The sequence below is a fragment of the Papaver somniferum genome, chromosome 3 (assembly GCF_003573695.1).
Source record: "Papaver somniferum cultivar HN1 chromosome 3, ASM357369v1, whole genome shotgun sequence".
NCBI classification, from domain to species: domain Eukaryota; kingdom Viridiplantae; phylum Streptophyta; class Magnoliopsida; order Ranunculales; family Papaveraceae; genus Papaver; species Papaver somniferum.
Window position 1 is genome coordinate 89849507 of NC_039360.1, and position 72089 is coordinate 89921595.

General features: G+C 37.3%; 3 protein-coding genes across 4 annotated transcripts; 1 reads left to right on the top strand and 2 right to left on the bottom strand.

The window, feature by feature from the left end:
- Nucleotides 1–28741: 28741 nt before the first annotated feature.
- On the bottom strand, nt 28742–30184 carry LOC113359724. Its single transcript, XM_026603314.1, has 3 exons — nt 29630–30184; nt 29051–29536; nt 28742–28933 (listed from the first exon to the last, which is right to left on the bottom strand). Exons 1-3 carry the CDS (start codon nt 30182–30184, stop codon nt 28742–28744), a joined length of 1233 nt encoding a protein of 410 aa, XP_026459099.1.
- A 14128-nt stretch (nt 30185–44312) lies between these two features.
- On the top strand, nt 44313–49291 carry LOC113356777 (RNA-binding protein 24-A-like). The gene is made up of 8 exons (XM_026599994.1): nt 44313–45105; nt 45646–45760; nt 46892–47021; nt 47379–47415; nt 47545–47776; nt 48166–48298; nt 48368–48463; nt 48798–49291. The coding sequence occupies exons 1-6, from the start codon at nt 44872–44874 to the stop codon at nt 48270–48272; spliced, it is 855 nt and encodes a 284-aa protein (XP_026455779.1). The 5' UTR covers nt 44313–44871; the 3' UTR covers nt 48273–48298; nt 48368–48463; nt 48798–49291.
- A 965-nt stretch (nt 49292–50256) lies between these two features.
- Nucleotides 50257–54197, bottom strand: LOC113356778 (WD repeat-containing protein 55-like). 2 transcript variants are annotated; one of them, XM_026599996.1, is made up of 15 exons: nt 54014–54197; nt 53858–53890; nt 53679–53743; nt 53447–53474; nt 53273–53345; nt 52904–53010; nt 52521–52563; nt 52377–52433; nt 52176–52252; nt 51885–51933; nt 51729–51775; nt 51537–51610; nt 51394–51449; nt 50978–51104; nt 50257–50649 (listed from the first exon to the last, which is right to left on the bottom strand). In XM_026599996.1, the coding sequence occupies exons 1-15, from the start codon at nt 54106–54108 to the stop codon at nt 50588–50590; spliced, it is 993 nt and encodes a 330-aa protein (XP_026455781.1). In that variant the 5' UTR covers nt 54109–54197; the 3' UTR covers nt 50257–50587. The 2 variants fall into 2 exon arrangements, with proteins under 2 accessions (XP_026455781.1, XP_026455780.1); XM_026599995.1 differs by having other exon boundaries at nt 53447–53534; nt 54014–54196.
- Nucleotides 54198–72089: the final 17892 nt, after the last annotated feature.

Genomic DNA, 72089 nt, shown 5'->3' on the forward strand with positions numbered 1-72089 from the left:
GTGCTGAGAGTATATATAGGTGTTACGGGACTCAGAGAAAAGGGGATGGAGAGTTAGGGGTGAGAACAGAGTATAGAAATTAGAGTTGCAGAGAGTTGTTGCTGCCATTAGAGAAGAACACGAATAACAATAGACTGCAAGTAGCAGTCGTTTTCTAGTGTCTTAAAATCGTTTCGTTTTCTTCTAGAAAGAGACTGTTGCTTCTGCGACTGTTTTGTGCTATAATTTTGTAACAGCTTCTTTACAACATTTGTAACACCCGTGGACCATTGCAAATCTCTGTTTTATCTTATTTCTCCAATAAAAACACCATTTGAGCTATGAGTTATCTTTTTGAGTGTGTTTTCACCATGTGGAGCTAGAACCCATCACTGGGACGACGAAGGAAGCTGTATTTCATCCTTGGGGTAATTTAATAAATTCCTTATTTACTTTTGCATAAATTTTAAATGATTTATGATTTCTATTCATCATTTGTTATCTTGTTAGATAGTGTATGCTTAGTCTTAGATGCTTTAGATACACTATGCTTGTAATTTACAATTGATGTTTTACGAAATCTACTTTGGCAAAGAATAGAGTTATTGTTTCTTTTGCTTTGAGCTATAAATGTCTAGGATTAATTTATGAACCCCATGAACATGAAAACCAGTGGAATCCCGAGTCCCGGTCTCTCTTCATCCTGTGACAAATTTTGTATATATATTTTTCCTTATTTTCTTTATTAAATCTTAAAACAAATTCTCAAAAAATCTGAGTGAACGAATCATCTTACTACAACATCATTGAAAAATACTATCAATTAGCCCGCATCGTCCTCCTATCCCAAGCGCGTCTCAAGACAACACCATCATTTCCGCGCCTAGCCAACGGCATCCCAGCGCCAAGCCTTCCACGCTCAAGCCAAGCCGCGTCCAAGCCACGCCAAGCCAAGCCGCGTCCGAGCCGCGTCCAAGCCGCGTCCGAGCCGCGTCCAAGATAGCCACGCCATCCGCTACTTCAGCTAGCCTCCCATCCGTTATTTCAAGCTAGCGGTACCAATGACCCATGGCCAAGACGAATCTATGCAAAATCCACCAGCACAAGGATCACAGATTTCTTATGCCTTCCACTATAGGTTAGTTGAATTTCCTTGGAGATCTCTTCACGTATTGCTCTCTCGATTTTACTCTTGCCTGTCACCATCTCATGCTTACCCCGCAACAATGTCACTGTTACGTGCTAAGCAGGGGACTTAATGTTGATGGTGGTTTTTATCTTAGGGTTAAAATCGTAAAACCTTGCATCAGATGTGATGTCACTCTGCAAGAAAATGGTGCTGCGAGTACTAACCTCTCCACCGACACATTTATTGATCCGCTCAATACACTTTTATCCATAACACTCTGTAAACTTCGGCACCTCGCCAATACGAGACTCACTGAGTACTTTCATGTGTTATGTTCCCCATCAGAACCCCAATCAGTATGGCATGACGGATTTATGTTCACTCGCAGCGGAGTAGTGATGAGTGCTAAAAAGTGCATATTTCTATATATTTTTCTTGGCATTTAACTCATCTTTTGTGCATTAATTCTACATTTTATCTCATATTCTGTATTTTCATTGTTTTCAAGAATAAATATTTTTCTTACTTAATTTTATATTTTTAGGTAATAAATAAAGTTTGGATGAATTGCGGAGCGGAATAGAGCAGAAAAGTAGTGAAAAGCCGGGAGGAGTTACGCAAGGAAGCCGCGAAGAACGTTGTGCACAAAACCAAGAGGCTAAGAATGGTCTTGAAGAAGAAGAATTGTCCTTAAAGAAGATATGGGCTTGGCATACCCAAGGCCCAAAACCCTTACTCAAACACATTTCCACTATCCAAGCCCGTCTCGGATTTCAGCCATCAGATCGAAGCATTTCAGCATCCTACGGTCGCTCCATCATCGCACATCAAACTCCGAAGCCCCTGCTTTACATCGCAACGCCCATCTCCATCTTGGGTCGTCCGTTTTGCTACATCCCTTCATCCGACGGTCGCTCCACGCTTACCTCCGTATCGCCGCTGGATCCACCTACCATCTTCCCATCCATCGCTCCTTGTCGCAGATCATCAGACCTCGCTGAAACCGCCTAACACCCAAGTATCGAACACCCTATACCCCTAGCCAAACACTCCCCTCCTTCTTTCCATCGACTCCATCTTCTCCATTCCTCTACAGACGCCATACCACCACCTTTTCTACCACCTGCTCCGCCACCAACTCTCTGCCACTACCACAACCACCACTAACTCCACTTACCACCAACCCTAAGTCCATCATCACCTCTATGTCTCTCAACTAGCCTTTTCAATTTCACATCGCCCCAAACCCTAGCCGTTTGTGTGTGAAATTGGAGAGAATAGTTAGTAGGCATCAATGGAAAAATTGAAGGCATGGGAAGACACAGAAGACACAGTAGAAGAATGGGTCGACGTTATTGAGTGTTTTCAGAAAGTAGGTATGATTTAATTTTGATTTCTTTGAAACCCTAATTCTGATATTTTGGGGATTCTAGGGTTAGACGTGTGAAACTATAAATAGAAGGTGTTGGGTGTGAAATTGGGGCATGCCTGGGCTAGCCAGAGCTTCACCCAAGGGGCCTGGAATAGCCAGTGCTTCCAAGTTGTTTTCAGTTCATGTTTTGAAGTCAGTTAATTTCAATTTCAAATGTTAATTATGTTTATCATGTTCTAATTTCATGTGCTAGGGTTTAGATGAAACTCTTGATTTTATGTTAAGATAGTTAGTAATTTGTCATTGTTCTTGTAGTGCTAAAAATGAGTTAGGACTGCTAGTAGCCATTTGAACAAGCAAGCCTGTGATCAGCTGTGCTGTAGAAAGACAGCTGATGCTAGGGGTAAGTGAGTGATAATGGTTAAAAATTCAGTACATTAGAAGGATTGAGCCCAAATGCCTTAGAGTTGATAGATTAAGTGGTTGTGCAAGTAAACCTGTGATCAGCTGTGCTGTAGAAAGACAGCTGATGCTAGGGGTATGCTAGTAAAATTAGTTGATAGATCATCCATTACAATCTTCCCTGAGATGAAACAAGAACATGATTGATTAGGATCTGCCTTAGTTTAGGATCAAGAAGTAGATTCAAAGACCCTAGTACCTTCATTCTTTACTTCACTGCCTTTGGCTCATTGCCATTGTAACTGTCACTATCTCACTGCCACTTAGTTACTTGTTTAGATAACTTTAGTCTAGGAAACTTCAATACACCCCAAGTCCCTGTGGAATGATCCCTTGCTTACTTTCTATACTAAAACTTGGCCTTGTATACTTGCAAGAGTTTTTGTGTGTTTTCCAACCACACCAAGTTTTTGGCGCCGCTGCCGGGGACTTGGTTGTGTTGTGTTGAATTTTTCTTGGCTGTTTTTGCATGTTAGTTCATTTGCATCATTGCATACTCTTTTGCATATTGTTTCATTCTAGCATACTCATCATGCATTGCATTCTTGCATTTTAGTGTAACTTGCTGTTTTAGTAGCTGCTGTGTAGTGCAGCTGAATTTCTTAGCTTCTAGCAAGAAACTTACTTCTCTTTTTGAGCCAACAGGTGTTGCTGCTGCTGCTGCTTCCTGTTGCTGCTTTTCTTCCTTGCTGTCTGCTGCTGCTGCTGCCAAGGCAAGTGCTGGAGAGCTGCTGCTGTGCCTGAGAGCCTCTTGCTGCTGAGGCTGCCCCTGAGTTGCTGCTGAACTGCCCCTCCTGAGACTTGCTTGCCAAGAACTGTTGCCTGAAGCCTACCTGTGCTGCTACTGCTGCTTCCTGTTGCTGCTGCCAGCCTCTGCTGCTGCTGTTGCTGCTGTGCTCCTGTTGCTGTTCCCTGCTGCTGCTGCCTGCTGAAGCTGGTGTAAGATAAAGCCCAACTGGGCTGTAAACTGCAGAAGGAGAGGAAATTGAACCAAGCCCAACTGGGCCTTGAGTGTTGAAGCCAAAGCTTAGGATGATCCAAAGCCCAACTGGGCTTTTGCAACCAAACTGAACAGCTGGGCTGTGCTTAAGCAAGTAAGCCTAAACCCATTAAGAGAACCCAACCTGTGGGCTTCCATTTTTCATTTGTGGGCTTGTAATAATTTTTTCCATTTTTCTGTTGGGCTTGTAATCTTAATTACTTGTGGGCTTGTTTGTTTAATTGCTTGTGGGCTTGTGATGTTAGACTGATTTGGGCCTGTAGTTTTAAATTAGAAAAACTGAACTTTTGAAAGCCCAACTGGGCCTCCGACCAAACAAGCAACAGTTAGGCTATTTCAAAAGCTACATTGGGCTTCAGTTTGCATACACATTGTAGGCTTAGTTCACCTTCCCTTGACAAAGCAATTTCTCCCACCAATGTGGGCTTGCTCCTAATTTCAAAAACCAAAATTGCTCCCAAATTAAACCAAATTTTTATCATCTCCCTTGGGCCTTACTTTTTTGTGATTTGTGTGATTATTTCATAAAACAAAGACATGTCTGGATTTTGGTCTGCCTCTGGGAATAAATCTATTAGAGATGCTTACGGGCAAGATTCACCTTATGAGCCTCCCACAGACCATGATGTCAATAGTTATAGGGATTATAATTATGGACCTTTTCAAGGTCATGAGCCTCAATATGCAAACCCGTATAACTATTCACCCATGTATCAACCTAGCCAACCTAATATGCATGTTTGTACCTTTTGTGGTGGTTTAGACCACCCTGATGAATATTGCTATGTTTTGCATGAATTTAGGAAATCTAGGGGATACCATGAAAATCCAAATTATGAAATGCCCACAAATTGTGAGGCTGGTAGTCATTGGGACCATAATCAACCTTTCGAAGGTTGTGATCAATATTTTGTAAACCCTAATGACCATGCACACATGTACCATTCACCACAATTTGAACATGAAGAATTTTGTACTCCCATGAATTTAGACTCCACCGTAGAAGCTCTCAGACTCGGTGAGCAAAATTCTGATAGAACTATGTCACGCATTCAGGCGAAGTTAGATCAGATTTTGCTTCAACTACAAAAGGAGGAAATTCATGAGGAAATGCATGTTGTCCCTAATGAAGTGTCCAGTCCCATTCATCTAAATGATATTGAATATGAACCTGATTTAGAGGAACATGAATCGACTAAGGACACCACTTTTAATGAGGATCAATATGCATGTTACCATGATGATGATTGATGATAATGATATGTTAGAAGAACATGTTTTTGCTGAAAATATTGTGGAACCTTTTGGTTCAATAACATATGGCTTCTCAGCCTCAACCTTCATGAATGTTGTTTCTTCTGATACTCATTGTAATTCATATGATTTTGATTCTAATATGGGGCTTGTACAATTCTTTTGTGAAGATGAACATGACATAGGAATAGTTGAATCTTCTGTAGACACTAATTTTATTATGCATGAGGACGAATTTGATGTGTCTGATTCCTTGCCTAAGTCACAAAATGTTATTTTCTTCCGGTGATGATTTGAGTACTTCGAACAATCATGATACTGATTTAGGTCTTGATGTTTTGTTCGATGAATGTGAGCATGTTTTACCTGTTTCTGATTTAGGGAAAGTATGTGTTGGTACTATTGATCTTACCCATGAAAATAATTTAGATGTACCCACTTTCTTACCTAAATCTCAAATTGAGATTATTCCACCCAACCTAGATTTGGTTTGCAACAAAAAATTTAAACCAACTTTTCTGAAAATTCCCAATCTAGGATTGGAACTGTGTGCCTCCCAAGTCCTCTTGGACTATTTTGCTTCAAAATATAACACTTTTAAAGAGCCACAGTTGGAATGCATTTCTTTGCCCATCCCGAAAACAGTCCATTATGAGTTAGACCTTTTGAATCCTGAACCCCTAAAATTAAAAGATTTTGTGCTTAAAAGTAAACCTGTTGAACAATTTAGGTTTAGGGGTGATTCATTTGGTTTTTCACTCTCACTCCCATTTCAGTCCAATTTTAGTGTTTTGAAACTTTCTATGCCTCTACACTTTGTCTTTTGGGTTGATCCTCAACTCTTTAGATTGTTAGTGTATGGTGAATTTTTGTATATAATCCAGTAGATAAAATTTCTTAAAACCCTTTTTGTTCCTTTTGTATATATTTTGCTAATCCAATATGATCTCGGCTGAAATGTTGGATTTTTTTTCTTGAATAACGGAGTTCTAATCTTGCTTTCGCCGAAATCGGGTATTCTCTTTCCTTTTTCTCTACTCAACATGATCCTCTTCATATGTTGTATTCTAATTTTGTTCATATTTTGAAACATTGAGGACAATGTTTAGTTTAGGTTTGGGGGTGAAAAGTAGATACTTTGATAATATGCCATAATTGAAAACAAGAACTCCTTCTTTTTGAAAAAAATGAAAAAATGAAAAAAAAAAATTAAAAAATGATAAAAAAACATAAAAATGGAGCTCATTTACCTTGAAATGTTGACTCTTGTGCAAATATGTAATTTTTAGGAGTCTTAGTCTAGATATTTAGGCACCCTGATTCTAGCACAATTCACATTGTGATAAGAAATTTGCACGCGCACGATCTACCAATACATGTATAGCCTCGATCTTCAAGGTGTTTGATAGGAAGTCACGATTGCCAATCACTTTAGAATACTGAACGAAACTTGACTAGCTTGTTCTTTGGTTGGTTGGGATAGAAGGTGGAGGTTACATTAAGAAAGACAACCATCGAATTTAACTGGGTGCATCAAAAAGGGCTACCTCTTGCAAAGTGTCATGTAATCTTTTGTTTCCTTTTGTATATGTATCAAATGTGATGTTGCTATTCAAAAAAAATAAAAAAAAATAAAAAAAAAAATAAAAAAAAGTATTTATCAATTCCATCCTCTCTTGTTCCAAAAATAAAAGAGAGTAGTCAATGTAAATAAGAGTCATGTAAATAGTCATTTTGTTGTTTCATTGTAATAAGCAAGGAGGGTGTATGCCATTGATGTACAACGCGAGTAATTGTGAAATACCTCCAACTCATTCACAATTCTCGTAAAGTCCGGACAGCTAGCTAGATTTCGACCTTGGTTCTTAGCCTGAGAAACTATCTCTTGGTGATTAGTAGTCATAACATCCGATCTTTCTTTACACATGTGTAGATACACTTTACACTCTTATCACATGTCTTTTTTTGTTATCAGTGCTAGGATTGTGCCTTTGATAGCTAGATTGACATCTCCATTTTGCTGTGAGCTTAAACTACTTGCACATGTCACATTTGATGGAATCTGAGCTATTTTTGACCTAGAACTTTGTAGGTACGTTCTAAGCAAACCTTCACGAGACTTCTCGTCCACTAGGGACACTTAGTGGTTTAAAAGGCTTAGTGCATACGCTAAATGCATTCGAGAGACCAGCGACAGTGGTATAGTTAGGATTTCCTTAGTTTTGTTTTACTTGAGGACAAGTAAAATTCAGGTTTGGGGGTATTTGATGAGTGCTAAAAAGTGCATATTTATATATTTTTCTTGGCATTTAACTCATCCTTTGTGCATTAATTCTACATTTTATCCCATATTCTGTATTTTCATTGTTTTCAAGAATAAATATTTTTCTTACTTAATTTTAATTTTTAGGTAATAAATAAAGTTTGGATGAATTGCGGAGCGGAATAGAGCAGAAAAGTAGTGAAAAGCCGGGAGGAGTTACGCAAGGAAGCCGCGAAGAACGTTGTGCACAAAACCAAGAGGCTAGGAATGGTCTTGAAGAAGAAGAATTGTCCTTAAAGAAGATATGGGCTTGGCATACCCAAGGCCCAAAACCCTTACTCAAACACATTTCCACTATCCAAGCCCGTCTCGGATTTCAGCCATCAGATCGAAGCATTTCAGCATCCTACGGTCGCTCCATCATCGCACATCAAACTCCGAAGCCCCTGCTTTACATCGCAACGCCCATCTCCATATTGGGTCGTCCGTTTTGCTACATCCCTTCATCCGACGGTCGCTCCACGCTTACCTCCGTATCGCCGCTGGATCCACCTACCATCTTCCCATCCATCGCTCCTTGTCGCAGATCATCAGACCTCGCTGAACCCGCCTAACACCCAAGTATCGAACACCCTATACCCCTAGCCAAACACTCCCCTCCTTCTTTCCATCGACTCCATCTTCTCCATTCCTCTACAGACGCCATACCACCACCTTTTCCACCACCTGCTCCGCCACCAACTCTCTTCCACTACCACAACCACCACTAACTCCACTTACCACCAACCCTAAGTCCATCATCACCTCTATGTCTCTCAACTAGCCTTTTCAATTTCACATCGCCCCAAACCCTAGCCGTTTGTGTGTGAAATTGGAGAGAATAGTTAGTAGGCATCAATGGACAAATTGAAGGCATGGGAAGACACAGAAGACACAATAGAAGAATGGGTCGACGTTATTGAGTGTTTTCAGAAAGTAGGTATGATTTAATTTTGATTTCTTTGAAACCCTAATTCTGATATTTTGGGGATTCTAGGGTTAGACGTGTGAAACTATAAATAGAAGGTGTTGGGTGTGAAATTGGGGCATGCCTGGGCTAGCCAGAGCTTCACCCAAGGGGCCTGGAATAGCCAGTGCTTCCAAGTTGTTTTCAGTTCATGTTTTGAAGTCAGTTAATTTCAATTTCAAATGTTAATTATGTTTATCATGTTCTAATTTCATGTGCTAGGGTTTAGATGAAACTCTTGATTTTATGTTAAGATAGTTAGTAATTTGTCATTGTTCTTGTAGTGCTAAAAATGAGTTAGGACTGCTAGTAGCCATTTGAACAAGCAAGCCTGTGATCAGCTGTGCTGTAGAAAGACAGCTGATGCTAGGGGTAAGTGAGTGATAATGGTTAAAAATTCAGTACATTAGAAGGATTGAGCCCAAATGCCTTAGAGTTGATAGATTAAGTGGTTGTGCAAGTAAACCTGTGATCAGCTGTGTTGTAGAAAGACAGCTGATGCTAGGGGTATGCTAGTAAAATTAGTTGATAGATCATCCATTACAATCTTCCCTGAGATGAAACAAGAACATGATTGATTAGGATCTGCCTTAGTTTAGGATCAAGAAGTAGATTCAAAGACCCTAGTACCTTCATTCTTTACTTCACTGCCTTTGGCTCATTGCCATTGTAACTGTCACTATCTCACTGCCACTTAGTTACTTGTTTAGATAACTTTAGTGTAGGAAACTTCAATACACCCCAAGTCCCTGTGGAATGATCCCTTGCTTACTTTCTATACTAAAACTTGGCCTTGTATACTTGCAAGAGTTTTTGTGTGTTTTCCAACCACACCAAGTAGCATGAACCTCCAAGTACCAAAGTTAAGGTCATTTCACGAAATGCTCAGAAAAAAAGCACAGTACTGCATTCTGTAGATAAAGATTTTTGTATGGAAGCATACAAAATCCAGCTAATTATTGTGATAACTCGCAAAGAACTCATAAAATCAACTAATTTGCAAATTAGGGTTTCGCGCCCCGCGCAATATACTGGACCCCGTTGGTCGAAACCATGCTTAAACAAGCTAGGCAACTGAATCCGCCACAATGCGCTAAAAGTGCGGCCGCACCCTAGCATGTCGGCCCTCTTTCCGTCGACCAATCAGGTCGCCTCAAATCCGCCACCGCGCGTTGGAAATATGGCCACGCCCTAGCATGCTGGCCCCACTTCCCGTCAACCAATAGGGTTGCTCCAAAACTTGCCACGGTCTCAAAAAGGTCGCCATACTAAGTTGTCTTCCCAAAACACGCCAGCTTCCCAAAAACGCGCTAGCTTCCCAAAAAACGTCAGCATGTCGCACATGTTAGGCGCGCATGCCAGACGCGCTTGCCAGACGCGCATGGTAGATGCGCTTACCATACGCGCTTCCCAGCCACGCTACCACGCCTCTGACCACCAACGGAAGGTAGCCATAATCAATAGATACCCTTCCTCCTGAGGTGCGGATCTCAGCCGTACAAGTTCGCCACCAAGCCTGTGGCAACTTCTGGCCGCAATGCCAAATTCCACGGTTTGTGTCAAACCCTAATTTCGCCACGTCGAAGGCATGCGCAGGCCATGCCAGCACCACGGCCACGCCACTGGCATCCAAACGGAAGGTAACCGCGATCAACGGCTACCATTCCTCCTGAGATGCAAAATCTCGGCCGTCGAAGGTCGTCACTGAACCGGCAAGCCTCTCTATCTTAACTTTACGCACATAGCAACATGCTACATGTTTTCCAATGAAAACACTCGAGACATCAAAACATGTCACAAACTGGGGGATGCTCATCAGGGTATTGGTCTGGCGGTTTACAGCGTGCGGCGTGCAATACGCCCGTTACAAGAAGTGGAAATTGAACTATTATCCCTCCTTCTGATGGGCCTTCACAAATATCCTTGCCCACTATATTAGTATCCTAATCTAAAAATAAGGGAATTCAATTAATTATACTTTCCTTTAATACCCTTTTGAGACTTTAATGTTCACTTTTATATTTTAGATCTGAAAGGAAACGATCTATTTTCACTTCTTCTTTCTTCGCCATCACCACCACCCCACCTGGCATTACCGTCACCTTGCCACCACCACCACCATCGCCATCCCCATCTTTGTTACCATCACCACCATCTTTTGACACACCACCTCAACCACCACAACCATATTTATCTCCACTATCAACAACATTTAGAATTACAGAGAGAAATATTTTCTTTGTCGGAAGTAAGTCTCAGATGCAGAAATCAAGCTTGATAATCATCATTAACAGTTTATATTCTTCTTCTTCTTATACTCCTTATTTGTAAGAGTGATTTTGATGGTCAGTTGAGCATTTAATAATTCATGATATTTGATTTTAGGTTTCGATTTTGTGGTGATTTTGAATTGAAGATTTGAAGTTTTGTAGAAGCTTAATCAATAACTAAATCTGGATTTGGTGACCTGGTGGTGCACCAAGGAGATATTAGAGAGCTTGGTTTGATGGGTTAGTAGTCTTCTTTATTCAGGATTTTGTTTTTACATTTTCATCAAGTTTTGTCATAAAATGTTGATTACGGTTATATTTCGGAAGTTTAAGAAATAAAGTTGTAGCTAGTTTAATGGGAATCCTTAGAAGCTTTTTGTTGGATCTAATTATTGTTCTTAATTGGTTAATGGTTCATAATTTTTTTAATGGATTTATGTTTTAGATGATTGTTGCTGGATTTAATTTTTGATAATTATTGTGGTTTGTTGTTAGGTGAACAATGTTGGTGGCTACTGCAATGAAGGAGATGAAGCTGTTGTTGTTTATAAAGCTACAGGTGATGATCAATGTTGTTGATTATATATTTTTATGGGATCAATTATTGTTGTTGACCCAATTTTTATGGGATCAGCTACTATTGTTGATCCCATTATGGGATCAACTCTTGTTGTTGACCCAATTTTTTATGGGATCAACTACGGTTGTTGATCCATTTATGGGATCAACTCATGTTGTTGACCCAATTTTTTAGTGGATCAACTACTGTTGTTGATCCTTTCAACTCCTACTGTTGACAATATTTCCTTGGATAAGTATAATCATGCTTGTAGTTTAAATCATGCTTGTAGTTTAAATCATGCTTGTAGTTTAAATCATGTAAATTTCTTGCAATGTTGAACTTGTGGTGCAATGGTAGCATAACTGACTCCATGTCAGATGATGCGTGTTCGACTCACGCCAAGTTCACTCCATTTTTACATGGATTAACTTCTATTGTTGATCCTTTTTTTTTTGGATCAACCATCGTTGTTGATCCCCTAAACTGGATCAACTTCTACTATTGATTCTATTTTTATTTGTATCAACTATTGTTGTTAATACAAAAATATATGAACCAGTGGTGACGGTGGCGGCGGTGGTGATGGCGGCGGCGGATTAGTGGTGGTGGTGGCGGCGACGGACTAGTGGTGGTGGAGGACTGGTGGTGGTGTAATTGTGGTGGTGAAGGATTGGTGGTGGAATATTAGTGGTGGTGGCGGTTGGTAGGTGGTGGTTGTTGAACGGTGGTGGTGGGATGATAGTTGAATGTTGGCGGTGGTGGTGCTAGTGGTGATGGTGAAGTGGTAGAGGAAGAAATTCTTTCTATTTTGGAATAAAGAAAAATATTATATGGGTGGGGGTATTAAGGTAATCTAATTTCAAATGGATAAGGTTATTAAAAAGTAGGGACATATTTATTGTTGTATAAGGATATATTTATTGGTGTTCAAAAGTAAGGACATATAAATAATGTACCCTTACAAGAAAGTGTCATAAGAGTGAGGCGGTTAGTAATTGCAAGAAATAAGTGGTGAAACGCATCTTCATTATGGAAACATCAATTCCAGGCGTTACCCGTTACCACTTTTTCACCACTCAACCGCTTCCACTTCTTACGAGGCCAGTGTACGTTTTATTACAACTTGTATAAATAGGTTTCACCTATTTCCACCAAACAACAAGTTTTGGTCAGGAGAACAATACCACATCCATAAATCATTTGGTAGCTTTCCATCCAGCTTACCAGTTCAACTTTCTGATACAAGTCACAAAAACGCCCACACTTCCAGAATCAACTATTCTGGTCTCAACACTTTCTTCGCTTCCCTCCCTAAGACCAACCCTTCTCCTTCACTTTGTGACCGAAGCAAGCCTTGAAAGGCCATTTCTTGGTTTAGGCCAGGATTGTACAGATTGATCTCTCGAATCAAAAGTACCCCTGCAGTACATTATTTTGGGTTTAGACTCTTTTCTCACCCACACAAACGAAATTACCAAAAACAGCAGAAACCGTTTTCACCCACAAACAAACAGATAAGCCTATTTGATTTACCTTTATACGTTTAGATCAAGGCTTGGAAAACTGTTTGCAATAGATAAGGATAGCAAACCTCACGAATCCAAAACAGTTATACTCAGTTAGATGAGGTATGGATTACTAACCACCTCTCAATAACAATCATAAATCGATTAACAAAAAAAAGTTTTAGATATTTATCTTGAGGAATCACAAAGTATGAGACGAAGAGAACTTTGCGATTTCTGTATATCTCGTTCGTGATTGGAGATTGACGAAAACTTATATACTAACTATCAAGGTAAATATAATCATACATGGCTTCACGGATTCCTAAGTGAAGTCTTTAAGTCGTAAACCTAATTATATTTCTCAGAGGAAACCTAGGTTAATAGAGGAGGACTCTAGCAAGCGACTAGGATATATAAGTGTCAGAGATTGAAATTCCCAGTTGTTTGGATCTCTCTATTTATAGACTTTCAAGACTGTAGATAGATTTGGATTTAATCTAAGATAACTTGAGTTTGGATTTCATCTAAGACTGTAGGTAGCTTTGGATTTAATCTAAGATTCAAGCAAACACTTTCTCAGTTTGGATAAATTCTTATTAGGATTTCATGTAAGCATGTGAGAAGTTTGTCTTGAAATTTCATAATAAGAATATACAGTATGGTCCAGGGTACTGGAATAGTATATAATGATAGTTCTTGGCAAATATTCCTTACGAACTTATAAGCATAATCATGTTCATTAACACTCGAGACTTAAACCATGATTCACAATCACAAAGTGATTTAGTGATCAAAGTTGTCTTAGACGTGTTTACGAGAGTCGTAGAAATGCCATATATATTTGTGAAAATAGTCTATGAGCATCTGATTAATTCGTATCGTGTAGGTATGTATAGGGGTACGCATACCTATGGGTCAGTTCGTGAATTCAGGGTGCGCGTACTAGGTATGTGTACCCTTAGACGTTCACGAGCTCAGACCCTTGGGGTATGCGTAATAGGTATGTGCACTTCCCATCATTCAAGAATTCAAAACCTTTGGGTACATTTACTGGGTATGCGTACCTCCCCCTCATTTTGGAACACAGATGTCTAGGCTACGCATACTGGGTATACGTACATACCCTGTGTTCAGAATTTTAGTAGTTTTGAAAACTTTCTTTCAACAATTTGAAACATTCTCAATCTCCATAGATGTGAAATACCATTGCCTGGGCAATTTCTAAATAATCAACTTCAAACAAAAATACCTCTTGAATAATAATTTGTTCTTGACTAAAATTGTTAAGGATCCGTGAACATCCATTGCTTGAACCATATTTCGATAGATTTATCAAGATAAGTTTAACTTGAAATTTCTTCTTTGCAATATGAAATCTACTAAAGTCATACGAAATAGTCTCATAAATATAGAATGGTAAATGTCATTAGTAAATAGGATGGTTCAGTCTTCACATACCTTTTTGTCAATGAAGTTCTCCAAATATCTTCGTTTGATCTTCAGTCTTCAATCTTCGAGGGTTATTAGTGATGTCTTATACTCAACTACACCATACTCTAATCCTAGTCCGAGATTTGATTTTAGTAGATTATAAATCAAAATATACTTTTGTGCATCTAACATTGACAACAAGCTTGAGATAAACAAAAAAAAAAAAACTTGCAAGTTCGAGCGAGCAGTGCTCTAACAACATACAACATAAATACGTGTCACAATAAGCCTTTATATACAATTTTGTTCCAAATTACCCGTAGGACTGTATAATTATTTTTTGAAACAATTTTAATACATATATATGAGAATATTTATAATTTAAAAATAATTTCTAACTTTTATAAAAAAAATTTATTATTTGAAGCATAACTTTTATAATTGATAATGTGCCCTTAAATAAGGGGACGTACGCATATTACGCGTAGGTTTTACACGCCGGTCAACATCAAAACTTGATTAGAAGGGGGCATGTTTTTGTCACTAATTAGAACATATACTTTTGCTCTAATATATCCAATAACTATTTTTATCGACACCAGCAACGTTTATAGGCATTGTTGTGTATCATTTCTATCCACGGTCCCCTAGCATATGTCGGTTATTCAGCAAAATCCCTCACAAATTCTCATGTGTTCGGTTCAAATTGGTAACCATTTTCAATTTTTCCTTGCTTCCCTTAAAAATGGCAGATATAAAGGCAGAAATTAAACTGGTAAAAGACACACATATATATTAAATAGACACCAGATTTTTGTATTCATATATTTATATACATGTTAACTTATTTTGGAGATACATAAAATTTAAACACTAAATTACAAGTATCGTTGTTTTTTCTCATTGTTATCTTGTTTTTATGACCCGTCTTAAAAGAAAAAGAAAAAAAAAACTAACAGAAAGAGTAGCAAACCAAAAAACAAAGAATTAGTCCAGAGATGGAGATACATTTAGCTTAGAGATAATGCAATAGGGGGCTGGAAAGATGTCCATAATTCTTGGACAATGCACCTTGCGATGCATTTTCTAAGATTGCCAGCAAAACCGCTTGCTCCTTTTGTACCCAAAGGATACTAACAAATTTGATGTGGCTAGCAACTTCTTTGGTTTTTTCACTCAAACAATGTATTTTTTATGGGATCCGAAAAGAACCATCCAGTATAGTCACAAGCACCTACAATCACCTTCTATAATGCCATGCTGAAAAGTGTTTTAGACAACTATTTTGGTAGCTAGGAGGATACCATTAGCTTTAGCAATAATGAGGGATCCAATATGAAACACTACAGTCGAGCTGCATATATGAGCTTCATCACGTTGTTTGATGACAACTTCACCTACAATGGTATCTTCATGAATGCAAGCATCGATATTAATCTTGATGTATGGGTGGTTAGGTAGAAACTAGGAAGGAGCAGCAGACCGAGTATAATGGAAGAAGAGGATGATGGGAGTATAACACGATACGAGATTTCCATATGGCTCATAGAATGCAACCTCCCCAAAAGAAACTATAATCATCGTCATTCATCTAGGACTATCTGTGAATGAGATTCTTAGGTGTAGCATTAGGAGAACTCCGGCTTCTAAATATAAAAGGTGAAGCAAATAAGACAACTTGCGAGATGGGGCAATAACAAATGATGAATAGTTTCAACAATGTTGTTGCAAATGAACATTCTACTTGTATTCTATTAATTGGTATATCAGTTTTATAAAAAAACACCAATACAAATGTATAGTTATAAAGAATTATCTAAATGAATAGATAAATTTTGTGTGCAATTTTTTTCGTCTTTTTCCAGATATTAAACTAAGGAAAGTCAGTATTGTGATGTGAAGAAGACTCACCCATATTGTTTGTAAGGAGCTACTGATATACTCCGCATTAGTGAGATTAGACTATGTGAACCCTAAGAGCATAAACAAAAGGAGTGTGAGACTCGAGTAATGGAATCCAAGGGTCAGTCCATATGTTGACAATCTTCCCATCACTAACCATAAACATCCATCTCCAAGACAATTTTTCTGGCACAATATAGCCTCCTAAGAACTTGAACTTTTCATAAAGCCCTTAGCAAGTCCAGAAGTTAATTTTTTAAAGATCTTTAGCTATAAGAAAGTTTCACGTAATAACTTAATATCATGAATGAACCCCATGCTAATTTTATGACTAATGTTATATTGAAATCTTCAAGTTTTCTCAGTCCCTAGTTACTTTTTTCTTTGCTCGTAGTAAACCAGCCCTACTTTATAAAATGTAATTTTCATAGGTCCCCTAGAGTGCCCCGACCAAAAGTTGTGAACGATTCTGTCAAGCTTTTGCAGTACTTGTTCGGGTACCATATTAGTTGAAAAGGCGAGAGAATCCAATATGCTACAAATCCTTTTTGATTAACCTATTCAAAGCATACCTTGAGTAATCTTATGGAGATAGATAAGATCACAAAATAGACGAAGTGTCTAGACTTTTAATCTTGATTATAGAGAAGAAAATAAATATCATACGGAATAACAAAAACAAAAGTGACACACGGGTGATAGGACTTTGTTGACGAGGAAAATTTTAATTGCATAAAATATTGGGACCTAGTCCAGTTTGGATACTCACCAAATTAAACTGCTACACTCTCGCATACTATGAGATTTCGGTATAATGTAGTCGAGACATGATATACTAGCACGAGTTATGCCGCTCCAGCAATATCCATGTTGTGCCTACAACAATTTGTAAGTTAACACACTGGAATCCCCTAATAAAGGTCCGTTACAGTCAAAGAATAGATCCACAATCCATTGAAAATACTATCGTTACCCAGGCTCCAGCCAGACGACTGAGATTTTCCTTTTAGATTATCAAATCAATACAATCAAAAGGAAAAATTTATGATTGTGAAAACTCAGCGTGGAGCACAACAAGATGTGACTTTTAAGACAAGGTTTTTCCGTTAACTAGTGACTCCTTGATACCCTAACTGTAAACCAACTGAACATCTTGTAGGTACTCAATAATGGTCTCACATATCAAAATTAATACGAAAATATAAACTATATTCTCAGATTTCAAAGCGTGTTTTCAGAATCCGGTAACTTCTGTTAATCGTTCTTGAGTTGTCTTATATTAGAAGAGAATGAACTATGATAAACATGATCTTAAGATCAAGAAAGATAAAACTATCTGAAAGTAGAAAAAATGAAAAAGATAAAAAACCAGTTTCTTTTCTACCTAATACAAATACTTCCAGGCTTCTTGAACCCCGAAGAAGACTTTAAAAGCCACAACCTAATCCTGAAGGATTTAAGGATAATAGGTGAAGCCATCCTGCATTTTATCGCACAAATATATAATGACATAAATTATGACGTTTGCGGAGATTTCCTACTTATAATTTTCAACCAAGGTTGTTATTTTGGAAATTAAGGTAACCTGTAGTTGTATTAAACTAAGTAAATTTCAAAAACAAATACACAATTTTTACTTGTTTCCGTATAAATTACTTAGATATTTTTATAGGTTGTACAACCATGAATGACTCATCTGCACTAATACTCTAGAAATCCTTTTCCTTTGTTTCAAATTGAGTTTTAAATGAGGGAATTAGAAACATATCCAAAAATAGATATATCTCGGCAACAAGACTTCATATATCCACTTCTCTTTCAGGAGTATATTTGTGCACTTTCCCATGATCATGGTTTAAATGGATCAATTCTTTATGAATCAGTGAAAAAATTAGGCTATGATTGAAAATGCGGGGGTACCAAAATACACCACCGACTTTTTCTTAGGCAACCTGTATGGACTAAACTCAAATACAATTCCGGGAGTTACAACTTAATGAATCTTAATCAGGAATTATATTGAGAGTTTATATCTCTTTATCCCACAATCAATATGTAAACGGAGACAAATTCGTGAACTTGGTTATATCGTGAGAGTTCTTGAATGATTCCAAAGATCAATATCCAAGATCAATCAAGTCGTATCCAACAATTATGATAGACGTATCTACTTTGATTGATTTACGAACAACATGTGATATTTATATTATAAAGATAAACAATATAATCCGGAAAAAGATATAACACAGATACCAGAAATTTTATTAACGAGGAAACCGCAAGTGTGCAGAAAAATCCCGGGACCTTGTCCAGTTTTGAACACCAAATTGCATTAAACTGCTACAGACTCTATATACTATCAATACTTCCGACTGGAATGTAGTTGAGACCGAATCTACCGTTACATTCGCGCTCCTTATGCCTCTTGAATCTCGTAAGACTCTGCGCAATTGATTCCCTTAGCTAACGTCCTTTACAGCCTAAGAGTTGTTTCAACTCAATTTAAGACTTTAAACCAAGCTGCCTCTCACAGATAAGCCTATATGTGATTTCTGTTTTGATCAAAGATCAAGGTGAGATAGTAAATTGTTTGCAATAGACAAAGTCGAGCAAACCTCAAAATCCGATATTTACGACTCCCGAAGAGCAGTCGATATTATTATTTACCTCACAAGTAAAACCTACTCCGATTTCAACAAAGAATCATTGTAGAGGAATATACTTGTGCAATCACAAAATCTGAGACGGAAAAACTTTGCGATTTATATCTATCTTGCCCGATCGGAGTGAGACTCAACAATCAGTAGCAAGAACAGGATACACGAACTATCAAGATAAAGGGTTTAAAGGAGAGGATGATTCTAGTTTACAACTATGACACACAAGAATATCTTCGGGGATTCAAAGATCCCAGTTGCTTGAGGTTCTCCTTATATAGACTTTCAAGATCAAGGTTGCTTTAGATTTAAGCTAAGGTAGCTTTGGAATCAAGAAATCAATATCCACTGTTAGATGAAAACTTGACTTGAGATTAACATAACATAATATACACTCTGGTTAGGATGAACCGTAACCGAACCGTGTACAATGACTTGTTCATGAAAGGTTAGTCGAAACTATCCAGGCGAACTGTAAGCTTAATCATTTTCATATAACACTTTAAAACTTTAATTTTGAGTCACAACCATAGGTTTTAATGTGATCAAATATGTGTAGATGTGTTTTTAGAGAGTTGTTCAAATGTTTATTATCTCATAGAAATAATTCTGATGCATCTGAAAATATTCGACAGGGTAAGTACGTGTACGTACTTTCCAGTGCGTGAGTTATTTTGTCATGGTACGTGTACCGGGTTTGTATACCCTTAAGACAAAACAAGTTCAGGAGTCTACGGAACTTTTTCGGTATGCATACTAGGTATGTGTAATATCCTGAGTTCACGAGTCAACAGAACTTTTTGGGTTTGCATACTTGATATGTGTACCAAAAGTCGTTGCCGAATTATAGCTACGCCGGTATGTGTACTGGGTAGATATACTACGGCTCAGGACCTATAAAATTTGCGCCAGTATGTAAGATGGTATGTGTACTGTCATGTATCCAAATTTACAGTAGTTTTATATCTCTCTAATAATCAATTTGAAACATTCCCGAATAACATCAATGACACGTATCACTTTTCCAGGCTATTTCAAATGATTAACTTGAATCACGATTTAAGTCATAAATAATAAATTGTTCTTAACCAAATTCATCAAGTATGAATAAATGTTCTTAAGCTTAGTCAACATATTTCGAGAATAATAAATAAGATAAACTTGACGCGAAATTTTTGTTGTGCCATGTAAAGTCCAATTTAGTCATGCGACATTGTCTCATAGATAGAAAGGTGAAAACTTGAGTAATAGGTGGTTCAGTCTTCACTTACCTTTTGTTGATGAAGTTCTCCAAAAGTTTCGGTTGATCTTCTCCTTCAAACGGTAGAACGCATTGATGTATGGTACTCAACTACACACTTCTATCCTAAACCGAGACTTGACTAAATGTATATTAGAAATCAAGATATAATTTTGATCAACTAATTTTTACAATAAGCTTGAGATAGCAACACTTGTGAGTTCGACCGACCAATTCTCTAACAATGATAATATATCCAGTTCACTGCTTGTGAAACGTTTATTGTTTCCAATATGGTATACCTGGAAATCTATCACTTATTAATGCTTAACATATGTTCTTGATTTATTCCTAATTTAAGGACACTAAAAAATTAAGTCCTGAGTTACAACAAACTCATAAATGCTTATACTAATTATATCATCAATAATCTTCTTAAGCAATTAATAATCTTCCCAGTTATTTTTATATACTTGTCATCGATTTTCCTAAGATACATACTTGACATAATCAAAATGATCATCCGAGCATGTATTTGTGTTGCTAACATAGTAAGGATGACTAAGTAAAACATGTTAGAACATCCATCCTTGAGTGACGAAGGTATTTATCAAGTTATGAACTTAAATATATATAAGTTGGGATTTTGGTCCCAGAGATTTTGAACATGATTCCCTTATGTTTCGAAAGTTGTCATGAAATAGTTTCATACATAAACTTTCGGAAGTTAGATAATACAATTTTTGAAACCTTGGTAACGAGCAGGAAAACACGTCGTAGATGGGGAAAAACGATTTGCTGGTTTTTACGGAATTGAAGAGTCGACCGTGTGGAGACTCCTTGAAACGAGCGAAATGTCGAACCTCACACAGATGCACTGCAAGAAGGGAGTGCTTTAAGTTCGAGAGATCAATTTGTAAGACTCCGGCCTAAACCAAGAACAATGGTCGTTCCAGAGTCAATTCGCTCACAAGAGAGGATGGGTTGATCTGTAGGAGGGAAGCTGAGAAATATGCGAGATCAATGGTGATCTGAGATTGTATCTGTGTTATGAATTCAACGTAAGAACGCTCTGAATGATTGAATTTCGCTCAATTGAGAGTAATTGCTCAGACGATGAGTTCGTGTAGACGAAAGATTGTTTGTATGAACTTGCCGAGAAATTCCTTATTTAGACGAATGTTCGAGTATTCGAATCTTGTCCTTTCAATCAGGATTCAGAGACATTTTATAATGCCGGAGTTGAAAACACCATGATCCCATGAAGTGTGACAGTTGCTGGAATCAGAGAATGGGGAAGTGGGAAATCGTGTTAAAACCAGTTGCTCATCGTGCGGCGACTTGGTTAATTTTCCACCCACTACCTTGCTAACTCTTCCAACTGATTGCACGACTTTCTCACATTCTCTTCGTTGGTGAACACACGTGCCCTAGACCGCCAGACCAAAATCCTAGTTAATATCCCCTCATGTGACACGATTGATATCTCGTGGTTGTGGAGTCAGTTTCTGACTTTATGGGACGATGAGTCCATGTATTACTGAGTTGAACATGATTTGCAAATGTTCTGAGACTCGTGAATTAAATATGTCTACTGAGACGAGGTATTATTATGTTGACTACCTAAGACGAGCAAGCTGTGTTGCTGAGTTATTGAATATTGATAGTTGAACCAATATTCTTGAATCTGAGCAAATATTGCTGGTTCGATCAAATATTGCTAATTCGATCAAATATTGCCGGTTTGAGCAAATGCCACTCATTTGATGAATTGTTGGTAGCATGACCAAATAAAATATTAATTTAAGATATTGACTGCTGGGTCGAGTAAAATAAATAAAAATTTTGATCATGGAATTAACATAAAATTATCAGAGTATTTGAATTTGCTCAGAATCATGTTTCTGCGGAGCTCTGAATTCAAAACCCTAATTTTACTGAAATGATGATTTATTGCAAATCAACCGCAGAGTGACGCAGGGACCGGCTACATGGAATAATGAGTTCACCATGTAATGCCCAGATGCTCCAATGAGCAAAATACCAAAGTCTCTTGAGGACCAGTTGGTGAAAGAATGATTAAATGCTGGTTTAATCATTTATTAAAATAATGCTCGTGTGAGCGACAGATAATAATAAAACCTAGCCATGAAAAGATGAGGGACCGACCAAGAGGTCATGAGACCGGCTCTTGGTGGCCGTGGGACCAATTGATGGTCATTTGAGCAAACCCTTAATTGTTTGAAAAGAGTTTGAACCTAATATGAGCAACTGAGCAAATTAGGTTAAAATAGTTAAAACATGTGGGACCGGCCACTTGAAAGCCTCAGGGTCACTCCTAGTCGGTCAAGGGGATGCTCCCGTGTCACCATGGCGTCCATGTCTCAGTCCTGAGAGTTTCGATATTTTCCGATGCGCATTTGAGCAACATTTTGAGAAAATATGAAGAATTCAGGGTTTTGCTGAAACTAGGAAAATACATGAGATGATGAAAAATAATTAATAAAATATGGAATTGCAAGGTGTGGGATCGGCCACGGCTAGGGCATGGCCGACCGGCTGACAGTCACGGTCCCACACACATTTCCCAGTTTTATGTATTTTCTCCGAATTGAGGGAAATTCCATGAAACTGGAGAGTTTTATGAAATTAGGAAACTTCCATGAGATGAGAGAAATAAAATAATAATAAAATAAGGAATGATGGAGTGTGGGACCGGCAATGGCCAAGGCATGGCTGGACGGCCAACAGGCACGGTCCCAGGGCACTCTTCCCAATTTTATGTAATTTTCATGATTTTAGGGAATTTTCATAAAATCAAAGAGTTTTGTTGAAACCAAGGTATTTTGTTGAAATCACGGAATTTTCATGGAATGAGTAAAACAAAACAAATAATAAAAGAATAGGCGTGTGGGACCGGCTAGGGCATAACCGGGCGGCTAGGGCCCGGTCCCACAAGTTTTCTTAATTTTATAATATTTTTCATGGTTTTAGGAAAAATTCATGAAATCAGGGAATTTTCAAGGTTTTAGGGAAAATTCATGAAATCAAGGAATTTTCATGGATTGAGAGAAATAATGGGGACGTGAGGTGTGGGACCGGCCACGGCTGGAGAATGGTCGGCTGGCTGGTGCTCGGTCCCGCGACACCTTTCCCTAATTTTATTATTTTCCTTGACAAAATATCATGAGATTAGAGAATTTCCTTGAAACGAAGGAGATTTGCTCGAACGAGAGAATTTTCATGAGATCGGGGAAAAAATAATAAATATGATAAAATATAAAATTGGGCGGGAGATTGGTCACGGCATGACTGGCCGGCTGGTGAGCCCAGTCCCCTGGCGCCTTTACTAATATTTTATTATTATTATTTTTCTTTCCTATTTTGCATAGGTTCATCGTTCATTCGTATTTTTGAAATGCTCGTTTGCGCATTCAAATACTGGTTTGTGCATTATTGTTAAGCACACTTGCACCATTTTAGTTAGGGCTTATTCGATGCTCAGATGCCTGTTTCATTGAATATTTATCACTAACCCGTGGAATTCTGCTGGGAAGAACCACGAATTGAAATGACGAAATATAATGAAGAATCGTAGAATATTGCTGGATATTCAGGCGATTAGAGATAATTAACTGATGGATCTATACTAGCAGGGCTTCCTATCCAGAAGCATTAATTATCTGAGAGTTGAGCAATATGAACTTGCTGGAGTATCATAGTTCTCCTATATAGTCAGGGAAAACTTGGTTGCATCCTGAAGACGTTGTCGCTCTATACTAGCTGGCATGCTGTCTAGGAGCCGTCCAATCTTTCGATTCTATGTAGAAATAATTATTGAAATTGCTCAGTATTCATGAGATGTGTCGTGGTCTCAGCTGGGAGACTACACATCTACAGATACTTTGAGAGACAGCCTTCTCAGTCAGAGGTTTTATGGCATGAGCTTTCATGATTTATTGAGAGACATGAGTCTCAATACTCATCCAATTGTCGGATCCGGAGCATAAATAATTACTGAAATTGCTCAGTATTCACGAGATGTGATGTGGCCTCAGCTGGGAGACTACACATCTACATATACCCTGAGAGACAGCCTTCTCAGTCAGAGGTTTTATGGCATGAGCTTTCATACTTTATTGAGAGACATGAGTCTCAATACTCATCCAATTGCCGGATCCAGAGTATAAATAGTTAGGGTTTTATAATTTTACCCTTGTCGAAAATCCACCATCTATGTTAAGTCCCCTTCTTAGTGAGGAAAAGTCATGTTCCTCAGTCAGCATTGAATGGTGATTTTCCAGGTGCAGACGAAAATAAGTAATTGAACTTAGTCATAAGATAAGACATTACCGGATTTCGACCGAATGAGCAAACCATGGTTTGAGCAAAAACCCTCAGTGGTATAATGAAGCGTCATCCAGTAAGCATAAATTAGTGTAGAACCTCTAATTTGATGGTGGAACCTTGGTCGGTTTAGGATTCACGGGCCGAGCCCGAAAAGGAAATCCTTATGGAATTAGGTTTTGGAAATAAAATTTGGTATAAAAGGGATTAATTCTTTTTTTTTATTTCTTCCCACACGTCCACCATCTTCCTCTCTTCTTCATCTTCACGCCCAAGCAGGAGCAGGAAGAAAATCGTCGGAGCGCCGACCACCGTCCGACCGGAGCCACCACCATCCGACCGGCCGACGGGTACGTGAATTTTTTTTATTTTTTTTTCTTTTGTTGTTTGTTCATGAGTTGTTATACATGTGTATATATGAGTATGAGTTTTGTTGAAAAACCCTTATTTTATTTAAGCGTATGTTCGCTCAATCGTAGTTTAAGTAACTAGCAACAATCCCTAACTTGAGAGAGATTCTTCTTTGGAAAAAAGACCTGTGTCCAGTGATAAAATTTTGTTTATGAGCTTTCATGGAAACCAAAACTTTATCTTTAAAAGATGTGAGCTTTCACAAACCCAAAATAAACCTTCGTTTTAAAGAAAAACGCTCGTACGAAGGAAAATAGATTCTTTTTTTTATCATGAAACCGCGGAGCTTCACAAGACATTTTTTCTATAAACTCACGTGATCCTGAGCTCACGTCAAAATCTTTTACGTGAGTTAATCACGGTTTTATTTCTTCGTAAAATCAACACATGGGTTATGAGTAACCTTCGAATTTAGACAATTTATTTATGACGAAATATTGTCTTGGTGTAAATTTCATAGGTCAATTGTGGATGTTTATACTATGAAAATTGTGTCTATGATTTTATGAAAAATCAATTTCGAAAATTAATAAAGCTTCGTTTGTTATTGCAGGTTTCAAGGAACGAACTAACTTCGGAGTGTCAACTCTTGCGGCACAATCGCTATTGTTAGTAGAATTGTAAAGAGGTAAGAGTTAAGAATTACCATTTTGTAGACGGATTTATTAGCATGTTGCTAATCTTGTGTTCCTGGTTCTAGAAAATGGGAATTTCCAACAACATCAATTCCTCCAGCTCTTCTGATGAGGATTCCAAAGCTTCTGCAGCCAATTCGAAAGCTGAGAACTCACGATGAAGGGGCAAAGCCTAGTATACCCCCGAACAACCGGAGAGTCACTTATGCCGAGCTTATGAAGCGAAAAGCCGAGACTGATGAAGCGGAGGGTCGTATGCGTAGAAAAGATCGAATCCAGCGCAAAATACTGGCGGCAGAGGAGAGACGCCGATTCGTCGATAGAGTACCTTCTGACTCTGATGTTGATGCTTCCGAAGAGGAAACCACGTGGGTGTTACCAGAGTTCAAGGTCAAGCCTATGAAACGAGTTGATGCTGAACTTTAAGCTGAAGCAGAAGAAGACTCGGACTCGGACGATCCTCATACCCATCCAGACTTCATCAATGGTCTTGATAGTGATTCCGACAAAGAGGAGGATTCCGGGAAGGACAGTGATGATGAATCTGACGAATTGCTTTATTCTTGATTTCCTTTTAAATATTTGAATGTTTTCTTAGCCTTCGTAGAAGACATCTTATTTGAACAACTTCTCTTGAGTATTAAGATTTTCCTTTTGTAAGAAATTCTTTTATTAAGGTCATTTCCTCTTGATTGAATCAGATAAAATGGGTCAATCCTCATACGCCGACCCATTGTGATCTTCCTTTACTCGTTTTATGGTTTTCATCTGTGAAAACATCCAAACATGTCGCAGAAGATATGTAACACACAAGGTCGTGTGACTTCTCTGACCATGCCTAACTTTGGTCAGTCCCCAGTGTATTATTTTACTCCGCATCTCCAGTATTGACCTTGTTCGAGACTTAGGGTTTCAGTAAAACTCGCAACTGAATTGACTATTTGCAGAAGATAAACACATGTCGTATCTTGTATATATCTCCAAGATTTAGGGTTTAACACTTGCGCAAATATTTCTTCCATTCCCGAGCTAATTTCATCGCAGAAGAAACTTCGATTGCCATACCTTTCATCATTATGTCTAGCGATAGTACTTCTTCTCGAAACGGACTTCAGTCGAAGCATGAAATAGAAGCGTCAATCTAGGTAAGTTGTATATCTTCTTGGTCTCTGTTTGATCACGGTTATTGATCATAGGAAAAATGATTCGTTGCAGGATAATCAGAAGAATCCTTCTTCTCATAATTCGAGGCTCGGGCGGACTGTTAGGGCTCCTGCCCGGTATATATCGGCTCATGCTGAGGCTGGATCATCCGTAAGTAATCTTATAATTATCGAAGTTTTATCGTGCTCCATTCTGATAAAACTAAACACTTCCTCATTTCATCGCAGGCGGATGTTCGTGCCGTTGTTGATGCTAGAAGGAAAAGGAATGGAAAGTCTGTGACTGTGGTTGAGGTTGAAGATAGCATCAACCAGGTATGTGAAGCCTCTGCAGAATCCGTGGAGGCTGGAGACGGGGTTCGTGACTATCCAACATCTGGACTCTTGTTTGAAGCTCCTTTGATCAACACTTCCCTGGACAATGAGGCGGTCGGTATATTCGTCATTTACAAGTGTCATGCGCCTCTATACACCAAGATTTGGAAAAAGTATGGGCATATTTCTACGACCGAAGTGTGGAAAGGTTTTCTACCAACCCTATTGACTACAGTTGCAGGGCTGTTGCTGATCATTGAGGAGATGGAACAGATGTATCTGCGAGATGTCAAGAATCAAGAACTGCACAGGTGTAATGAGATGATTTCGAACTGTGAGACATTGCGGTTCAATGTAGGCTGGCTTCGTCGTCGGCTCGGGATAATCAAGATTTATAAGGCGGCGGAGGCTGCTGATGTGATTTTTGTGACCACTGCTTTACTGGAAGAGGAGAAGATGATGGCTTTGGAGTCGACAAGAGTCGAGAAGGCAGTCGAGGATTTGAAGACAAAGACCAGGACTTTCCTGAAAAACTTGACAGGGTTTCTTATAGAGATTATCCATTGTTGGACGGATTGCTCTGAGTGATCATTCGGGAGAATTGAAATGATGGCATAGAGGAATTTCGTTCAATTGATAAATGGTTAACGAACAAACGAGCATCTTGCATGCTCTTTGAAGGAAATAAATTATATTTGAGATGTATTTGAATAAAGATTAATTATCTGCTGCTGCTGATCAAGCATAATAGGTTTTGAGCTATTTGCCGTTGATAATATTTCCTTCATTTCCTCCACTGACTGCTAAGATTTTGTAGTATCCACTAGACACTGCTTTGGTGATAACATACGGGCCTTCCCATTTTGGAGAGAATTTGGGAGCAGACATGTCTTGTTGAATGTGTTTTGCTATCTTTAATACCAAATCTCCTACTTGGAAAGTTCGAGGTTTTACAATTTTGTTGTAAGCTCTAGATATTCTCTGTTTGTAAGCCTCCACATACTTTTCTACTTTAGCTCTCCTTGATTCGAGCATGTCCAGTTCAGCAACTATTGATTTGGACACTTCATTTTCATCCCATCTTATTCCACTGGCCGCTGCAATCCTTGCTGAAGGAATTTTTATCTCAGCTGGGAGTATAGCATCAGCCCAATAGACGAGCGAATATGGTGATGTTCCAATCGAGCTCCTTGGTGTAGTTCTGTTAGCCCATAAAGCCATGGGTAATTGCTCATGCCATGATCGTGGGTTGTTATGAATTGTTCGACTGATAATCCGGATCAAAGTTTTGTTGGTACTCTTTGCTTGACCATTTCCTTGGGGATAGTATGGTGTGGAGAAAATCTGTTTGATCCCGTACTCCTTGAGAAATTTTTCGACATCCTTGTTGGCGAAAGGAGTCCCATTATTTGTGATGATATTTTTGGGGACGTCGAATCTACATATAATGCGTTCCTTGATGAAGGCTGCAATAGTTACCCCTGTAGTACCTCTGAGTGGGATTGCTTTGACCCACTTAGTGACATACTCAGTAGCTGTGATGATGCATTCATGCTGCTTTGAGGATGCTGGATTGATCTTTCCGATGATATCAAGTCCCCAACTATAGATTGGCCATGGACTATTCACAGAGTGTAATGGAAGACAAGGAGTATGAATAAGGTTACCGTGGACCTGACATTGATGACACTTTTGAACGTACGCAGCTGCATCATCTTCCATAGTCGGCCAGTAATACTTCTCGTGAATTTGAAGAAACGATTTCTTTTTCCCCTGATGTTCTCCTTCATGAGTTTCTTTCAGGACTGTTGGAATTTCATCTCCGGCCAGGCATCTCAACAAGTCTCCTTCAAAGCTTTTGCGGTAAAGTATCCCGTCGAGAAAACAAATCTCTTAGCTTTCTGAATGAGTTTGGTTGCATCTTTCTTTGTTGGTGGTGATTTGTTGTCTCGAAGGTATTCAGTGTAAGGCTGCCTCCAGTCCCCGGTGTGATGAAGTGTCAGGGCCTCTAAATAATGAGGAGGCTTCTAACAATTAGGACAAGATCCTTGCAAAGTTCTTGACTGCTTTTCCATGGAGGGAGAGTAATACCCGAGTCTCTGAAGTCTTCCATAAAGTGTTATCACCAGCGTCTGTCCACATACTTCTTGATGCACACTTTCGAGCCTTTCATTTGCTTCTTCATCGCCAAGGCACCGTGATAGAGAGTCATCAGGGTTGCGATGGTACAAGGCCCCATGGAGCAGGATGAAGTTTTTTAGCTCTTTAAGGCTGAATGTTCCTTCTGCGACGGAACTGCTCAGTTCATGAATAATAGGTGCTCTCCAGTCGTTTGCTTGAGCATCTTCAGTATGATTAAGCCACGTAGATGATACAACTCGTCTCTGAACTATGATAGCTTTATCTGACCCTTCGAATTGCAACTTGGAGGCGAGGGTTGCCAAGCAATCAACATGTCTATTGTTGGTCCGGCCAGTGTGAGTGATAGTTGCATCAGCGAAATGGGTTAGGAGTCGTTGCGCTTCAGCCCTGAATGGAGCAAGCGTTATCTCCTTGATAGAGTATATCCCATTCATTTGATTGACCAGCAATTTTGAATCTCCTCTGATCTCCAGATGTATCGCTCCTTCCTGTTTAGCTAAGGATAATCCTAGTAACAAGGCTTCGTATTCTGCTGAGTTATTTATACAGTGGAAATCCAGCTTAAATGAATGTGAGAATACTTCACCAGATGGAGAGACCAAGATGATGCCCTCTCCTCCAATATTGTTGCTAGGAGTAGCAGATCCATCAAAGTACAGCAGCCACGTTTCTTCCTTGACGATTGAAATTTCTGGGAATTCACTTGGTACATCGTCCTGTAGTGTCGTGGAATCTTCCCTTGGAAAGGCAGCTAGTAGATCTGCTACCGCTTGACCTTTGATTGCTTTGGGAGAAACACATACTATGTCGAACTCTGACATCTGAAGCAGCCATTTTGCAATTCTTCCTATCAAAGCAGGTTTCGAGAGTAAAAACTTGATGAGATCAGCTTTGGAGACAAGCACGATCCTGTTAGTTTGCAAATAATATCTGAATCTCTGTATTGCATGGGCTAATGCCAGGCACATTCTTTCAGCTTTCGGGTATCTGAGTTGAGCATCTTTCATGGTTCGGATGTAATAGTAGATTGGATGTTCAACGCCTTCTTCATCTTCTTGAGCTGGTAGTGCCCCAATAGCAACATCACTGGAAGCCGTGTACAATATCAATGGTCGTCCTTGTACTGGAGATCTCATGACTGCGGGGGATAAAAGTATTTGTTGTGTCTTCTGGAATGCCTCCTGCTGAACAGCCGTCCAGGCGAAATTTGCTCCCTTCTTCAGCAGAGGAGTGAACGAAGCAAAAGTTGAGACAATCCTGGTATGAAGCATTTGATGTAATTTACCTTGCCCATGAAACTCTGTAGTTCCTTCACAGTGCGTGGAGGAGGCATGGTAGTAATAGATTTTTCTTTGTCAGGATCGACTTTGATCCTTTCAGCAGTGACCACGAATCCTAGAAACTTCCCAGAAGAAACTCCAAAAGCGCATTTCAGGGAATTCATCTTCAATTTGTATTCCCTTCATCTTTCGAAAACTTTCCTCAGAACTTCTAGATGCGATGCTCGAGCTTTCGATTTCACCACAACGTCGTCGACATAGTCTTCTACTTGCTTATGCATCATATCATGAAATATTGATGTCATGGCTCGTTGGTAGGTAGCACCTGCATTCTTCGGTCCAAAGGGCATCACAGTGTAGTGAAAGTTCCCAATGGGAGTGCGGAACGCGGTTTTGGCAGCATCATGTTCAAACATCTTGATCTGATTGTATCCACTGTAACCATCCATGAACGAGAACATACCTTGGCCGCTGGTTGCATCGACGAGCATATCAATGTTGGGTAAAGGAAAATCATCCTTTGGACAACACTTATTCAGGTTTCAGAAATCTACACAACATCTGATTTGACCATTTATCTTCTTAACTGGGACAACGTTGGCCATCCATGTTGGATGTTAGATAAGCTTGATAAATCCTGCTACTAGCAATTTCTGAATTTCGACTTTGATTTATTCCTCGACTTCATGTCTGAACTATCTAGGTGGTTGTTTGACAGCTTTGGAGCCAGGAGTGATATGCATACGGTGGGTGACCAGTTTGTCGTTGAGACCAGGCATTTTTTCGTACGTCCAAGCAAAGATATCCTGATACTCTTTCAGCAAATTTACTAGGCTTGTTCGTTCCTCTAGTGATAGTGCAGAACTGATTAAGATTGGTCTTGGGTCTTCTTCTGTGCCGATGTTAATTGTTTCAAGATCATCAATAGTAGAATTCGTGCCATCTTGCAACTATTGTGGGGCATCTTGAACCTCATTATCAGGCGAATTCTCGATCTGGCATGATTCATTAGGGCGGGAGACTCTTGATCAATCTCCCCTATTAATTGCTAATCTTTGCGCCGCCGATAAATGGCCCTCCCTTCTGCATCATGGATGGTCATAAATTGGATCCTGGAGTCGTGACCTGATCCTTGCGGCGTTTGACCGGTGTAGCAGGTGATTTGACTGGTTCTGTGTCTGGAGATAGTGATGACGCATCAACAGCTTCAATAGTTTTCCATCTTGGAAGTGGAGTATTGTAGATCTTCTTAGGAGGTTCAGGAATGTTCCTCTGGGATTCAATGAATTCAGCATCGTAGGCCATAGCGTAAGGAGATGATGAAGCGGCTATGCGAACGATCTTGTTGTTGAGTAAAACCTTCATACATTGATGGTAGGTTGTTGGGACCACCTTGTTGTCATGGATCCACGGTCTCCCGAGTATCATGTGATAATCAGGTTCTTGTTCAATCACATGAAACTTCACTTTCGATTGAATCGGCCCTGCCCTCAAATTTATATACGCATATCCATATGTATGGCTTTGGCTTTCTTCAAATCCTGTCATTAGAATGGGATGGAGAATGATTTTACCTTCTGGGAATTTGGCCATCCTAAGAGTCTTCATAGTGACGATGTTTGTGGAGGCGCCTGTGTCAACGAGAGCCCTCCTAAATTCGGTGCCTTTTTTGAAACCAAACCAGTTACGTATAACGCCCGATTATGTCCTTCATCTGCCATGCGATCTTCTTCTCCAAAAGTGATGTTGTTGATTGAATGTTCAGACACCAGTGAGACCTCTTCAACTGTTGGGCTCGATGGAGTTATTTGCACGTCAGATGATATTTGGATGAGTGCAGCAAACGTGTCTGTACGCTTCTCTCTGGAAAAGTGTAAAAGTTCACACAAGCTTCCGATCAATTGTGTAACTTCATGCACCGCCGGCTTCTCATAAGTAGTGAAACTATTGGCTTGAGGGTTGGATGAAGAATCAGTCCCCTGTGTTGGGACTTCTGAAGCGGAGATGCCGCCTAACTCAGATGTCAGTTGATGAGGAAATCGAGTATGTGATCTATCGTATCCTTCATCAGATCCATATTTCTGGCGTGAATCTCCGGAGTTTGAGCCAACTCTGTCAGAGTCGGGGTTCTTCTGATTTCTGTGCCGTTAGATGTAGCATTAGAAAGAGGAATGTTGTTGTTTGAAAGGTTCTGGATCGGGTTTGGATCAGTTGAATTAGTCCTAAGACCAACCATATTGTGAAACTTTGAGATTGCAACCGAGAGATTAATCTCCCACTGTGGTCGCCAATCTGTAGATGGGGAAAAACGATTTGCTGGTTTTTACGGAATTGAAGAGTCGACCGTGTGGAGACTCCTTGAATCGAGCGAAATGTCGAACCTCACACAGATGCACTGCAAGAAGGGAGTGCTTTAAGTTCTAGAGATCAATCTGTAAGACTCCGGCCTAAACCAAGAACAATGGTCGTTCCAGAGTCAATTCGGTCATAAGAGAGGATGGGTTGATCTGTAGGAGGGAAGCTGAGAAATATGTGAGATCAATGGTGATCTGAGATTGTAGGTGTGTTATGAATTCAGCGTAAGAACGCTCTGAATGATTGAATTTCGATCAATTGAGAGTAATTGCTCAGACGATGAGTTAGAGTAGACGAAAGATTGTCTGTATGAACTTGCCGAGAAATTCCTTATTTAGACGAATGTTCGAGTATTCGAATCTTGTCCTTTCAATCAGGATTCAGAGACATTTTATAATGCCGGAGTTGAAAACACCACGATCCCATGAAGTGTGACAATTGCTGGAATCAGAGAGTGGAGAAGTGGGAAATCGTGTTAAAACCAGTTGCTCATCGTGCGGAGAATTGGTTAATTTTCCACCCACTACTTTGCTGACTCTTCCAACTGATTGCACGACTTGCTCACATTTTCGTCGTGGGTGAACACACGTGCCGTAGACGCCAGACCAAAACCCTAGTTAATATCCCCCCATGTGACAGATTGATATCTCGTGGTTGTGGAGTCAGTTGCTGACTTTATGGGACGATGAGTCCATGTATTACTGAGTTGAACATGATTTGCAAATGTTTTGAGACTCGTGAATTAAATATGTCTGCTGAGACGAGGTATTATTATGTTGACTACCTAAGGCGAGCAAGTTGTGTTGCTGAGTTATTGAATATTGATAGTTGAACCAATATTCTTGAATCTGAGCAAATATTGCTGGTTCGAGCAAATATTGCTAATTCGAGCAAATATTGTCGGTTTGAGCAAATGCCACTCATTTGATGAATTGTTGGTAGCAGGACCAAATAAAATATTAGTTTAAGATACTGACTGCTGGGTCGAGTAAAATAAATAAAAATGTTGATCATGGAAATAACATAAAATTATCAGAGTATTTGAATCTGCTCAGAATTATGTTTCTGCGGAGCTCTGAATTCAAAACCCTAATTTTACTGAAATGATGATTTATTGCAAATCAACCGAAGAGTGACGCAAAGACCGACTACATGGGATAATGAGTTCACCATGTAACGCCCAGATGCTCGAATGAGCAAAATACCAAAGTCTCTTGAGGACCAGTTGGTGAAAGAATGATTAAATGCTGGTTTAATCATTTATTAAAATAATGCTCGTGTGAGCGACAGATAATAATAAAACCTATCCATGAAAATATGAGGGACCGACCAAGAGGTCATGAGACCGGCTCTTGGTGGCCGTGGGACCAATTGATGGTCATTTGAGCAAACCCTTAATTGTTTGAAAAGAGTTTGAACCTAATATGAGCAACTGAGCAAATTAGGTTAAAATAGTTAAAACATGTGGGACCGGCCACTTGCAAGCCTCAGGGTCACCCTTGGTCGGTCAAGGGGATGCGCCCGTGTCACCATGGTGTCCATGTCTCAGTCCGGAGAGTTTCGATATTTTTCTATGCGCATTTGAGCAACATTTTGAGAAAATATGAAGAATTCAGGGTTTTGTTGAAACTAGGAAAATACATGAGATGATGAAAAATAATTAATAAAATAGGAAATTGCAAGGTGTGGGACCGGCCACGGCTAGGACATGATCGTCCGGCTGACAGTCACGGTCCCACACACTTTTCCCACTTTTATGTATTTTCTCTGAATTGAGGGAAATTCCATGAAACTGGAGAGTTTTATGAAATTAGGGAACTTCCATGAGATGAGAGAAATAAAATAATAATAAAATAGGGAACGATGGAGTGTGGGACCGGCAATGGCCAAGGCATGGCCGGCCGGCCAACAGGCACGGTCCCAAGGCACTCTTCCCAATTTTATGTAATTTTCATGATTTTAGGGAATTTTCATAAAATCAAAGAGTTTTGTTGAAACCAAGGTATTTTGTTGAAATCAGGGAGTTTTCATGGAATGAGGAAAACAAGACAAATAATAAAATAATAGGCATGTGGGACCGGCTAGGGCATGATCGGGCGGTTAGGGCCCGGTCCCACAAGTTTTCTTAATTTTATAATATTTTTCATGGTTTTAGGGAAAATTCATGAAATCAGGGAATTTTCATGGTTTTAGGGAAAATTCATGAAATCAAGGAATTTTCATGGATTGAGAGAAATTAAGGGTGCACACGGTACGGTTCGGCTCGGTTCTTGGCGAGACCGAGTACTTGTACCTCCCCAGCTTCGGTTCTAAAATTTTGGACCGGTACCTGTACCTTGTACCTCGGTTCCGGTACCATTCGGTACACGTACGGTACCAGGTACGGTTCTGGTACCAATCGGTACTTTCTGTCAGAATTCCAGACAGATTTCTCTGTCAGTTTTCCAGACAAATTAAGTACCTGTTTTACTTATTTTTCAATATATTAATCAATATCTCAATCAAAGAACAAAGTAACAACTAACAAGTAGCAATAATACTAGCAAACCAAAGTTCCAAACAACCAAAGTCTTGAAAATCCGAAAAAATAACAACTAACAAGTAGCAGTAGCACACAAACACACACACTGACTAACACAAACAATACTACAATAGTCTTAATTCTTAAGTTTTACTATCTTAACAACTAATAGAAAGTTAGTTGAAGTTGTAGCATTGGTGGTGAAGTGGTTGTGAAGATCTATTCCATGGCTGCACTGGTGGTGGCAGTATTTTTGATAGGACCCAGTAACTCTGCAATAAAAAGTAACAGCAAATTAGGAAGTTAGTAATAGTAACTATTACTAAAAAAAGTCCATCAAAATGAAATTTTAAAAACAAGACAAGAAAGAGACTTTTAAAAACATTGATCACAACTCAACTCAATCACTAATCTTATTCACAATTCCTTAGCAAAAGATACAAAAATTTTAAGGAACACAAAACCTATTCACATTAACTTCTCAGTGACAGTACCTATTGATTCTTCATTTCAATAATTTCTAAATGTCAAAATGCCATCGAAGAACACATTTTCACCACCTAATAAACGCAGATATGAGATATCCTAAGCCTGAGTTCAGAAATCTTATTTCATCATTATAAATTTATACAACTACATAACTTGAATTGACTGTTAAATATAAAAAAGCTCCATTTGGGTCTGTGGATGATGAAAAAACAAGAGAAACTGGAGTGCATGACTACTCCAAGAAGTAGTCAACTATGCAGAGACATTGGTGCAATCAAAAAGCAGTAAACATATACACATTAATAAACCAACAAAATCTTATCTCAGTAACAGTACCTTATGCAAAGTATTTGGTCATAGAATTGATTCAATTGAAATTCATGAAACATAAGAAGATTTTACATGATTAAAAGCAAAATTTTTGATGAACTTACCCTTGGTTAACAATTTTTGAGTTGGATTGTTCCTTGAATCTTTTCCCTTCGTCTTCTCCTCGGCGAGATAACTTACCCTGTGAAACCCTAAATTAAGTTAATCCAGTTGCAACCAATTAGTTATCAAAAATCAAAATAAATCTCAAATTAAAAAAAAAATCAAGTAACCCAGTAGTCCAAATCAAACGATTTAAACACAATAACGAATAGAAATTCATTAAAATTGAAGAACAAAAAAAGGAAAAAAACTTACAATATAAACGATTTAATCACTGATTTTTCTTCTTCTTCTTCTGGATCGAGAGTGAAATACAGTGTCACTGGTGGTGTTCGTGGAGTTGAAGTATGGAGAAGAGAAGAAATCTTCCCTGTAAGGTTGTAACTCTAATGGAGTTCTGCTTCTCTTTCTAAGAAAGAGAAGACGGGAAAAAAAAAAAAAAAAAAAAAAAAAAAAAAAAAAGGAAAATAAGAAACCCTAGCCAAGATTTTCTATATATACCACCCCTAGATCTAACGGCTATCAGTAATCTACTACCCCTAAATCCAATGGTTAGAATTATTCGGTACATTCGGTCCGGGACGGTACGAGACTAGGGAAGGACCGTGTACCTGTATCTGCTTATCCCCGGTTCCTATTTTTTGGACCGGTACCTGTACCCCCTTCCTCGGTTCGGTACAAAACCAGGTACGGTTCCACCGGTTCCGGGACGATCCGCCGGTCCGGCTCGGTTCCTGTGCACCCTTAAGAGAAATAATAAAATAATGGGGACGTGAGGTGTGGGACCGGCCATGGCTGGAGCATGGGCGGCCGGCTGGTGCTCGGTCCCGCAACACCTTTCCCTAATTTTATTATTTTCCTTGACAAAATATCATGAGATTAGAGAATTTCCTTGAAACGAAGGAGATTTGCTCGAACGAGAGAATTTTCATGAGATCAGGGAAAAAATAATAAAATATGATAAAATATAAAATTGAGCGCGGGATTGGTCACGGCATGACTAGCTGGCTGGTGAGCCCAGTCCCCTAGCGCCTTTACTAATATTTTATTATTATTATTTTTCCTTCCTATTTTGCATAGGTTCATCGTTCATTCGTATTTTTGAAATGCTCGTTTGCGCATTCAAATACTGGTTTGTGCATTATTGTTAAGCACACTTGCACCATTTTAGTTAGGGATTATTTGATGCTCAGTTTCCTGTTTCGTTTAATATTTATCACTAACCCGTGGAATTCTGCTGGGAAGAACCACGAATTGAAATGACGAAATATAATGAAGAATCGTAGAATATTGCTGGATATTCAGGCGATTAGAGATAATTAACGGATGGCTCTATACTAGAAGGGCTTCCTATCTAGGAGCATTAATTATCTGAGAGTTGAGCAATATGAACTTGCTGGAGTATCATATTTCTCCTATATAGTCTGGGAAAACCTGGTTGCATCCTGAAGACGTTGTCGCTCTATACTAGCTGGCATGTTGTCTAGGAGCCGTCCAATCTTTCGATTCTATATAGAAATAATTAATGAAATTGCTCAGTATTCATGAGATGTGTCGTGGTCTCAGCTGGGAGACTACGCATCTACAGATACTTTGAGAGACATCCTTCTCAGTCATAGGTTTTATGGCATGAGCTTTCATGCTTTATTGAGAGACAGGAGTCTCAATACTCATCCAATTGCCGGATCCGGAGCATAAATAATTACTGAAATTGCTCAATATTCATGAGATATGATGTGGCCTCAGCTGGGAGACTACACATCTACATATACCCTGAGAGACAGCCTTCTCAGTCAGAGGTTTTATGGCATGAGCTTTCATGCTTTATTGAGAGACATGAGTATCAATACTCATCCAATTGCCGGATCCGGAGCATAAATAATTACTGAAATTGCTCAGTATTCATGAGATGTGATGTGGCCTCAGCTGGGAGACTACACATCTACATATACCCTGAGAGACAGCCTTCTCAGTCAGAGGTTTTATGGCATGATCTTTCATGCTTTATTGAGAGACATGAGTCTCAATACTCATCCAATTGCCGGATCCGGAGTATGAATAGTTAGGGTTTTATAATTTTACCCTTGTCGAAAATCCACCATCTACACACGTCCATTGTCTAACTTCCAAAAGCTAAAGGCTTAATTTTCCTAAGTATGGAAGCGGGCTTGTGTTTTGACATGTAATTTTGATAGTCATAGTTTTTACTTTCGACAGCTATGCAGTTTTAGAAAGTTATATCTAAATTCTAAATTTCAACAGTGAAGACTAAGAACACCCAATGTTGTCTGGGAATAGTTTTTCAGAATTTAGTGTTAAGGATACAGCTATCCTCACTCATTCAAAGCCGTAACTACAGTTGTATCCTTCTAAGTTATAGCTGTCATATTATGTCGACATTCTAATGTCTGTCAATCTTGTATTTTTGGTATACAATCTTGCAATATCTTCTGTAATAATAGCCGTATACGGCTCTTTATATTTAATGAGAATCCACAATATCAAGTGTGGAACTTTTCACCAAAACTTCTTGTCTTAGCTTGGTATCGAGTCTAAAGATCCAAAACTCACGCTTCCTTTCTTTCACCATGGCTGAAACTTCAACACTTCATTAAATACACATCAATCATCTGATCAGTGTCAAACTCAATGATAACAACTATCTCCTATTGGTGACACAATTCAAACCTCTTCTCAAAGGTTATAAACTACAAGGTTTTGTTGATGGTACAATTGAAAAACCAGCAAAAACCATACCTGCTACTGAAGAAGGTGCACAACCAACTCCTAATCCTGCATATGCAAAATATGAGGAACAAGACCAAATACTCTTAGGGTGGATTCTTTCCTCTTTATCTGAAGGTGTATTAGGTCGAGTTGCAAGTCTCTCAACATCACAAGCTGTATGGGAAGCCCTTCAAAGGAGATATGCACCAAAAATCAAAGCTCATCAAATGAACCTGAAAAGAGAACTACACAGTCTTCGCAAAGGTAACAACTCAATGCAAGATTATTTCTCGAAAACTAAGCAACTTTTTGATGCACTTGCAGCATCTGGAAAACCTCTCTCTGAAGAAGATATGCAGGAATCAATTCTAGCTGGACTAGATCAGGCTTATGACTCCATTGTCACAGCCTTAAGAACTGTCGACAAGATCGACATGGATACTTTTCAAGCTCATCTGCTTTCATTTTATCTCCGTCTTGAACAACAGTTAGCCGTTTTTCAATAACCGCTAGACAATGTTGCTGCCTCATCAAACTCCAGACCATTTCAGAAGCAAGATCAAAGGAGATATCCAAACAATCGTCCAAAAAATCAATCCAACCGTCATCCTAGAAACATGTATCAAGGTAAAGGTCCTTGTGATATCTGCAAACGCAAGAATCATGATGCTCGATTTTGCTGGTTTCGTAACAAAGTGGACAACAACAACAAACAACCAGCTGCATACTTGGCTCTCCCTGGTGGTCCTGCTAATAACAACTGGGTGACTGATACAGGTGCAACTCATCACCTGACTTCAAATATCAACATTCAGCATGAGTACGATGGCACTGAACAAGTGCGCATAGGAAATGGTGAGGCTCTCCATATCGAAAATATTGGTAATGCCTCATTTACTCATAATAACAGATCCTTTCAGTTAAACAATATTCTCCATGTCCCTCAAATAAAGACCAACTTACTTTCGGTCTCTAAATTCTGCAAACATAATAACGTTTTCTTTGAATTCTATGCAACTTCTTTTGTTGTGAAGGAAATCAAGTCGAGGACAACCCTGTTGCAAAGCAGACTTAAGAATGGGATCTATGTCTTTGATGTTGTTCGAGAGATTCAACATACAACACCAGCTGCTCTACTATCCAATACAGTCCCTCTATGACATCAAAGATTGGGTCGCCCAATGCTTCGCACTGTTTTTAGGATGATTAAAAATCTTTCGCTTCCTGTTTCAAATAAGAAGTTTGATTATTGTCACTCTTGTCATATGAGCAAGAGTCATAAACTTTCATTTCCTACTAGTAGTACAATTATTGATGAACCGTTGAGTTTAATTGTTGCTGATTTATGGGTTTCACCACATGTTTCAAAAGATGGTTTAAGATATTATCTGCTTCTTCTAGATGTTTACTCACACTATACTTGGATTTATCCACTAGTTAGAAAATCAGATGCTTTTCCCATCTTTATTCAATTCAAAAAGCTGATAGAAAATCAAACAGATCATAAACTCAAGGTTTTTCAATCTGACAATGGTGGAGAGTTTAGGAAGTTTACTTCTTTCCTTAATAATTCTGGTGTTATACATAGATTTTCATATCCTCACACATCTTCTCAAAATGACATTGTTGAAGACGCATTAGACATATCACTGAGTCAGGATTAGCTCTCTTGTTTCATGCCTCTATGCCAAAATCATACTAGGTAGAAGCTTTCTCAACTGCATGTTATCTTATTAACAGACTGCCTGCATCCCAACATGAAGCTAAATCTCCACTCCAACTCCTATACAACAAAAAACCTGACTGCTCCTTTCTAAAGGTTTTTGGCTGTCTATGTTACCCATGCCTTCGCCCATATGTCTCTAATAAGCTTGAACCAAGATCATTACCGTGTGTATTCATTGGTTACAGTGGCGCGCACAAAGGATATCTATGTTTAAATGTACCTACAGGAAGGTGGTATATCTCTCGACACGTCAAGTTAGTAGAAACAAGCTTCCCATTTGCTGTTAAGCAACAGGTATGTATCACTAAACCCATTTTCAGGCCATCCGTATCCACAAAAATATTTTCATCACCCACTTTTTCTAATTCATCTCATGAGAATATTGTTTCTCAACCATCCTCTCCTCTGCTACATACTCCACCAATGTCGCCTGGTCGGATATTTTGCAGTCACCACCTCTATCTCCAAATATGGATAATGTGCAGCCAACTTTAAACACAACAGCACCATAATCTACTACAGCAATCCCTTCTGCAGAGACAACCACTTCAGCAGCACCACAACCATCTATGTTGCAGCCGGCTCCATTAGCTCCACCAGCTCCACCGGATCCACCTGCACCACCTACACAGCATCATATGATTACTAGAGCTAGACATGGTATCAAAAAACCAGTCAACAAGCTTTGTCTTACAGCAACAAAGTATCCACTTGCAGAGACATCACTCACCACTCCATCGTCTTATACAGAAGCATCGAAAAATCCAGTATGGATACCTTCCATGGATGATGAGATTAATGCTCACATTTGTAATGGTACGTGGATCTACGTACCACATGAACCATAAATGAATTTGATTGGCTCGAAATGGGTTTTTAAGGTTAAACAGAAAGCAGATGGTACAATTGACAGACCAAAAGCTCGACTAGTAGCTAAAGGCTTCAATCAAAGAGAAGGTTTTGATTATGATGAAACCTTCAGTCCTGTGATTAAACCAAGCACTATCATACTTGTCTTGTCCATTGCTATGGCAAATGGTTGGTCCTTGCGACAATTAGATGTTCAAAATGCTTTCCTGCATGGTGTTCTGACAGAAGATGTTTATATGAAGCAGCCAGTTGGTTATATTCATCCTGACTTTCCAACTCATGTTTGCAAGTTGAACAAGTCAATCTACGGCCTCAAGCAAGCTCCACGCACTTGGTTTTCAAGGCTTAGCACGTACCTAGTTGAGCTAGGTTTCAAAGGATCTGTTGCAGACAATTCACTATTTATCAAGAAGAATTCAGATGGAGTAATGTATGTCTTAATATATGTTGATGACATTATCATCACAGGTTCCAATTCTTCTCTTATTACAAACCTAATATCTGCTCTGAATTCTGTTTTTGCAATCAAAGATTTAGGTGACCTCAGCTACTTCTTGGGGATAGAAGATATTAAGAAAAAAGATTCAGTTTTGTTGAGTCAACAAAAATACATCACTGATCTGCTTAAACGGACCAAGATGGATGCTGCAAAACCAATTGTTACTCTCTTGGCTGTGAACACTAAAATCAGCAGATTGGGTACACAAAGATTTGAGGATCCGACGCTTTATAGAAGTGTCTGTGGAGCATTGCAGTATCTACATCTCACTCGGCCTGATATTGCTGTCGCAGTAAAAAAAGTGTGCCAGTTCATGCAAGACCCTTACATCGACCATTGGGAGCTAATCAAACGCATACTCAGGTATCTCAAACACACAGTTCAACATGGTTTGGTTTTGCGAAAATCTTCAGATATCAGTCTTCATGCCTACTCTGACTCTGATTGGGATGGAAGTCTCGATGATCGCCGATCCACTAGTGGATACTGCATTTATTTTGGCAACAATCCTGTATCTTAGAGCGCAAGGAAACAGAAAACTGTTTCCAAGTCGAGCACTGAAGCAGAATATAGAGGCATAGCCATAGCAACTTCTGAACTAATCTGGCTTCAATCTTTGCTAAAATAACTTGGTGTTGAAGTAAGAGCTCCGTCAATCTGGTGTGACAATTTAGGGGCTACATATCTAACTGCCAATCCAGTTTTTCATGCTCGTATGAAGTACATAGAAATTGATTATCACTTTGTGCGTGAAAGAGTAGCAAACAATCAGCTTTTGGTACGGTTCATCTCGACTAAAGACCAAGTAGCTGACATCTTCACTAAGGGTTTGTCAGTACCAAGGTTTCTTTATCTCAGGAACAAGTTGAACATTCAACAACTCATGTTCAACTTGAGGGAGGATGTTAAGGATACAGCAATCCTCACTCATTCAAAGCCGTAACTACAACTGTATCCTTCTAAGCTATAGTTGTCATATTATGTCGACATTCTAATTCTGTCAATCTTGTATTTTTGGTATACAATCTTGCAATAGCTTCTGTAATAATAGTCGTATACGGCTCTTTATATTGAATGAGGATCCACAATATCAAGTGTGGAACATTTCACCAAAACATCTTGTCCTAGCTGTTAGGCAAGCCTATTTTATGAAAATCATACGGCGAGTAGTAAAGCATGATTCATATACTTCATTCCTCTGAAACAGTTTGGTCAATTCAATGATCAAGTCTCTCAACCTAAAATCAAGACATTTCTTTGATATTTCGTTTGTTTTATGTTTAGATGGATATGGTGATAATCGTAGGAAGGAAATCAAATTTCAAAAACTAAACCTTGACGACGGATGATGTTTTCATGTGATCATTAGTTTTCGTCTTCAATTCTTCAAAGGTAACTTGAAGTATTCCTTACACCTCCACAACCTAAGTCTAACATGATCTGAAATTTGACTTTATCAAGATACTCAAGCGTAAGTGTTGGCATCTAAAATTGACAATATATTTGACAGACCAACGCTTGTGGGTCGAACGAGCAATGCTCCAACGTAAATATCCACATAGAAAAAATTTATCAAGACAAGAACATAATGTATTAAAATAGTCATCCCAGCGTGTGCAAACAATGTTTCTTTCACCTTCAGAGCTTTACATGAAACTTATCAAACAGGAATTCATGATACTTGCAATTCCCACTAGGACTTAAAATCCGAACTCCTAATTATTTATCCTCCAACTCCATTTTATTGACACCCAAAGTATCAACCATATATTATTATCTACCTATTGAAACGTTCCTACTAAACTACACAAAGGACTTGTGTAGTTAACTTGTTGGTTAGAGCTGGTAATTTATGATGGTCGAAGTACCATCACTAATATTTGAATTGGTCAAAGTACCGCAAAAACATATCATTGTCATCAAACATTAGATATAACACGGATATTACCCATCTATTAAGCTTGTAGCTTGCATAGTCTATCTCATTCCCTTCAAGACATCAAATTTATGAGACTTCAAGGGCGAATGATAAATAGATAAAGGAGAAAAAAACACCTTTGTATAATTCTTCTTTCACTTAAAAAGAACCCTTTCACGAGCAATACCTTCCGAGAGAGATGGAGAACTAACCCTCCTCGAGACTTTGGAAGGTCTCAACCATAATAACACCGATGCTAATAGGGGTATCAGTTTGCTTTGGGGTGTACAATTTCAAATATATTGTCTTTAATGAAATTTGGTACACCCCGATAAATAGGCACCCCCTATTAGCAATCTTGTAAAATAACAACAAAATATGCGATTGGTGGAATGAAACTAAATTGGGGTTTATTAGCAGAAAATCAAGAGGCAAACAAAACAAAACAAAAACATTTTTTCCAAAGAGAAAACAGAGGCCCTACCTCCTTCCTCCCACTCCTTTAACTTTGTTTCTTGAGAATCTTCAAAGGGTATTTCCTGCTATACCTTGAATAGAAAAACCATAGCTGCTTCCATAGATTTTTTTTTTCTAGGGAAAAAGAAAACTACCTTTTCTTTGATATAATCTTCTTGAAAGTTCCATTTCACACCTCTATTCGATGCTATTTTTCTTCTCTTCTTATTCTTCTTCTGAAAAACCCATGTTAGATCCCCGTAAATTTCAACCTAGAAATTTTCTTCCAATTTCACCTTATATACTTTCTTAGGGTTTCTCTTTGTAAGGAGGAACCATATTATTTGTTGGGTTGATCACTGTATTCCCTTCTCTATTCTCCAAATTTCTACTAGGCCTTTATACGGGGATTCTCTCTATAACCATGTATAGTGTTTGTTGGGTTTATTTTAGGATAATTTGATTTCTGGGCGAATTTGATCTGATTTTTTTTCCTTTTTTTAGTGGAAGTAGGTATTCTGAATTAGTTACTTGAATTGTTCGAATTTTCATGGCTTATCAATCAATTCCACGTCCTGGATCATCAGGATCAAGTTCAAATTCTGGGTTTCAGTTCTTGAATTCCCCTTTTGGTGATACTACTTACACAAAGGTTTTTGTTGGAGGGTTAGCATGGGAAACACAAAGCGAAACGATGCGTAGTTATTTCGAGCCATTTGGAGAGATTCTTGAAGCTGTTGTAATTAGTGATAAGAATACAGGGAGGTCAAAAGGCTATGGTTTTGTGAGTATTCCTTGTTCTGGGTCTTATTAGTCATTATTTTCTGCAAGTTACAAGCATTTGCTGCTTAATTTTGAATTGGCGTCCTAGTTGTTCAAGGAAAAAATTGCTACTCTTAATATTGTTCTGCACGTCAGTTCACTGATTTACTCATAGAAGAAAATTAGACTTTCCTGCAGAGAAAGTAAGGATCAGAATTGGCTTTTTTAAGTGGATAATTGCACTCTATGATTACGACTTTCCGAGTGTAATAAGTTGCTTTATAGTTTGTTTTGGAGAAAAATAATTAAGCTACATTTAAATAATTGCAGTCTATGATTACGACATTGAACTGAAAACACAATGATAGGGTAGATAGTTCTTGGCATACCTCTAAAGAATGATTTCTCACATTAAAGAAGTAGAATGAGTTTAATTTTTCTTTTCCTTTTTGGTGATATGAAAGTAGAAATGTAGTGTACTTCTATTTTGCTTTCAGTTTTTATTATGGATAATTGGATAGAGGTGATTCTTTCTTTGGGTTTGATTTCTTGGAGGGTTTAGGTGACTTTTCGTGATCCTGAAGCTGCAAGGCGAGCATGCGTTGATCCAACTCCGATTATTGATGGTAGACGGGCCAATTGCAATTTGGCTTCGCAGGGACGTCCTCCACCTTATGGTATTTGTTTTAAACTGAATATCAATTTTGTATGATTTTTATTGTTTTGAAATGCTCTATTTATATAGTCTATAATCCTTCCCATATTTGAAATGAAAGCACTCAGGCACTAAACATTCTTAGATTCCTGGCTCCTTAAAGTCTTCCTTGATCCAACTTTGCTCTCCTAATAGTAAACTTAAATATAGTGACAGCTATTTTTATTTTTGTTACATCATATTCGTTTCTTCATTTCCCTAGTTTTAGTGTAGTAACTAAGATCAATGTGGTTGTTTGTACTACAACTTTACAACCTAATCCTACTTTTGTTCTATAAACCATAATTATTGATGTGGTAGTTTGTACGACAACCTAAGCTCTGGAAGGAATTTATTGTTTTAAGTTTACTTCTCATTTGATGAGATACGCGCTAAAATATAATAATCAGAGTCAAACAAATCTTCAAATTTAACTGTGTACATGGAAGTCTGCATGTTTCAACAGTAAAATAGCCTTGATTTTGGTGGTGTATCAATATTAGATTGATTCTTTTGCATAGAGCCTTGGTATGCGGAAAAATTTTGCAGGATGGAAATGAGGAAGAAGAGCTTTAACTTTGAAGGAAGATGTACTAAATGTTGAGTATGATATGCATTTTGGACATGGACGTTAATTGAGAAACTAGAGAAGTGAATTAATGCCCAGTGAAAACTGCAATCATATGTAACAACGCCCCCTAACAAATCTAAGTGCTCGCGTCTGCATCATGCTATTTTTTTTATGGTACCTGTCTACAGTGCACGAATTGTGGTAGCTGGTTTGTTCTTCAGATCACAAAGTACCACCCAGATTTAACAATAACTCCACAAAGTATAAGCATGTTGAGTTCTGGGAATTGCGCTGTGCCAATTTGAACATGTGAAATAGTTACAGACACTGTATGAAATCTTGTTACTATATGGCTGCACATTGCATTTTTATAGTGTGTCTTATTTATAAACTACGTTAAGGATTCAGACGGATCTTGTGGCATCATATCATGTATATGCTAATATCTACAGATGAGTGCATACACACTTGTATTAGGGAAATCCCAACAATGTCTATAATTCTAAATACTTACATACATTTCTCATTGTCTTGTTTTTATAGGACGTTTAAGGCCAGTAACCCCGTACTTTGGAAGTGGACAAGGTTCGCGAGGCCCTTATGCCGGAAACCCCAACTTTCAACAACCAGTTTCCTACGGCTACCAACATGGCTTTCCATATCCACCATATGGGTAAGTGTGGCTCCATTAAGTAATTGGTCGGAAAGTTGCTTATACCTATCAGGTTTTTTCGACACGGTCAATGCACAATAGGTTTTCCATTGTATTTCAACAGCAACTCTGTACCACCACATTTACTTGCTCATCGGTACTTTTTGTTTATCAAATCATAAAACCATAATGCTGTGACCAGCAGTCAATAAGGAAACTGTGATTGATGGGTGGCATTGCCCAGTCACTATAATATTGTTTTTCAAGAGGGTAACTTGGTTATCCTCTTGGCTTTTATACGGAACAGAAACAATGAGTTGTTTGACTTGTTAGTTACAGTATCTTCAGTTTTTAATTAATCTTGTTTTCCTGATGCAGGTACACAGCTTATGGACCTGAATACGTCTATCCACAGGTCAGTAGCCGGAAATCATGATAATTATTTGAAAAATCACTTGAATTGGGGACAGATTCTGCGAGAGTAGTTGTTTCTAATGAGATCGACATGCTCACAAGAGTATACTGTTTGTTTGTTTTTTGGCAGGGTGTCTACAGCCCTTATATGGGACAGCAAGTTTTTCAAATATACGGAGTACCCGGTAATACAGCCGTCTACCCGTATTGTCAGTTAAGTCAGCCTCTTCCTGGTAATCATGGCTATACAGCACTTCAGGGCTATGCAATGCCAGGTCACCACGTTATGCAACTTAGCACGGCCACTGTCAGTGAAGCGGCCACAACACCCACTCCTTTAGTTCAAGGATCATATCCCACAGGTAGTATTTTCTATGCAGGAGTGATTTGCTCCCTTAGTTTGAAGTACATTTTTCTGTGGTTTATATTTTTTTTATGATCTTGAGTTGGATTTCCAAATGTTGTCAATACAAAATAAATTCTGGCAGCAATGTCTACCTGCCAAACCTGAAGTTCGGTTATATTCACCATATGTGCATGGGACGAGAACCCCCATCAAATAATTATTGAGATTTACCTGATCTTTGACAGTCAAAAGGAAGATATTCTTCACCCACACTCGTAGAGAATTCATAGGGTATTGCAACACTTATTGAGATGTCAAGACACTGCTTTAACTTGCGCTCAACTGTGTTACCTCCATGTGTGTTTTTGGTTTCTCAATTATCTAGATCTATTCGCTGCATGATAGGTATGGTGGCTCCAGTTCCAGCACAACCACATTTTATGATTCCTGTCCAGTCTCCGCGGTTCACACAAGACAGCAATGGTTCAGATCGACGGCAAGTCGAGGGGTAGATCAAAATGACAAATCACATGTTGAGGTAGAATATTATAATGCCATTTGTTTACTTTTAAGCAGCATGTGGTAATAATTAAAGGATTTGGCACAGGTATCCTGAAAATCCAGCAAGACTAAGAGCAGCCTGCTACTTTGAGTGGCAGACTTCAAATCTAGCCTTGCCGATTATCATCTTTGCATTGTAGAGGTAAGATCTGATTTAACATCAGATGCTGCTATAGATTCTTTTATTTCTACACTGCCATTTGATACCAAATTCTCCGCCCTCGCAATGTCTATTAGCACGAGACCTGCTTACTTTCTCATATATTCTTCTATTGCAAACTTCTATCAGGCAAGTTCGTTGTTTTTTCAATTCACCTACAGATAGGAGTATCTCTTATCATCTTCAGTAGCATTGCTACTCTAATAGTCATACGCCAGATGCTGCGAATAAAATACACTTTTCTTTTTTATGTCGAGTTTATATCTCCTCGAGTTGTTTAGACTTGATCAATAATTATGTTCTACTTTTATTGCAGGTCATATCATAGTAGCATTCACTAGAGATACCACAAAGTTAGGTCGAGTCATTCACTCATATAAAGGGCGAAATACCAAAGGAAGAGTATGGACTCTCTTTCAGCCATTTACCATTTTCTGTAAATCCCCCTCCGTATATATCAGCACTCTGCCGAAACTGAACCCTGCTGGCAGAGATATTAGAACTTGTCCGGTGCTCGGATCTGGGTTTCGAGCATCCATTGTAGAAATTAAAACTCAGCTGTGTGTAAATGCATACGCAAAACAACAGAATCAACATATGATTCTTCTCCTTTTTAATCATCTGAGCCCAGAATTTGGGTTGTACAGCAGTCACTTCTGTCCTTTCTAGTAGTGTTTTCTGTGTGGTATCTGGGGCAATCTTTGTATATAATTAATGTCAGAAGCTGATTCTGAAGCTTTTAAAGATGATACAGTATAACCTTCACAACTGATTTCGTATAATCCCACTAAAATTGTTAAATCTTCATTATCATTTTGGCCCTGCGCAATTTTCAAGTAAACTGCGGGAATCCGCTGCGCTGGTATAATATAAATCGATGCTTTTTTTTTTTGTTTTTTTTTTTTCAGTAACTGTTCTGAATTTGATTCCCCAATCTAAGTGGTGTACGTCGCTGTGAGTGCATGAAGATGAGATCTGTCCTTGTAAGAGCTTCAATGGAAAAATCTGGATATACATAATAAGCACAAGGCATCTACTAGATGGAGAATCACATATCCATGAACTCTTGAATGAGAAATTTAGGCGTGTGGGACAAACTCCAATTTTCTCCATTGATGTTCACCAGTAGCCCATGTACGATCCCGAATGGTCAACACCTTCACAACCAGAAACTCATCTTCAGTTTCAGGAGCAGACCTTTTCTTCACAGTACTTGATATGCATATGACTTTATGACAATGTCCCACAATTCGGTTATCACATCCTAAAGCGCTTAGCTTTTCCTCCATGTACTTCACGGGTGGTGGTAGTTTCAATCCAAGGCGATGATGTATCACCAGTGGTAGGATGATACAGAGAAATGCATCCTTGGTGGTAATACATACCACACCAATCACAATTTGCCTTGGTAATCCATACGGACCTGGACGTTGTGTCTATTAACCCTCTGTGAGGCGAAGCAGTTGCAAATTTAATAATTTCTTCTCCTCCTGATTTAATAACATAGAAAGCTAAACCAGAGTCTAGTGTTGGACTAAATCCTAAGAAGATCAATTCTTTTGTGGTCAACTGATACGGCTACATTTTGGTTGTCCATTATGGAAAGATGCGGATGTAGAACAAGGACTGGGAGATAAATCAAATAAGATTGTGATAATATAGGGAGAGTTATTTGTTCCCTTCTGTTTTCATGACAACTATATCCTATCTGACGAAACAAACCAGGAGAAAACTTATAACACCGAGACGTACACTATTAACTAAATAACTTGCTCAAGACCTAAAATCAAATAAGATTGTGAAAATATAGGGAGAGTTATATGTTCCATTCTGTTTTCATGAACCAAAAAGAGAACAACTATATCCTATCTGACGAAACAAAACTTATAACACCGAGAAAACTTGTAACACCGAGACGTATTCAGTATTCACTATTAACTGTGAATAACTTGCTCAAGCCTATCAAAACAAAACAAAAAAAAAAAACTTGCTCAAGCCCTAAAATCTATTGTAATCTTTATAAATGTATGTATTTACTTAGTAGTTTTGATCCAATCTCATACAGAAGGGTGATCGAACTGGAACTACAAGGACAATTTGAGCACACTACATATCTGCAAAGAATTCACTGATAGAAGACTGTGCATTGTTTCCCCTTCGCCTATTACCTACAAAACAATAAAAACAGCGATTGAGAAACATAAAACTATGCATTGATGAAGTTATTTATACCAAGAATAATGTCACCAGTAAATTATCCTCATTATCACAGAACAATAGAACACTTTTCCATAAATTCCTGAAGATGGCTCATGAAATGGATAGTCCAGGTTTCACAAAAATAATGCTGGACTCTTGATAACACTACTGAAATTATTCTCAGACTTGCAGGCTAGCACAAAGTCGCAGAGAAAGATTAGTCCTAGAAAGACGAGAACATGTATGTTTAATTTGATTATCATATTTAAGTAGGATAAACAATTCCCAAATACACACCTGGGTTAGGTTGGGGGGGTATAACGTCATCCTCTTCCATAATATCACTATCACTATCAGTAGCTACTGTCTGACCACCAGTTGGAGCCATTCCAACACCATTTAATAGTTCATCCAAATCCCAAAGCTAAAGAAACAAAACATTCAGAACTGTATCACTTGTTGCTGTATAAAGAAAAAAAAAAATACCACATTGATGCACAAACGAGTATGCTCATTACTTTTGCATACAAAGGAACAAAGTCATACCAAACAACTATTTTGAAGGGTGTTTATTGGTTTAAGCATGTTTCCTTGGGAGCATATTAAAAATATGTGAATATCCTTAAAGCGCACTGAAGCATTAAAATGAGCCTCCCGCCAAAGGACAATATAAGTACATAAAAATGCATGCTTAGACGAGCGTGATATCGTACCTTCAACATTTGATCATGTGAAATACTACCCAAATACTTCTTATCGTGAGAAAAGGCTGCAGAAGCAAACATAGGCTTAGAAATGCTGTTTTGTAAAAACACAATCAGCGCTCTTTTATCAGGAAGAATAACTAAAACCATACCAAGGCGCTCAACAGGGCATTCTGAATGTTCTGCAATCGGTTGAATTACTCTGTTGGGTAAAATGCCAACCAAGCTGTAAACAAGCATAGAGAACCGATTATTAAACAGTAAGAACCACATAAATAGTCTAAGATTCTAATGCCATACATACATAAAGAATTAGTCTGTACTACCATAAGTACTCCTCTTACCTAATAAGACCATTTTCTGATCCAGTGATTGCTCGGTCTTCATCAAGCTGGTATAATTAAGAGGCAAATTCCAGTAAGAGGTAAATTCCAGTAATTTTAGTTAAAGACTATCACTGGATCAAGAAAAAATTGAAAAAGGAATCCATGCATGCTAACCTTGAGTAACACATCGATAGAGTTTGATTGAAGACCGGTAAATCGATCACTGTAGATTAAGAAACGAAAAGAACTTATCATGTAACTATAAAGATTAAAGAAAAACAACTTATGAAGGTTTCTTAATAGGCACTGGAAAGCAGGAATTAAGTTTGGATCAATTTGCTAATATGACATATACAATCCTTTCTTTCATCTTTCGTGCATGATATTATTTTCATAATTTAACTTTGGACCAATTGCCCCCCTAAACTTGGATCAACTGTATCCAATAATATTCAGAGAACATACCTGCAATCTTTCATATATCCCCACGAATATAATAATAGCACTCCATTCTGTGTTCCACAAATAACCTTTTGACCATTCTGACAACAAATTGTGAAACCACTAATTAGACATGTATGCACACACATAAACAGGAATATGATCTCAGGAAAAAAAAAAAAAAAGGAAAAAAAAAGTAAAAAAAAAAGAAAACCTTGATGCTACCTTCATTATAACCACCGAAAGCGGTTCATCTTCAGAAAACTCGGACTGAGTTAACACCTGCTCTTAGCAATAAACAACTGATTAAAAATCCTGAAAATCACAGGATAAAAAGAACATCGATGCCAAGTGACATAATTGACGTACCTTATTCCTTCGGAGACTACATACAGATAGAGTCCCATCTCCACTTGAAAAAGGAAAAAAACAAAACAATCAGTTGAACAAAATATACAAATCAGAAGATAAACTCTGTGCAACTCAGAGTGAGTACTGATAGTAACAAAGAATCGTACAATGATGAACCATTTAAGACCAAACAACAAGGAAACCAGAAAAGCACAACAAATAAAAAAACAGGGGCATTAACAAACAAAGTCAACCTAACAGTCGCTTCTTCTGTTTCTCTGCTCCTTTTCCCTTTTCATTTTATCAATACAAGATATTATGCATTTGTAGAGTTTTCAAAATCTTCATCAACAAACAGTGAACAGAATCATATTTCCGTGAATTCCAACAAATTTGCATACCTTGTAGCCAAAAGCTTCCCTGAATCAGCAGAAAAGGTCATATCAGAAATATACTCTTCATGAGCTTCAAAGGTATTGCAGCATGTCTGTTGCCTAGTGTCCCAAACCTGCAAAAAGTACAATTTCATATTTCAAATGCAAATACAACAAACATTCTAAACTGATTGCCTCTCGGTCTTGTACAACAAAGCTCAAGATTACATTGATCCAGAAGGAACTTTGGGCCATACACTGAAGTTTTACACACAGCAATGACAATGTCTGATACTAGATTAGTTCTCTAAGACATTGAAACAGGAATAAATATGCGAAGTGGTTAAAACAAATCACTAAATGTAGAACGATAAGATTAAGAAAAGTTGCAGAGACCTTAATAGAACCCTCGTCATCTCCTGAGGCAATGGTTGTCTCTGTTAAGTTGACTAATCGATTAACAGCAGCCCTACATCAGAACAAATCCGTATTTTCTTCATAACTTTGTATCACTAGAATTCACAACTATATGAATTCAGAGTAAGTGCCAATATAAAAGAAAAAACTCACTCATGAGCATTTTCTGAGCGAGCAATGGCTGCTCCCGTCTCGACATCCGTGACAAGAATTGAAAAGTCCGGAGAGCATGTCACAATTGCTAGTAGTGATTAGTGAAAAAAGAAAAATCAAATCAAGGGCACTAAACCAAACCAAAAAATTCAACTTTTGTAACTTCTGCCCTTCACATAAGAGAAAGAAAAGTAACAAAACTAAAGCAGAAAAACACTTTAAAGAGCATTACCACGTCCCTCATTGATGAATCTAACTGCTCTACAGGATTCGGTATGTGCCCGGATTTCAAACAGCCTATATAACAATATTAAAAAGAAATCAACACAACTAATAATCGTCTCAGTGAAACCCTAATTTGTTAACTTTATGGTTATTAACAGAATTGAAAAGATAAAAGAATGAGTGTACCTTTGAGGTTGAGAATCAGCAGCATAACGGTACCTATTAAAAGTTATCATGTAATTAGTTATTCAAAACATGAAAGACAAAATTGAGGAAACAGTATAATTAAGTGAGACTGTGATGGTGATGATGAGGATGTTTCAAAGTAGTATTGGAACTTACAATTGAAGATCACCAGTTATGAGACCGACACCAATTAGAGGATTAGAAGGATGGAAATCCACATCAAACGGGAGCTTTCCTAGATGGACTTCCATTTCGATATCTTTTCCTCGATTCCGCAAGAAACAGCAGTATGAAAATCTTGAGTGAGGAACGGAAAGGGGTTTATGCTAGGGTTTATTCATGTTTATCGTTTCTTTCGAGGAAAATTATCCTCGGGCCCGACCCATGGGTCAACTAAGGAACTTTTTTGTTTAGTCCAAAAAACCCAATCCGGGTTAATGTGTAGTCCAACGGGGTATATATTTTAATCAGTGGTCCAAAAAGGTTTTAAAAACATGAAATCACCTCTCTATCCATAACTATAGACACGTATGTCAGAGTAACAGGTGAATACGCAGGTGTAACAGTTACCTTTTTTAGTTTTATTTTTCAGTTTTCTTCTCTCTTCTGCAACTTAAATTCCAGAACCATAAATCTAAACTGCTTCTTTTTCTTCTCAATCAAAATAAAAAAATCATCAGTTACAGAAAAATTGAAATCGAAAGATCGAAAATCATCAACAACGGTTACAGAAATCCAAAAATCATCAGTTACAGAAATCGAAATCAGTTTCTGACCTAATTGTCATTACACTCAATTGAAGAGAAAAAATGGTTACGAATAGAACAATTAAGCGGACGATTAGAGAAGAAATTGTAGAAGAAACCCTTCACCAGCAAAAAGAAGAAGAAAAATTGTTGATGATTCACCAACAGAAACCTCCCCTGCTGCAAGATCGTCGACAACAAGAAGTATGAGTGAAGTTGTTACTCCGTCACCAACAAAGAAAGCAAATGTACCTCGGAAAAAAGGTAAGCATGTCAGAATAAAACCTAATTGTAATTGATTTTCGATTTTTATGCTAAATGAAAAAAGGTAAAACATCTGTACATGTCCATATGTACTCCATATTGACGTGCAATATGTTCTCATATTTGAAAACCTAAAATAAGCACCACTACATACCAATATGTAGTGTTAGAAAACTAATATATATGAAATGTTAAAAATACTTACATATCAACTAACAAGTGTGTCCTACATATTGGTATGTTTTCTGATACTTCTATCACTGTTATGTATATGATCTAACACTACATATTTACAATAAGTATTTGTAAGACTTGTTAGACACTTGATAGTTGATATGTAGTATTTTTAGTATAGACAGTGATAGTTGTTAGACTTACATATCAACTAACAAGTGTGTACTACAACCTGATTTGAGATTGAATAAGCACCACTATCAATATGTAGTGTTTTTAGTGTTAAAAAATACTTACATATCAACTACATATTGCCATGCACTGTGTGTAACCTGCTTTGAGATTGAATAAGCACCACTATCAATATGTAGTGTTTGTAGTGTTAGACATACTACAAACAACAAAACAGAAAAGCAGCAACAGCTAAATCACCAACAGTAGGACAAGAAAAATTATTCCTGCTTCACCAACAGTTAGTAATTCTTAATAACGAGGGGGCGCTGCCCCCTCGATCCCCGTAAATAGTGATACATATGGCATTGTTGTGTTTGTTTATGAATATGTAATGATGCATTGTGCTACTTTTTCAAGTTTCAATATGTTTGATACTAAATATCAGTAAACACTATACATGTGTAGTGTATATTTCTATTTAGATATGTAGTGTATATTCCTATTTAGATATGTAGACACTATCAAATACTTACGCTTCTAATGGACCAACAGCAAAAGCAGCAGCAACAACTCCTTCACAAAAAAAACAAAAAGGCGAGAAAAGCTGATATTCCTTCACCAAAAGCAAAGCGAAAGAAAGCAATTGTCATGAAAGCTGCTACTCCTTCACAAAAAGAAAGAAGGGTAGGAAAAGCTAATATTCCTTCACGAAAAGCAAAGGGTAATAAAGAAAATGTATCCCTGAAAGAAGGTACATTTCTTAGCTATTGTTCTCTATTTGATGATTAAAAAGCATCACTACATATTTATAATTTTAGATCGAGTAATTACCACAAATATATTCAATATGTAGTAGATATTATAACTACATATTGATATGTTCAATACTTTTAGTGATGGAAAATATGTACCAGGTGCAGGTCATGTAATGGTTTTAGATCCTTGTTATTACGCAGGTAAAAAGCGTAAGCAAGCAGCTGGAAAACCAAGGAGTTTATATCGATCCGGTTTCAGAGGCTTGTATGGGCTTGTGAAGAGGATTAAGAAAACATAAAACCTTAAATTGAGTGTCTTGCAGTTATTGCTCATCAGTGAAGCATCGTATGGGAACCTGCTCCTAATGTTCTGGTACACAAGTTTTGATTTAGAACATTGGTTGAAGAATGAAGAAGGAGTCACCAAAATGTTACGCTGTTACAAGAGAGGTAGATATCCAGACAAGCTTACATTCCAATTTGTAAGGCATGGAGAAAAGTATGAGCTGTCAACCACACCAGAAGAAATGAGAATCACTTATGGGATGCCAAGAATGTCGAATAGGGAATATGAAGATTTAAAACTGACATTAAAAAGTGGATGGCATAAAACTGCATTCTTTCAAAGGACTTTTCCTGAAGTACTGGAGAATGGTAAAAAGATGACTAGGCCAATGATTGAAAACACAATCATTAACATCATGAAAATAACACCAATTAACGTAAAAGTTGGTAAAGATTCTCTGTAAACGGTGGGTGATAAATCAAATGAAGTTTCTCAAGAATCTGAGGAAGATGAGGAAGATGCCGAAGATCTTGTTAGGCTTATCTGCGTATATATGTGCACTTCATTTTTTGCGCAACAAAAGATGCAAACTCTTTGACTGAAAAATACATTGGTTTCGTTGATGATCTTGAAAACGCAAAGAATATTTCATGGCCTGACCTACTCCATTCTTACTTAAAGCGAGAGCTGAATGAAAGCGAGGAAAGCTTAGAAGACATTACTGGCTGTGTTGGTTATTTGCTGGTAAGATTTTATTTACGTTAAACTCTTTTGTTTTGCGTGTTTCCACTACATATAAGTATTTCATGGTCCATTCTAAAACTACATATCAATACTTACAGCCTTGGTTTGCGGAGCATACCCATTTGGTGGAGCCAGAGAATATAGTGATAGAACCTGAAGGAATGTATGTACCAAGAGCTGCTAGATGGAACCACACAAAGATATGTACTGAATTCCTAAAGGATATTGATCTTTCTGGGTATGAGGTAAACATACATTATTAGTTGAACTTAAAAAATAAATTTGCAGTACATATTTTGTCAACAAAATACATATTGATAAGTACATAAAAATTGTGCAGTTCCATGAAGAATTCATAGACGGGTACACAAACCATGAAAAACAAATTCTTAATCGTATCTCAAGAAGGATTCAAGAGGAAGAAGATGCTGAAACCCCCATTGAAGAAGATGACAACGCTGAATCGGAAGAAGAGAAAGAAGAAGAAAATGGGAGTCCAATGGAAGAAGATGAGTCAGCAGATGGGGGAGAGGATTGGGAATCTAAATATAATGATTTGAGAAGTATAGTCTCCGATAAATGGAATGAAGTGAACACAATGCAACAAGACAATCCAACGGTTGATGCTTTAAAGCTTGTTCTGATGTTGCATGAAATATACTCGAAAGCTTTCCCTTTGCAGAGAGAGCCATCCATGAAGATTATGTTAGATTGGGATGTACACCTACGCAAACCAACCCCAATGAAGATTTGGATGTTGACCCAACAGTTGAAGTCAGAATGCCAGTTTCTCCAAAAGATCAAACAAATGTTAATGCTACCTATGAAGTTCCTTTATCAACAACACCTACAGTATTGAAGCCCCGCTGTGTTGAAGTTCAGATTTCTGAGGTTAGAAGCTGGGCTAGATCTAATTTGGAGCAAAAAGTCAAAGAGATACAGGTGAAAAATAACAACAAAAAAAAACACGCAAGTAAGTAGCATATCCAGTATGTAGTCTAAGTATAAATTTAACGTTCACTTTGTATTGTATCAAGTGTGTAGTTGTTTTAAGTGTCTGACACTCACAATATGTACCATATCAATATGTAGTGGTAGAAACTTACATTCTTGTAGTGGTATCTACCACTACATATTGGTATGTACTGTTAGATAACAATACATATTTATATGTTGACAGTTTCAATTGCTTTATGTTGACAGTTTCAATTGCTTTTTGCAGACTAATCCACTTGAAGTTAAGCAGATAGCAACAAAGGAGTTGGTTACAACTATACAAGAAACAATGGCTTCAGTTGAAGTTATGTCCCAGAAATCTGAAGCCTATAACGTTGTATCGGCGGCGGAAAGTTTTTTGCTCATGGATGTACCTTTGTTTACTGAGATGTCGAATTTGGAACAGATCGAACAGCTCTCCATCGCAGATTATTTAGATTTGGCAAACTCCGACATTGGATTTTACGTCGAAGAGTATGCAGACCTCCTTCTGGATAGTGGTACTGATTAAAACCTTAGTCTTTTTGGTATTGACTTGCGACAACATTTTGAAAATTTAATTGGAAGAGATTTGCAAAATGTAGAATTTACACAACACACAACTGAGCAAAAAGAACCCAGTGAATCGAAAGATGCAGGTGAAGTTACAGCTAAGCAACAAGAGCCCATCTCATCTAAAGATGAAGATACTTTGGAACTTCCATCACAAGATATATTGGAGGTTCCATCACAAGATACTTTGGAGGATCCATCACAAGATGCTTTGGAGGTTCCATCACAAGATATTTTGGAGGTTCCATCACAGGTGAATGATACGTACTGAATGTTAATTTGTACATACTTAGTTTTATTCTTGAGTAAGCAGTTATGTTGTGTTTTTAAAAGTACATATTTTTTTTGTTGATAAAAAATGCAGGAACCAGTAACCACAAGTCAGAAACAAAAAATGGCGAAGGTGTACAAAAATCCCGTCGCAGAGGAGCAGCACACACCTACCAGACCCATTACTCGTGCCCATCCTGCAAAAAACAAAGATGACATTTACGAAAGTGGAAGTAAGTTCTCTGCATCTTACAAATAACCCAAGAAGCCGAAAGCTGGAGCAAATGAAGCAATGACACTAAAGAAGAACAAAAAGCTTAAATTGCGCCGCAAGGTGTTCCTGAAACTGAATAGATCGCCATTCTATAAAAACTTGAAGGATGATAAAAAATTTATCCTCTCCACATTCTTTGATAATGCAGACTTTTTAACGTGAGTTCTTAAAAATAACCTATATCCATATCTACTACATATTGATATTTACTTTTGATATGCAAGCAATACCCATGCATATTATTATATTTTGCTTGGGTACATATCAATATGTTCTGTTACACAAGAATACTAATCTTTTCGTCGTTATTTTCCAGCTCAATTGCTTGGAGAATGGGAGAAGGTGGTCTTTGTGTCAGTGGTTCTACAGTTGAGGACCTTGTACATAACGCTTCTTTAGAGAAAGACCTTCTCTAATATGGACAATACAATCTTAATAAAAAGTTTCAGAAAGACCAGCCGAAGCACGAAATAGACAAAAAATACTTAGCGGTCTTGCATCTGGATCCGTCCGCTTGGGTAAGTTTGTTGTCTTACAGTGAATACTTAACACACCACATATTCATATTAAAGTATGTAGGAATAGGTACTTGCAATGTTGTTGTGTTTTATGTAGGAATAGGTACACTACATATCTATATTGCATAAACATGATTAGATATGACTCTTCAAGTACATCTCAGTTTTCAATTTAATGTCGAGTTCTCGAATAAACTTGAAGGAGGAGTAGAAAATTTTGTTTACCAACCAATAGTGGGGATGGATAAAAATATCCAGAAGATTCTTGTACCAATGTGTCATTCCAACCTTCATTTGACACTACTTGAGTATGACTGCGAAAAAATGGTGTTCAACCACTACAATTCTTCTGCGAAAGATGGGAGAGAAATTTGTTATCCAAACGCCACAAAAATGGCAGATTGCATGTTCAAACCTATCAACATATACTTGGTGGATAAAGGAAAAGAAACATTGAAGGATGTACTAGTCAATGAGTGTGAAGCACATCAACAAGGAAAATCACCAGACTGACTAGTATATGTGATGCATTTTATGAAGATGAAATCGAAAAACAAATATGTAGGAGTAACTTTGGGAGATGACGAGCAAGTGCAATTGAAGAATCGAAACAAAAGGGTCGATTTAGTATGCAAATTGCTGACGGCATCTCCACCAGAAATCAATTGGAAAAAGTAGTCTGACAGAACATATTGATAAGTATGTAAAATAAGTAACTAGCTTTATTTTATTGTTTCCATTTTAACAAATTTACAAAACAGTACATATTGATATTTACCTTTTTTCAGGATTACATTTGATTCAGTATTGGTTACAATTCATGAGTTTAAATATTGCTTTTCCTTTCATGCTGGTTAATCATATCTTTGGAATGTTCAAAATAGTGGATATGTAGTGATATTTGAATTGTGTTACTTTGTTATGAATATGTAGCAATACATATCAAGATGTAGTGGTAGACAAAACTATATGAAAAGTAAAAAAAGAAAGATTTTTGTGTTGTTGATATACGAGGGGGCGCTGCCCCCTCGACCCCCGAATAGATGGTGAATTAGCTGGAAAACCACGATGTTTAAACTTAATTTACATTTTGTTGGTATTTCTATTGCATTTTTTTGGCATTTCCGACCCCCGTAAATTCAGTACATTGATATATGTTATAGTATACTACTATTGATATTACACGTCCGTATATCTACTACATATTAATATGTAGTAGAAGATCCTTACGCTACAATACTGGCTGTAAGTATACTACTGCATAGCTATATGTAGTGGAAGATGCTTACACTACAATACTGACATGTAATATCAGTATCTACTACTACATGTAGTGATAGATACTTACACTACATAAATGATTTTACATATATACACTAGTATATAAAAATTACTAATAACGAGGGGGCAGCGCCCCGAAGATGGTGAATGATACTTAGCGACATATTTCATTATTCGAAAAATCAATATCACTACATATTGGAAACCAAAAAAGTTCTCAAAAACAACAAAAATAGTATATTTATACACTTATAATGTTTGTACTGTAAAGAAACTGTTCTTAATTAAATTCAGTTGGTACTGACGAATCAAAACATTGCAAAGTAGACTTGTCGCGGTGAGCTTTTCAAATAGTAGTTGGTGGAAAGAATGTCAACGTCATCGGTATACTGCATTTCACATTCTATTGCACGTTCAAGACTGTGATAAAAGAAAAGAGAAATCAAAACACTACTTACTTAAAAATACATTGTACTGTATCATCCTACCCCAAGACATATCTTTAATATGTACTGCTTGAAACATATACCTGTCACAAATCATTCTTCAGAAATTTCATATTGACGGATAAGAGTGCGTGTTGCCTTGTTGTGATGAGTTTTCAAATTACAGTTTGAACACTTAACAGATTTTCTACTATTATCCCATGTACTTTTAATATGCTTTCCCTTTTTCCTGCCTGGTGGAGCCCTAATTACAGCTGGTGGGTCATCTACGTGATACTTATCAGGCCTGTGAGAAAAATACAAAATCGTAACTACACAATAAATATGTACACAATATATTGTTCCTTAAAAACAATATCAAAATGTACTGTTTAAGTCTAATAGCTATTGAATATATCTCACGATAACAGGTAACTTTGAAGTAATTGTCGACGTAATCAAGCATCCTTCCTCTAGATCTAGTAATAGCTGCAGTAGCGTGTGAGCATGGACAACCATACACGCGCCATCGTTGGCAAGTACAACTTTCTCTCTCTAGATCTACCATATGAGACTTGCACACACAAAATACACCATATTATCTACCAAATATCTACACAGTACATATTCATATGTGATCTGTAGTACACCTAAGATACTAGTTTGGTGGATATCACATCACATAGCATGCTACTTAAAAAGAAAAGAAAAACTAAAATTCAGATGATAGAGATTAGGGGTAAATGCTAACCTTGGAGAATGCACTTCAAAGAGGTTAGCATCTGACTGGCTAACTTTCCAGGGACGGCCAATTTGAATGTGTAGTTCAAGCAAGGCTTGATACACAGGGGTTAACAGTTTTGGGTTCATCAAGACACTCTCTTGGCGACGTTCTGACATCAACTCCATAATACGTAGCCTACACGACAAGGAACAACAAGTCTATTATACTACATTATACGTAGATTAACAGAACATACATGCTTGTATTGTTACAAAGAAACTAATAAAATCTTAACACTACATATAAGCTTGTATTGTGACTAAGGAAACTGATACAAACCTTATCTTGTCAACGAACGCACACGCAAGTAACTTCTTCTCGCGGTTAATTCAATTATTGAACAATTCGGCAACGCTTGAAGAAGTCTGCCCATACCTAAAACCCTTGAAGAACGCACTGGACCACTTTTCCCTTGGAATCTTGCAGCAGTAGTCAACAACCCAAGACCTTCCCAAATTAACCATTTCTTGAAGAGATTCCTCGTATATTGCAGGAAAAAGCGCATATGTTATCTTTTGGAAAGAATCAATCACTTCTTTACACTTTTCGTCAGACTTTACGATAGTTAAGTTTTTTCCCAAGTGGAGGTAGCAATACCTTTGATGAGAATTTGGGAATATATTTAACCAATCCTTCACCTCGGTCAGTCATAAAAGTGATTGGGCGATCATCATCCAAAGCTTCCTTCAGATTCTTGAAAAACTATTCCCAATTGTCATTAGTTTCACCAGAAACTAATGCATATGCGAGGAGATAAAAAACTGCAAAAGGAATTATTAGTTATGTTAAGCAACTGCTAAAAGGAAAACAACTAGTACATATCAACATGTTAATATGTAGTCTTTTTTCTGCTAAAAGGAAAATAATAACCAACTGCTTGAGTATGCAATATGTTTTACCTCATACTCAGTAAGGTCAATATATAGTAGTATACTCATTGTCAGTATTGTAGTAAATGAGTAATCTAACTAAGACACTACTTATCAACATGTAGTCCTAGTTCTATACTACTATTTTTTTGTTTTTTTTAAAGCATAGATAGTATATGCTTTAAGACATGTTGTACTAGTTATATGTCCTTGTATAGACAATACTAGTTGTACTATTTATATGTCCTTGTATTAAGACATATGAAAATAAACAAACCAGTTACCTTGATTGTCGTTAAGACATGTTGCCGCCATGAGACCTCCTCTAAAAGTCCCAGTAATAAATGTACAATCACAAAAATCATCGGACGACAGAGTCTATAGCCCTTTCTACAAGCTCCAAAGAAAATAAAAAGTCTATTGAATCTCTTTGTAGCATCATTGTAGTCGAAATCAATATATGACCCGGGATTTGTTTCCCTAAATGCATTCACCCACCAACTAAGATCAATGTAAGACTTGATACCATCACCAAAAATCTGTTGATGCGGCAACTCAAGTTCATGATATGCGTGGTGATACTTGATGTCGATCCCGCCACCAAATTTAACATAATCTACAATTTCTGCTGGCTTTATGAGAGGGTTGTGCCTGGCACGCTCATGAATTAAATTGTTCATAAGCTTTCTCGAAACTTTTGGTTTCTTTAACATATAACCACCACCACAGGTGTGCCTTCCCACATATTCCTTTATCTTAAAAACATCAATAGAACTACCAATGGCAGTTGCATGAAGTCTCCACGAACAATCTTTCACGTTGCATATGGCGGTGAATCTCTCAAGGTCATTCTTCAACTTATTTATTGTATATCCATTTCACATGCAGTATTTTTGGCAAGCTATACGTACAACATCAACACCATCATAGAATAGTTGTTTTGTATCCTTAAAGATATTCTCCCAACCATCTGAAAAAACCACATTAAGAACCTCTTTACCATCTTTCAAATAATTGTTTTTTGCACTGAAAACTAAGTCTGCATTACTGTCAACATCCATACGCCTATAAGAACTAGATCCTCCAGCTGAAATAACATCCACATGCAAATCAAAGAAAGCCGATTTCTTTGCAGAATGTAATGCAGCAAGACTTTGGAGCGATGCATTGGCAAGAATAGGAACTATCACTTCATTCTGGACATAGTTAACGACAATAGTCGATGGAGTCAACCATCTCCACGTATTACAGATGGAAAATTTCAAATTCTCTAAAGTCGAAGACTGATGTAACCAAATATTCAAAGTGGTATTGCTTATGGTATACATGAGAGTAGCGAGCAATACCTGAATCGTGAGCAACGTCAGACATGTTGACCCTGTAAAAAATGATCCAAAAATTAACTATTGGTAATATACATATTGATATGATACGTATTGATATGATACGAAATGATATGTACTGAGTCTAAAAAAGAGCCTCTGAATGGACATGTGTTGTATCATTTCCATATGTAGTGACATGTTCTATGCATTACGTATTGAAGTGTACTGAGTCTCTAAATGGATATGCGCTATACATTTCGATATGTATTGACATGTACTGCAGCATGAAAGAGAGCATGATATATGCAGTACGTATTGGTATGTAATATAGGATAGGATAAATAACAAACATTGTAATACATATAAATATGTAGCGTGTCTATGAATGAATATGTTCCATATATTTTAAGACACATGATCATATAAAAAAAGTAGGAATTACCTATAGTTACTAGTTTAGTGATACTAGTTAGTGGCAGGTCCACCCACAAAAGCCCAGTAACATGAGGTCCAAAGTTTTAAAGAAAAAAGAAAATTGGACCTAAAATTTTATTCCCAGTTCCTATACACGTACGAGATACATGAGACATATTTTTAAATTTCCAAAACACCCTCATGTATATAAAAACAGGGTAACTAAATTTCATTTCATTTTTTCTCTTTTCATTTCAATCTCTCAGATCCAAATCGGAGAGCAGCTAGAAGAAGGAAAAAATTCTTGGGTTTTAATCGTCGAACGCGAGATTATTTATTTCAATCTTGTTTCATTAGCCGAGATTTAGTTAGTTTTAATGTTGTCTCATATTTTTTTGAAACTATTTGGATTTGATTTTCAGTCTAATGGCGAAATCGATTGAGATACTGTATATGAAGTTGTTGCTTCCTACAGATCAAGAAAATCAGCTAAGAATTAGTCAAGGTATTTGGTTTATATTTGATTCCTATGTTGATTTTTCAATTCATCTTAGTCTGTTGTTGGAGATCTCATATTTAGTTCGGATCTAGATAGATAATCATGTTTTATATACATTTTGTTAGTAGATCTGATATTTTACTTTAATTTTGTTGGGTTTTTAGTTTGTTTTTGTGTATTAACCATCAATACATATATGATGTACTGATGGTTTCTGATGAAAATATTTCAGATCTAGACGTAAATAATAAATTTATTGTTGTTTGAGATTGTTTGATCCAGCAATAAATATATGATATTTTGTTCCAGGTATGTTTTTTAATCATCTTCTTTGATTATTTTGTTTGTTTTCTTCTTTTGATTTGTTTTTCGATTGTATTATGAAGATCAAATCGATTTTCATGACGCTTTTATGTTTTTAGCTTTGTTACAGTTTGGTTTTGTGTATGAATTGACAGTACGTATACGGCGTACTGATATAAAATTCTTTTGATTATGTTTTAATCAGATTTTTGCCACTGTTTTTGGGTTCGATCCATGAGTATGTAAGTGTAATACTGAAATCTGTGCTTTGATTCGGTTATATTCATCGTTTCATCAATTCTTCTTTACATGAAGTTGATTTTTAGTTCAGGATTATGCAGTACGTATATGGCGTACTGATAGAAACTTTTCTTGATTCTGTTTTATTCAGAGTTTTGGGTTCCATCCATGAGTACTATGTGTAATACTGAACTATGTTCTTTGATTTTTAGTTATAAATCAGAGGTACATATATGGAATACTAAAAAGAACTGCTTTAATTCTGTTATGTTCGTAGATTCATCGGTCTTTTCTTATCTTGGAATTGATTTAGATAATGAATCAACAATTCATATATGGATTACCTAAAGGTAACATGATTTTTTTTTTGTTTTTACAGGTTCGTTGTTGTTCGTCGTAGTGGATTGTAATTCGATTGATAATTTTTTCAGGTTAGTTTCATGTAAAATGAGCAGTATTATTTTGATGTGTTCAATGTTTTGTATGTACGAGAGCAGTATTACTTTGATGTGTTCAATGTTTCGTGTATATATGTACGGTTCGTAATTGCTTGTTAATACATTAGATTATCTAGAATTGTAATTAGCTGAATCAGTGCATATTGCATGTACTACTCATGTTTATCCGTTGTTCATCATGGTTGTGTCAATATTGTTACGTTTTGGTCGCATTTACAGGTTCAAGATGTCTATATCTAGTCCAAACACTAGGAACTTTTTTGAGTATACCATTTATTAACTGCAAATTAACTAATTTTATTTTTAGTATATCATTATGTACTGCAAATTCATAGTATCTAACACACAGATTCATATATGTAAGCATAAGAATGGTTTTTTAATGAGTATAGAAGTTATGTACTGAAAATTTTGAGCCTTTTTTTCGGTTTCAATTTGTGTAGCTTTTTAGTTTCTGAGAGTATATCATATATGTACTCTTATATTTTGCAGGTTTTTTATCCACTAGCATATGCTTAGTTCCTGGAAAAGATGTTGCATTAGTTCCTAGAGAAGATGTTGCTGCTTGGTCCTCTTCAAATAAGGATTAGCTCATGATGTTGATTTCTTATTCAAGAACTTTCATCAGTTTTTGAATTATGTAATAGGGAATCTATCTCCTAAAACATTGTTGCGCTGCTGATTTGAACAGTAAAAGATAAAAAAAACTATCGATGTATCATATTGGTTAAAATAAAACAGGGTATTTTTCAGTACATCATATATGTACTACTAATTCATACCACTTTCTGCTACTTTTTCAGCAAACACATATGTAGACTTCTTCTCAAACTTCACAAATCAGAACGTCTAGGTCTTCTACTATGTTTTTTTTTATCATATATGTAGATAAAGTAGGTTTTGATAAATTTTCGGATGATTTTATTTTACTGTAGATCAATGTTTTGATGGTTTAGTATGATCTCGGTGGGTAATATCATAATCATCTAATGGCGGTTTTTTTTTGTTGATGATCGGAAGAACAAGAAAGAAAAATGAAAAACGAAGAGATAAAAAGAACCACGAGATTAGGTTTCTTTATGGGAGAGAGAAGAATATCGAATTATATTAGATATTAAAGGTGTGCAGGCACACACGTTTGACAACAAGGAGTTTCTGGTCATTTCCATGTTTTGGTTAAATATGGACCTGTAGATAACTAATTAATCCGGTTGGACCCTACTATAAATAACCTTATGGGCTTAGGACCAAACAAGAAATTTTCCATAAAAAAAACATGCTAATTAACTGCAACTATATCAAAAGAAAAACAAAATTACTACAAGATATGTCTAATGAACAAACATATCTCAAAAAATACAAAAATCAGATTACAAGAAAGAAACAGAGCAGCAGCAGAGAAAGATGATTATATTAACTACCTTGTTCGAATCTGAGATAAACCTAATTCGAATCTGAGATAAACCTAATTCGAATCTAAGATAAACGTAATTGAAAGACACAAAAATCACAAAATAATTACTTAAAAAATCGAATGGAAACTGAATTAAACAATGTAAATCATCGTAAACTAAAATGATAAAAAAAATTAACAATGTACATCATATACAATTATTTCTGATAGAAATCGGATCAGAATAAACCTAATTATTCATCATGATTTCAATGAAAAAAATAGAACAACAGCAGAGAAAGATGATTATAGTAAATACATTGTTCGAATATGAGATAAACCTAATTTGAATATGACGATGAACCTAATTGAAAGACACTACCAGCAGCAGAGAGCGAGAGACACAAAAACACAGCAACAGAGACTCGATCTGAGATGAAGAAATAAAAAAAAGGAAGGAATGCTGGAATTGATTTCCTGGTTTATATACAGTTGCAGAAGGGTACGTTTGGTATATGTAAAATACGGTTTGGTTTCAGTCGCACGTGTGCTGGACGAGAGAATAAAAAATCTGGTCCACAAAAATGTTTTTGGACCAGCGAGTAATTGTTTTCTGGTGCTGGATTAACCAGTAACCGGTTCTTCCTATAGTGGATTAACCAGTAATTCTTAGTATTAGAGTTAGATCAAGTGGATTCTCTTGGGCATTAATATGATCGGGCATTCAAAAACCTCATTAATCTGAGGAGTGGGGCCTGCTCAAAAAAATTTGAGGCCATCCCAATAAGATAAAACTGATCTTGTATGCTAAAAAATCCTTTCTCTCTCCCCTTTTTTTTCTCAGAACCAAATAAGAAGAAACAAAACTACTTTCTTCAAAAACATAAATCCTTGATCCGTCCGGTTTTGGTTTGATTTTTCAGATCTACCAGACGAATCGAGTCTGTTTCTTTGTATATATTTATTTTCTAATAAAAAAATTATTTCTAAACAATTTTTATGGTTTTCTGATCGGTCTGATGGTTTCACAAAACTATCAGGACTTGTTTTCATATTCTCTAATTAGGATCTTTTGGCGGATTTGGATTTGCATTGTTATCAAGCATGTTCTGGATGAAAACGATCTACTTCGTCGGATATAGAGATCGTTGCTAAAGAAATTAATTGGGGAATATTACTTCCCTTTTATGGAAGCATCTGATATCTTTGATGATCAAGAAACAAAATGGTTTAAAACCATTATAAGGATTTTCAATCCTTTAAAGGGATGCAGAAGTTTAATAGGATTTTCGTATCTAGTTTCTTTAAGTTTCGATTGTAAATCTTGTACCATCTATATTGTCATGTTTATTGATGTAATTGATCAATGTAATCCTTCAAACCTCAATTTGAATGAGGTATTCTAAATAAAATTTAGGGTTTTTTTGAAGCCCCTATTTCCATAAAAAAAATGGGTCATTTTAAAGGAAAATCAAAACCTCCTCATCTAATATTTTGGTTAATAGCTAAGTTGTTTCCGGTTGGTTAGTGTTAATTGGGATAATTAATAGTTCTTTAATCTTATTGATTATGAAATTAACTATCAAATGACGAAGTTATCGAGTATACCACGATCTTGTCGATATCAATCTGTTTGTGCAATTCTATCAAAACAATCATGACCAAAGAATTACTTCAACAAGATGTAACTTAATATATAGTCAAAGTTCGTAACCGAGCTAACTATGGGATCGTACCAATTGGATTAACATACAAGCACAATTATTTAACTATAACCATAACAATAACTGGAATGCAGAAAGTAAAATAACGACACAACTTAATACTAGATTTTGTTAATGAGGAAAACTGTCTGGCAGAAAAACCTCGAGACATAGTCCAATTTTGAATACTCTCAGTCATTATACAAATTAATTATCGCAACTTCGTAAAGTTGAGACCAAGTTACTCAGTTCATTCAGTTTCCCTGCACCTACAACCAATTTGCAATACGGACGTGAACCTGAAGACATGGTCCAATATCTTAAGTTGCTTCGCCAACCATGAAGACTTCCGATCTAAACTCCTTTGGATATTAACCTGGCACAACAAATGACTAAATCTATTTCATTAACTAATTAACTCACTTGTCAATCTCGCAAATTAATCTTTAGATCAAAAATAAAATAGAGTAAAATATCTTCCGTTTATCAATATAAACTCTTTTGGCCAAAGATCAAATCAAGACAAAGATTATCAAAATAATCAATCTCAGTAAACAAGCTCCATCCAAACAACATAAATAGAAGAAGCAACTAGATAGTTTGTTCGATCTTTATACAAAGCTTATTGTTTATCAAGATAAACTTCTTGATTAGATCCCGGATAATCAATCTTATGTCCATCTCTCTTGATTGATCTGTCTCTTCTATTTTCAGAGCTTTCTTCCTTTTTGAAAAAGCGGGGGTACAACAACCTCACCCAATATTTCGATTAGCAATCTGTATGGACAAACTCCAATATACTTTCAAGAGAATCAACTAGACTCAATCTTAACAAAGTATATCAAAGAGTCATATCTCTCTTTCTTGATTCAATTTTTTCTCAAGCAAATAGAAATCTGCGAGTCTACTTGAATACAAGAGAAATCACTTAAACGGTACCAAAGACCAATGTTCAAGGATCAACCAATTTCAATCAACAACCAAAGGTCGGATTTCCAATTGATTTATTCAAACGCACAACCTATGTTATTTCAATTATATAACAAAATATAATGCGGAATAGAAATAACACAGACACCAGAATTTTGTTAACGAGGAAACCGGAAATGCAGAAAAACCCTGGGACCTAGTCCAGATTGAACACCACACTGTATTAAGCCGCTACATACACTAGCCTACTACAAACTAACCTCGGTCTGGACTGTAGTTGAACCCCAATCAATCTCACACTGATTCAAGGTACAGTTGCCCTCCTTACGTCTCTGATCCCAGCATGATACTACACACTTGATTCCCTTAGTTGATCTCACCCTACGACCCACAATCGAAGACTTTAATAAACAAATATGTATCACACAGAAAAGTCTACAGGAATAGATAAATATGTCTCCCACAGAAATACCTACAAGTTTTGTTCATTTTTTTGATAAATCAAGGTGAACAGGAACCAATTCATAACCCGGACTTATATTCCCGAACAACAGCCTAGTATTATCAATCACCTCACAATAATCTTGATCGACGCGGCGAAAGAAGATATTGTGGAATCACAAACGATGAGACGAAGATGTATGTGACTACTTTTCTATATTGCCTATCGGAGATATAAATCTCAAGCCAATCGTTACGATTGTACTCAAAACGATAGAATCAGCAAGATCGGATCACACAACTACGAGAAAGTAGTATCGGTCTGGCTTCACAATCCCAATGAAGTCTTTAAGTCGTTAACCTGGTTTTCAAGAAGAAACATAAGGTTAAAGGAGAATCGACTCTAGCTAATACAACTAGTATCACACGGAAGGTGTGGGGATTAGGTTTCCCAGTTGTTAGAGTTCTCCCTTATATAGTCTTTCAATCAGGGTTTGCAATCAATGTTAGCTTGGTAACAAAGCATTCAATATTCACCGTTAGATGAAAACCTGATTAGATTCAAGCTAATATCTTTCAACTGTTGGATCGAAAATTTAGCTTGTTACACACAAATGAAATGCACGATTTTAGGTTTGTGTAACCGTACCCAAACATGTACATTTGTTGGTTCAACAATAGTTAACCAAATGGTTAGCCATATGAGCACTTTCATATCAACCATATTCTTCTTCACCATAACTAGTTCAAATGACTCAAATGAACTAGTTAGAGAGTTGTTCAATTGCAAGGAAATCTTATGTAACTACACAAGACACAATAGAAGCAAAAACGATTTGATTCACTCGAATCGGTTCATGAACTTTATAGCCACGGTTTTCATTTTGCATTCCTTAATATAAATAAGTTCAGAAACAATCGTCTTTAGATATAACCTACTTAAGTTCGCAAACTTAGTTCGCGGACTTAAGTTCCCGAAGGAGTTCTCAAACTCCAGCAGATTTTCTCTGGTCGAGAACTTTCGCCAGTTCACGGACTGAGTTCGCGGACTAAGTTCACGGCTCTTGTTCCGGTTCTCTTGATCAACAAAGTTCGCAAACTTCGGTTCAAGGAAAAAGGACTTATACATATATGTGTTGCCACACAATGCTTATATCCATCATTGGTTATATAATCTAAACTCTCATTTCAATCATTTAACATTCTTAGAGGACGTTATTATATGGTTGTTATTCACGAACTATTTTTCGTCAAAGTAAGCAATTTTCAAAGTGATTGAAACGTATCATGACTTTCGTCACTAGGTAAAGATGAAATTGGTCAAAGCAAAAGCTTACCAACACATATTTCGAGAAATAGATAGGCGAGATAAACTCGCTCGAAATAGCAATTGTGTATAATCAAAGTCTATATA

Coding starts and splice junctions, on each gene's coding strand:
- LOC113356778 (XM_026599995.1), bottom strand. CDS start 54,108: ATGGAAGTCCATCTAGGAAAGCTCCCGTTTGATGTGGATTTCCATCCT. Junction 53,011..53,272: donor ATGACGAGGGTTCTATTAAG/GTCTCTGCAACT, acceptor TACTTTTTGCAG/GTTTGGGACACTAGGCAACA. Junction 51,450..51,536: donor ATGCCCTGTTGAGCGCCTTG/GTATGGTTTTAG, acceptor TTGCTTCTGCAG/CCTTTTCTCACGATAAGAAG.
- LOC113356777 (XM_026599994.1), top strand. CDS start 44,872: ATGGCTTATCAATCAATTCCACGTCCTGGATCATCAGGATCAAGTTCA. Junction 47,022..47,378: donor TTTCCATATCCACCATATGG/GTAAGTGTGGCT, acceptor TTCCTGATGCAG/GTACACAGCTTATGGACCTG. Junction 47,777..48,165: donor TCAAGGATCATATCCCACAG/GTAGTATTTTCT, acceptor GCTGCATGATAG/GTATGGTGGCTCCAGTTCCA.
- LOC113359724 (XM_026603314.1), bottom strand. CDS start 30,184: ATGAGATCTCCAGTACAAGGACGACCATTGATATTGTACACGGCTTCC. Junction 29,537..29,629: donor TGGTCTCTCCATCTGGTGAA/GTATTCTCACAT, acceptor TTAGCTAAACAG/GAAGGAGCGATACATCTGGA. Junction 28,934..29,050: donor TCGAAAGTGTGCATCAAGAA/GTATGTGGACAG, acceptor CCTAATTGTTAG/AAGCCTCCTCATTATTTAGA.